Source organism: Pongo pygmaeus, chromosome 20 (assembly GCF_028885625.2).
Source record: "Pongo pygmaeus isolate AG05252 chromosome 20, NHGRI_mPonPyg2-v2.0_pri, whole genome shotgun sequence".
NCBI lineage: Eukaryota > Metazoa > Chordata > Mammalia > Primates > Hominidae > Pongo > Pongo pygmaeus.
This window is the reverse complement of record NC_072393.2, coordinates 22840304-22905193: the sequence shown is the minus strand read 5'-3', so window position 1 is coordinate 22905193 and position 64890 is coordinate 22840304. Positions and strand designations below refer to the sequence as shown.

At 37.4% G+C, this 64890-nt stretch overlaps 1 protein-coding gene across 2 annotated transcripts; it reads left to right on the top strand.

Moving 5' to 3' along the window:
* The first annotated feature begins 13895 nt into the window (after positions 1-13895).
* ZNF208 (zinc finger protein 208) lies at positions 13896-57003 on the top strand. Of its 2 annotated transcripts, XM_054465173.2 has the most exons (4): positions 13896-14068; positions 33588-33714; positions 35191-35286; positions 47770-57003. In XM_054465173.2, the coding sequence occupies exons 1-4, from the start codon at positions 14066-14068 to the stop codon at positions 51507-51509; spliced, it is 3966 nt and encodes a 1321-aa protein (XP_054321148.2). In that variant the 5' UTR covers positions 13896-14065; the 3' UTR covers positions 51510-57003. The 2 variants fall into 2 exon arrangements, with proteins under 2 accessions (XP_054321148.2, XP_063514918.1); XM_063658848.1 differs by lacking the exon at positions 33588-33714 and having other exon boundaries at positions 13906-14068.
* The last annotated feature ends 7887 nt before the right edge of the window (positions 57004-64890 follow it).

Sequence of the window (64890 nt, the reverse complement as noted above, 5' to 3'; positions counted from 1 at the left end):
CTGTTCCATTGGTCCATATATCTGTTTTGATACCAATACCATACTGTTTTGGTTACTGTAGCCTTGTACAATAGTTTGAAGTCAGGTAGTGTAATGTCTCCAGCTTCGTTCTTTTTGCTTAGGATTGTCTTGGCAATGCAGGCTCTTTTTTGGTTCTATATGAAATTTAAAGTAGATTTTTCTAATTCTATGAAGAAACTCAGTGGTAGCCTGATGGGGATAGCATTGAATCTATAAATTACTTTGGGCAGTATGATCATTTTCATGATATTGATTCTTCCTATCCATGAGCATAGAATGTTTTTCCACTTGTTTGTGTCCTCTCTTATTTCCTTGAGCGGTGATTAGTAGTTTTCCTTGAAGAGGTCCTTCACATCCCTTGGAAGTTGTATTCCTAGTTATTTTATTCTCTTTGTAGCAATTGTGAATGGGAGCTCAGTCATGATTTGGCTCTCTGTCTCTTATTGGTGTATAGGAATGCTTGTGATTTTTGCACATTGATTTTGTATCCTGAGACTTTGCTGAAGTTGCTTATCAGCTTAAGGAGATTTGGGGCTGAGATGATGGGGTTTTCTCAACATACAATCATGTCATCTGCAAACAGAGATAATTTGACTTCCTCTTTTCATATTTGAATACCCATTAGTTCTTTCTCTTGCCTGATTGCCCGGGCCAGAACGTCCAATACTATGTTGAATAGGAGTGGTGAGAGAGGGCATCCTTGTCTTGTGCCAGTTTTCAAAGGGAATGCTTCCAGGTTTTGCCCATTCAGTATGATATTAACTGTGGTTTGTCATAAATAGCTTTTATTATTTTGAGATACATTCCATCAATACTTAGTTTATTGAGAGTTTTAGCATGAAAGCAGTGTTGAATTTTATCGAATACCTTTTCTGCACCTATTGAGATAATCGTGTTTTTTGTCATTGGTTCTGTTTATGTGACGGATTATGTTTATTGATTTGTGTATGTTGAACCAGCCTTGCATCCCATGGATGAAGCTGACTTGATCATGGTGGATAAGCTTTTTGATGTGCTGCTGGATTCGGTTTCCCAGTATTTTATTGAGGATTTTTGCATCAATGTTCATCAGGGATATTGGCCTGAAGTTTTCTTTTTTTGTTGTGTCTCTGTCAGGTTTTGGTATCAGGATGACGCTGGCCTCATAAAATGAGTTACGGAGGAGTCCCTCTTTTTCTATTCTTTGGAATTGTTTCAGAAGAATTGGTACCAGCTCCTCTTTATATCTGTGGTAGAATTGGGCTGTGAATCTGTCTGGTCCTGGGTATTTTTTTATTGGTAGGCTATTAATTACTGTCTCAATTTCAAAACTTGTTATTGGTCTATCCAGGGATTTGACTTCTTCCTAGTTTAGTCTTTGGAGGGTGTATGTGTCTAGTAATTCATCCATTTCTTCCAGATTATCTACTTTATTTACATAGAGGTGTTTATAGTGTTATCTGATGGCACTTTGTATTCCTGTGGGATCAGTACTGATATCCCCTTTATCATTTTTTAATTTCATCTATTTGATTCTTCTCTCTTTTCCTCTTTATTAGTCTGGCTAGTGGTCTATCTATTTTGTTTATCTTTTCAAAAACTAGCTCCTGGATTCACTGATTTTTTTTTTTTATTTTTTTTGAGACAGGGTCTCGCTCTGTCCTCAGGCTGGAGTGCAGTGGCACGATCTTGGCTCACTGCAAGCTCCACCTCCTGGGTTCACACCATTCTCCAGCCTCAGCCTCCTGAATAGCTGGGACTACAGGTGCCCGCTACCACATCCAGCTAGTTTTTTTTTTTTTTTCTGTATTTTTAGTAGAGACAGGGTTTCACCATGTTAGCCAGGATGGTCTCGATCTCCTGACCTCGTGATCTGCCCACCTCGGCCTCCCAAAGTGCTGGAATTACAGTAGTGAGCCACCATGCCCGGCCTCATTCATTTTTTGAAGGATCTTTTGTGTCTCTATCTACTACAGTTCTGCTCTCATCTTACTTATTTCTTGTCTTCTGCTATCATTGGAATTTGTTTGCTCTTGCTTCTCTAGTTCTTTTAATTATGATTTTAGGGTGTCAATTTTAGACCTTTCCTGCTTTCTCTTGTGAGCATTTAGTGCTATAAATTTCCCTCTAAGCATGGCTTTGTCTGTGTCCCAGGGATTCTGGTACATTGTGTCATTGTTCTCATTGGTTTAAAATAACTTATTTATTTCTGCCTTCATTTCATTATTCACCCAGTAGTCATTATGGAGCAAGTTGTTCAGTTTCCAAGTAGTTGTGCAGTTTTGAGTGAGTTTCTTAATCCAGAGTTTTAATTTGATTGCACTGTGGTCTGAGAGACTGTTTGTTATGATTTCCATTGTTTTCCATTTGCTGATGAGTGTTTTACTTCCAATTATGTGGTCAATTTCAGAATAAGTGGGATGCTTTTCAGCATTCTTTATAGGGCATATGCAGTGTCAATACGCTTTTTCAAAATTTGGTTATTTTGAAAGGTTTCCTCTTTTCATTTGGCAGGACAGATTTGCTGATGCTAGTATTCTAACATAAAGTAAAAGTAAAACAGGAAAATCCAAAAGCATATAAAAATTAAACACATGAGCTGGGTGCAGTGGCTCACCTCTGTAATCCCAGCACTTTGGGAGGCCGAGGCAGGTGGATTACCTGACATAAAGAGTTTGAGAGCAGCCTGACCAACATCACCTCTACTAAAAATACAAAAAAATTAGCCAGGCATGGTGATGGATGCCTGTAATCCCAACTATTCAGGAGGCTGAGGCAGAAGAATCACTTGAACCCAGAAGGTGGAGGTTGTGTTGAATCGAGATCATGCCACTGCACTCCTCCCTGGATGATAGAGAGAGACTCCATCTCAAAGAAAAAAAAAAAAAAGCAAGCTCCCTTCTCTCTCTCTAAAAAATAAAATAAAATAAAATAAAAATAAAACACTAACATATTCTTGCTCAAGAGTCAAAAAATTTAATTTGGTTAAGATGTCGGTACAACCTACAGTGGTAAACAAATTCAACATAATGTCTACAAAAATCCTAATAGCACAGGATTTTTAAACAGAAATATTCTTCAACATGTTAAAATTTGATTATGAACTATAACTAGCCAAACACCCATGAGAAAGAGGAGGCAATATACTTTCTCATTTTAAAGCATATTAAAAGCTATAACAAAAACAATGTAGTACTGACACAAAGACAGATAAACAGATGATAAATCAGAATTGAGAGCCCAGAAATGGACCCTTCTGTAAATAAATGATCTTCCACAAAGCTGCCATGAGCACACAATAGAGAAAATATAATATCTTCAAAAATTAATGCTGAAAACTGAATATGTATACTGATAAATCTGGATTCTTTCCTTGAACCATAGACAAAAGAATTTTAAATAAAATACTTAGATATAAAAAATAGCTAACAAATATCTTAAAAAAACATGGAGAAAAGACATGACATTGGCCTTGGAATCATTTTCTTAGATGACATTAAATGCATGAGCAACAATGAAAAGAATAGAAAAATTTAACTGAAATATACTCCAAAATTTTTGCACATCAAAAAAAAAAAAAAAATCAAGAGAGTGACCATGCCTCCTAGGAAATCAATGAAAATATTTGTAAATTACATATGATAGAAGTTAATATTCAGAATATATAAGCAACTCTTAAAACGGAAAAACACAGTTGAATAACAGGATTTAGAAATGGAAAACTAATTAATCTAAATTTTTATCAAAAGTATAAATGGGAAGAGCATTTGAAATGACAGAAAAAATTACTAATTTATAGAGGAATGCATAAATACCACAATGAAATACAAAATAACTTCACACCCATTAGAATGGCCACTATCAATTTTTTAAGAAAACCAAATCTGTTGATTATGTTATGAAAATAAAATCAATGTTGATTGTTGGTGGAAAACAAAGATGCAGCCATTATTTTAAAATGTTATAAATGTTCCTCAGATAATTAAAAATAAAATTATAACTAATTACAGCAATCTTATTTATAAATTGATTTCCAAAGTTTGTAACACAGAACCTAGAAGAGATATGTAACCATTTATGCTTATTGTACCAGATTTCACAAAAGCCAAAAGGCTGAAGCAACCTAGATGTTCCTTGATTTATAAGTACATCAAAAAATTCAACATACACATACATGGAATATTATTCAGCCTTAAAAGAGAAAATTTTGTCACTTTTTAAGATAAACTTTGAAAATATTATGTCACATGAAATAAACCAGCAACAAAACGATGAATACTACATGATTCCATTTTCGAGATAAGTTAAATAGTCAAACTCATAAAAACAGAAAGCTGAAAGGTGTTTGCCAAGGGCTGGAGAGACGGCAAATTGGGCAGTTGTTACTTAGTGGGTATTGAGTTTTAGTTTTACAAGATGTAAAACCTCTAGAAGCCTTTTGAATAACCAGGTGAATATACTTTAACATGCCTGAAATCCACAGCTTTTTTTTGACAGAGGGTTTCACTTTGTCACCCAAGCTGTTGTGCAATGGCAAAATTATGGCTCACTTCAGCCTCAAACTCCCAGGATAAAGTACTCCTTGTCCTTTAATCTCCCAGTTTGCTGGAACCACAGGTGCACACCACCATGGCTTGTTATTTAAAAAATTTTTTTGATACAGCAGGTCTTCATGTTTCCCAGGCTAGTCTAAAATGTTTGGGCTCAGGTGATCCTTCTGTTTTGATTTCTTGAATTTCTGGGATTACAGAGGTGAGCCACTACCATGCCTGGCCATAAAATGTACACTTAAATAGATTTTAGAGAATCAATTTTATGTTATATGTTTTTACAAAAATTATTTTAGAAGAAAAACTAAATGAAGAATTATAAATCTTTTCTAGAATTACCTTCCAATCACAAAAGTGTTTCTCTTACACAAAGGAAATATATATTCATTATTAAACACAGGGCAAAAATAAGATTATTTCCACAGCTACTCACTTAGACAAGATGAAACAACCACTGAAAATCAGCTAAGAAAGAATATATACAAGATAAGCCATAACCATAATTGGTGTCATATTTATAGATAAAAACACACAAATACATAATCTGATTGTGATAGACATATGGCTAGTTTATTTCTTAATTAAACCCCACATTGACTTAAAGTGTACAAACAGAATTGCAAATTGTCTACAATTATAATACATAAGAAAAACAAAAAACCTAATAAATCAATATTAAGAAATTGACACTAAAAAGCACACATACAGAATTGCAAATAATAATAAGAGAAATGTTTACTCATAAGATCTGGTATGCAACATTGATGTACCATTAAAAAAATTTGTCTAGATATCTGCAATATTTGACTGGATCTGTGTACTCATAGAAGGCAGGTATTTTGAATGATCAGCGTGCACCACATGGCAGTAAAATTTAAGAGAAATTGCAGTATAATCATAACTAGAAGAATCTAATGATAAGCTTTTAATAAATAAGCATTAAGTAAAACTAGAGGTAAATTTCATCGTTATATATGCTGTTCTTACACAATATATGCTACATATATTTTTAAATAATATGTGCTATTCTTACACAAAATGAAACTGCTGTAATTTAACTTTAGAAGCAAAGAATAGTCTTACCTTGCTAAATTAAAAAAAAGTCTTGCTGAATATAATTAAAGCCTCTGATATATAAAACAAATATCTGGGAAGAACTTATTTTATTATTTAAATATAGGCTGAAGAAAGTGAATGGAAATTGTATAATTCCTTTCTGCCTGCAGCAAACTTAAATTTATAATTAAATATTTTAGTAAATATGGAATGCCTCTAATTTACTTCAGGCATAACATTTAAATTCTAACATATTATCCTAAATGTCTGAAACTAAAATAACAGAGAAATTTGAAATAGAAAATAGAAAGTAAAAATGTGTAGAGAGAGCAACATCAGTGAAATTAAAAAAATAAAAAATAAAAGTTGACATTTTCTTATCCCCTGACAGCAAGAAAACTGTGAGCCAGCCCTGACAAAAATGTGTTTATGAGAGATCCAGGCATCCTGGCTCATATCTGTAACAATAGCTACATAATACACTCAGGTTGAAGAATTTCTTCAGGCCAGGATTTCAAGACCAGCCTGTGTTATGTAGAAAGACTTCATCTCTAAAACAAGTACCTTCAAAAGAGCTTTGAGATCCAGGGATGGAGTTGTGAAACTGCTAAAGCCCAAGACTGAGGAACTTTCTTTTCAGGAGACAGGCTTCCGTTAAAGTGGCAAACTACAGGACCTCTGTTCTTGGCTTCAGACCAAAAAATAGCCAACCCAAATTGCTCCCACCAAGAATTCTGAACTTACCCTATAACCATTCCAAACTCCTCCCAGCCACAGCCTAGGAGAGCTCCTGCTGTACAAGAGGGCTGGAGGAAGACACCCATTGTAGCCATACAGTTTAATGTTTTACTTCTAGCTCCAAGCCACAGTTTATGGCCAATTCTGCCTAGGTAGAATCCCACACAGTGACCTGGGAAGACCCTCTCTAGTACTCAGTAAAAGGCATCCTCATCCACATCCTGATGTAAGCCCCACCATATACAGACCTGACTGCAACAACTTCCCCTAGTGTCTGCTCTACAGATCAAAGTCCTGAAGGATATTCAGTCTGTCCAATAATAAAATGGGAATTACAACTACCCAAGCTTTCTGTAATAAGCCAACTAAAGGTAAATCCTATGCAGAGGCAGCAGCTTTTTGACCAACCTACCACCTCTCTCTATTACAAATAAAAAGGGCATCCTGTAAATATGGGAGCCCAACAAAAGAAGATCTTTACCTCTTGTAATTAGTTCATATAAACTTGAAGAGGTTTTCACTCCATGAAATTTACAAAAACCAATGCAATGCAAAATTATATTGTCTCCATTGCCAGTGCTTCTATTTTAACATAACCCTGGAAGTATGTGGCAGAAGAATTAGCCAAAAAATAATTGTTTAAAGCCATTGAAATTGAAGACAAATAAGTAGAAAGTTGCTGTTTGCAAATCATATAATCTTTTATATTAAAAAAACATAAACAGCACATTTAAGGCCGGACGTGGTGGCTCACATCACTTTGGGAGGCCAAGGCAGGCAGATCACCTAAGGTCAGGAGTTTGAAATCAGCCTGGCCAATATGGTGAGACCCTGCTTCTACTAAAAACACAAAAATTAGCCATGCATGATGGTGGGTGCCTGCGGTCCCAGCTACTCGGGAGTCTGAGGCAGGAGAATCACTTGAACTGGGGAGGTGGAGGTTGCAGTGAGCCAAGATCACAGCACTGCACTCCAGCTTGGGTGAAAGAGTGAGACTCCATCTCAAAGGAAAAAAAAATTTAGCCTAAAATGTTAGTTTTGTGCTTCAGAAATATAAATTTTCTTGTTTCACCTAAGTTGTCCCTTAAGAAATGCAGTGAGAGAGAAAACAACACAAAAATATTGGTGGACTTTTGTACTTTACTTACAGCATTAGACATGTCATCAAGACAGAAAGTCAAACAAAGAAACAAACAAAAACAATGGACTTAAACTATACCTTAGAACAAATAGACTTAACAGATATTTACAGAATATTCTACCCAACAACTGCAGAATATACATTCTTTTCATCAGCACATAAAACATTCTTCAAGATAGACCATATGATAGGCTGCAAGACTAGTCTGAATTGTTTTATTTATTTTTTTTGGTGACAGAGTCTTGCTCTGTCACCAAGGCTGGAGCGCAATGGCACAATCTTGGCTCACAGCAACATCTGCCTCCCAGGTTCAAGGGATTCTCCCACCTCAGCCTTCCGAGTAGCTGGGATCACAGCCACGTGCCACCATGCCTGCCTAATTTTTGTATTTTTAGTAGAGATGGGGTTTCACCATGCTGGCCAGGCTGGTTTTGAACTTCTAACCTGAAGTTATCCACCTTCCTTGGCCTCCCAAAGTGCTAGGATTAAAACATAAGCCACCATGCTCAGCCCCTGAATAAATCTGAGAATATCAAAATTATATCAAGGACTGTCTTGGGCCACAGTGGAATAAAATTAGAAATCAGTTCCAATACAAACACTCCAAACCATACAAACACATGAAAATTAAATAAACTGCTCCTGAATGATCATTGGTTCCACAATGAAATCAAGATGGAAATTAAATAATTCTTTAAACCGAGTAATAGTGACACAATATATGAAAACCTCTGGGATACAGCAAAAGTGGTGCTAAGAGGAAAGTTCATAGCATTAAATACATGCATCAAAAAGTTCAAAAAAGCACAATAAACAATCTAAGATTACACCTCAAGGAACAAGAGAAACAAGAACAAACCAAACCCAAACCCAGCAGAAAAATAAAGAAAGAAAGAAATAACAAAGATTAGAGCAGAACTAAATAAAACTGAAATTAAAAAAATACAAAAGATAAAACAAGCTAGTTATTTGAAAAGATAAACCAAATTGATAGAATATTAGTGAGATTAACCCAGAAAAGCAGAAAGAAGATCCAAATATGCTCAATTAGAAACAAAAGATCATTCAAAGCTACTATGAATACCTTTACATGCTCAAACTAGAAAACCTAGAGGAGTTCGATAAATTCCTGGAAATATACAAACCTCTTAGATTAAACTCGGAAGAAATAAAAGCTCTGAACAGACCAATAACAAGTACCAAGATTAAACTAGTAATAAAAAATTGCCAGCTGGGTGCAGTGGCTCATGCCTGTAATCCTAGCCCTTTGGTAGGATGAGGTGGGTGGATCACTTGAGGTCAGGGGTTTGAGACCAGTCTGATCAACATGGCAAAACCCCATCTCTACTAAAAATACAAAAGTTAGCCAGGCATGGTGGTTTGTGCCTGTAATTACAGCTACTCGGGAGGTTGAGGAAGGAGAATCACTTAAACCTAGGAGGCAGAGGTTGCAGTGAGTCAAGATTGCACCACTGCACTCCAGCCTGGGTGACAGAGCAAGACTCAAGAAAAAAAAAAAAAACTGCCAACAAAAAAAGTCCAGGACAAGATGGATTCATAGCTCAATTCTATCCAACATTCAAAGAATTGGTACCAGTCCTACTGCAACTATTCCAAAAGACAGAGAAAAAGGGAATCCTTCCTAAATCATTCTATGAAGCCAATATCACTCTAATACCAAGATCAGGAAAAGACATAATAAAAGAAAACTGCACACCAATGTTCCTCATGAGCATAAATGCAAAAATCTTCGATAAAATACTAGCTAACCAAACACAGCAGCATATTAATAAGATAGTACATCATAATCGAGAACTTTTTATGCCAGGGATGCAGAGATGATTCAACATAGGTAAGTCAATACATGTTTTACACCAAATAAACAGAATTAAAACCAAAAATTATAAGATTATCTCAATATATTCAGAAAAATCATTTGGCAAAATCCAGCATCCCTTTATGATTAAAATCCTCAGCAAAATCGGGATAGAAGGAACATACTGTAAGTTCATAAAAACCATCTATGACAGGCCAGGTGTGGTGGCTCAAGCCTGTAATCCCAGCACTTTGGGAGGCCGAGGTGGGTAGATCACCTGAGGTCAGGAGTTTGAGATCAGCCTGGCCAACATGGTAAAACCTCGTCTGTTCAAAAATACAAAAATTAGCCAGGCATGATGGCAGGTGCCTAGTGGTCCCAACTACTGGGGAGGCTGAGGCGGGAGAATCACTTGAGTCCAGGAGGCAGAGATTGCAGTGAGCGGAGATCCTGACATTGCACTCCAGCCTGGGCGACAGAGTGAGACTCCATCTGGAAAAAAAAAAAAAAAAAAAAAAAAAAAAAAAAAAAAAAAAAAAGCTATCTATTATAAACAGCCAACATTACACTGAACAGGAAAAATTGAAAGGATTTTTTCTGAGAACTGGAAAAAGACAATAATGCCCACTCTCACCACTTCTATTCAACGCAGTAATGGATGTCTTAGCCAGAGCAATCAGAGTAAAGCAAAAAATAAACAGCATCGGCTGGGTGTGGTGGCTCACGTCTGTAATCCCAGCACTTTGGGAGGCCCAGGCGGGCAGATCATGAGGTCAGGAGTTCAAGAGCAGCCTGGCCAACATGGTAAAACCCCGTCTTTACTAAGAATACAAAAATTAGCCAGGCACAGTGGTGAATGGCTGTAATCCCAGCTACTAGGGAGGCTGAGACAGGAGAATCACTTGAACCCGGGAGGCAGAGGTTGCAGTGAGCCGAGATCACACCACCGCTCTCCAGCCTGGGTGACAGAGTAAAACCTTGTCTCAAAAAGAAAAAGAAAAAACAAAACTTTTCAATCTGATACATAGATTCAGTAAAATTTCAGGATACAAAATGAATGTGCACAAATTGGTGGCACTGGTGTACACTAACAGTGACCAAATTAAGAATTAAATTAAGAACTCATCATTTTAAAATAACTGCAAAAAAAAAATAATTAGGAATATGTCTAGCCAAAGTGGTGAAAGATCTTTACAAGAAAAACTACAAAACGTTGCTGAAAGAAATCATAGACAACAAAAACAAATGGAAACATATTTCATGCTTATGGATGGATAGCAATCCTGTTGTGACAATGATCAACCTACCAAAAGCAATCTACAAATTCAATGTAATTTCCATCAAAATAACATTATCATTCTTCACAGAACTAAAAAAAAATTCCTGAAATTTATATAAATTAAAAAGAGAGCCTCCATAGTCAAAGCAAGTCTAAGAAAAATAAAACAAAACAAAACCAAAAACACACACAAAAAAATCTGAAGGCATCACATTATCTGACTTCAAAGTATACTACAAGGCTATAGTTACCAAAACAGCATTGTATGGATATAAAAATAGACATGTAGCCCAATGAAAGAGAATAGCGAAATCAGAAATAAACCCAAATACTTACAGCCAACTGATCTTTGACAAAGTAAACAAAGATATAAAGTGGGGAAAGAACACCCTATTCAATAAATGGTTCTGGGATCATTGGGAAGCCACATATTGAAGAATAAAACTAGATCTTCAGCTGGGCACAGTGGCTCATACCTGTAATCTCAGCACTTTGGGAGGTCGAGGTGGGTGGATCACGAGGTCAGTAGTTCAAGACCAGCCTGGCCAAGATAGTGAAACCCCGTCTCTACTAAAAATGCAAAAAAAAAAAAAAAAAAATTAGCCAAGTATGGTGGTGGGTGCCTGTAATCCTAGCTACTCAGGAGGCTGAGGCAGAGAATTGCTTGAACCCAGGACCCAGAGGTTGCAGTGAGCTGAGATCATGCCACCGCACTCCAGCCTGGGAACAGCGCGAGACTCCATCTCAAAAAAATAAAAAAATTAAAAAAAAAGGGATCTTCATCTCTCACCTTATACAAAAATCAACTCAAGATGGATCAAATACTTTAGTCTAAGACCTGAAACAACCCGAATTCTAAAGCATTGAAAAAACTCTTCCAGGCATTGACTTAGGCAAAGAGTGCATGACCAAGAACCCCAAAGCAAATGCAACAAAAACAAAGACAGATGGGACTTAAAAAATTCTCAAAAGAAGATATACAAATGGCCAACAAACATAGAAAAAAAAATACTGAAAATCACTAATGATTAATGATCAGGGAAATGCAAATCAAAACCACAATGTGATACCACCTTACTCTTGCAAGAATGACTGTGATTGGCCGGGCATGGTGGCTCATGCCTGTAATCCCAGCACTCTGGGAGACCGAGACAGGTGAATCACCTGAGGTCAGGAGTTCCAGACCAGCCTGGCCAACATGGCAAAACCACACTTCTACTAAAAATACAAAAATTAGCAGGGCGCGATGGCGTGTGTCTGTAATCTCTGCTACTCAGGAGGCTGAGGCTGGAGAATCGCTTGAACCCGGGAGGCGGAGGTTGCAGTGAGCCGAGATCGCACCACTGCACTCCAGTCTGGGTGACAGAGCAAGACTCCATCTCAAAAACAAACAAACAAACAGAAAAGACCATAATTAAAACATCAAAAAATAGGCCAGGCACAGTGGCTCATGCCTGTAATCACAGCAAACTCCATCTCAAAAAAAAAAAAGAAAAAGAAAAAAAGAAATAGGGGATTAAAAACCCAAATATTGTATGTCCTCACTTATAAGTGGGAGCTAAGCTATGAAGATGCAAAGGAATAAAAATTATATAATGGGGCCGAGTGCAGTGGCTCACACCTGTAATCCCAACACATTGGGAGGCAGAGGGGGGTGATCACCTGAGGTTGGGAGTTCAAGACCAGCTTGACCAACAAAGAGAAACCCTGTCTCTACTAAAAATACAAAATTAGCCAGGCATGTTGGGGCATGCCTGTAATCCTAGCTACTTGGGAAGGCTGAGGCAGGAGAATCGCTAGAACCTGGGAAGTGGAGGTTGTGGTGAGCCGAGATCACGCCACTGTACTGCAGCCTAGGCAACAAGAATGAAACTCTGTCTCAGAAAATAAATAAATAAATAAAAGAATTATATAATGGACTCTGGGCACTCAGCGGGAAGGGTGGGAGAGGGGGTGAGGGATGAAAGACTACACATTGGGTACAGCGCACACTGCTTGGGAAATTGGTGCACCTAAATCTCAGAAATCACCACAAAAGAACTTATCCATGTAACCAAATACTACGTATACCCCAAAACTATTGAAATATAATAATTTAAGACAAAAATAAAAACCCCCAAACTCCCATAAGTTTAAGGTTATATGGTTTGGCTTTTTTTTTTAAGAAAGAGTCTCACTCTGTCACCCAGAATGGAGTGCAGTGGCTTGATCAGGGCTCACTGCAGCCACAACCTCCTGGGCTCAGGCAATCCTCCTACTTCAGCCCTTGAATAGCTGGTACTACAAGTTCAGGTCACCATGCTAAATTAGATGGGTGTAGTGGTGGGCACCTGTAATCCCAGCTACTCGGGAGGCTGAGGCAGGAAAATTGCTTGAACCCAGGAGGCGGAGGTTGCAGTGAGCTGAGATCATGCCATTGCACTCAAGCCTGGCAGACAGAGCAAGACTCTGTCTCAAACAACAACAACAACAACAACAACAATAATAATAATAATAATTTAAGGTTGTTTCAGGTTAAAAAAAGTCTACTAAAATAAAATAGAAAAAGTTAAAAAATATGAGACCATAAAATATATATGAAAATCTAGAGGGTTCAAAAGTGACAAATTTGATGGATTTATTTATAAGGTTTTACTAAAATAGGTTTAGTTTTTTTGTTGTTTTGTTTTTTGAGAAGGCGTTTCACTCTTGTTGCTCGGGCTGGAGTGCAATGGCCCAATCTCGGCTCACTGCAACCTCCACCTCCTGGGTTCAAATGATTCTCCTGCCTCAGCCTCCTGAGTAGCTGGGATTACAGGCGCCCACCACCACGCCCGACTAATTTTTGTATTTTTAGTAGAGAAGGGGTTTCACTCTATCGACCAGGCTGGTCTTGAACTTCTGACCTCCAGTGATCCGCCCTCCTCGGCCTCCCAAACTGTTGGGATTAAAGGCGTAAGCCATCGCGCCCGGCCTTTAGTATTGATAATACACTATGACTAAAGTAAAAATTAATTTACTCTTGAACAAAAGTTTTATGTATTATTAACATGGCAGTAAAATACATTCGTTCACATTTCGAATACATTTAAAAAGAGAGAGAGTAAAGAAGAGATAGAATTTTCCCATGCTCTGGGGTGGGCCTGGCTCAGCTCAGGGAGGAAGCGTTGCCTGAAAAGGCTGCAGCCTATGCTGGCTCTCTTTCTTCATTCAGCCCAGCATCTGATCACATCTTCTGTCACTCAGGGCCTGAAAGGGCGGGGCCTTAAACATTATCCAATCAGGGACGCTGGGCTGGGAACGTCCAATCAGGCAGGCAGCTGGAGGGGACAGGTCGGCTTCCGGGATGTGGTCGGTCCTTTGTCTCTCGCTGCAGCCGGAGATCAAGGTCTTCTCCTTACTGCTGTGCGTCCTCTGCTCCTAGAGGCCCAGTCTCTGTGGCCCTGTGACCCGCAGGTATTGGGAGATCCACAACTAAGTCGCCAGGACCCCCTGGAAGCCTAGAAATGGTGAGTGTGCCGGGTCGGACATCCGGAGAGAGTGGCCCGGGCTGCTTGGAACCGGTGGGAAGTGGCTGTGGCGGGACTCAGGCCTCCCCGCAGTCAGCTCCACATCTGTGCCCCGAGTTCTCCTTGTCTAGCTCGATCTCAGTCCCCTTCAGCCATAAGATGGAGGCTGCGCTGAGAGCCGGGCCCCCGGGCGTCCTGTCTCTTCCCTGCGCTGTGATTGTGCCCTGGCCTGGAGCCCTCTTGGGGCAGCTCTGCACCCTCAGAGCGGAGTCTCTCCCAGATGTGCAGGGACCATGAGAGGGTCCTCAGAGGAGAATCCTGACTCCGGGTGTAGGTTCATGAATGGGAAGAGCTTTGGTCCGTGAGGTTCCCAGTTCCTGTTTTCTTCTCTTAAAAATTTATGAAAGTCACTGCAAAAATATTAAAGAATTTAATCAAAGAGTGATTCCAAAATTGTAGAGCACCCAGCTATGGGTTGTAGTTAATGGTGTATTGAAGGGATTTGACGGAAAGAGTTTTATAAGGTGCATAATGAAGAAAACCACATTCAATAATTAGTTAGGTACAGTTACGTAGTTTCTTGTTTTATTTATTTATTTTATTTTGAGACGGAGTCTTCCCCCTGTCGCCCAGGCTGGAGTGCAGTGGCACGATCTTGGCTCACTGCAAGCTCCGCCTCCCGGGTTCACGCCATTCCCCTGCCTCAGCCTTCCGAGTAGCTGGGACTACAGCCACCCGCCACCACACTTGGTTACTTTTTTGTATTTTTAGTAGAGACAGGGTTTCACCATGTTAGCCAGGATGTTCTCGATCTCCTGACCTCGTGATCCGCCCTCCTCGGCCTCCCAAAGTGCTGGGATTATAGGCGTAAGCCACCGCGCCCGGCCTTATAGTTTCTTAATTTGTAATATCAAGATGGAGATTTCTTGATTATGTAATCAGAGATTAATTGGCAGTTTATAGTGTGTTAAGTCTGAAATTTTTTTCCCCATGTAGTAATTTACAAAAAATGCATTTGAATTAGACTTTTTTTTTTTTTTTTTGAGACCAAGTCTCACTCTGTCGCCCAGGCTGGAGTGCAGTGGCGCATCTGGGCTCACTGCAATTTCTGCCTCCCAGGTTCAAATGATTCTCCTGCCTCAGCCTCCCAAGTAGCTGGGATTACAGGCATGCACCACCATGCCCGCTAACTTTGCATTTTTAGCAGCGATGGGCTTTCACCATGTTGGTCAGGCTGGTCTTGAACTTCTGATTTCAAGGGATTCACCTGCTTCAGCCTCCCAAAGTGCTGGGATAACAGGTGTAAACCGCCGCGCCTGGCCGAATTAGATTTTTTAAAAGTAGAAATTAGGAACTAGAGCCTCCTCAGTCTAACTACCAGACAATTATTTTCACACCCCACAAGGAACTGCTGTTTCCTTGCATTTTTCACATGTGTCCCAAGCAGGGCCTCAAGTCTATCCGCCACCCCCTATTTCTCCAGCCTGACTCTGGCTAGCAGTAAAATACTTAGTTTCCAGTTCCTTCTGACATTCCCAAACGCCAATTTCCCCTCCCTTATTCACATGATCAACTATTTGTCCTTTAGTGTACATTTTGATACCTATTTTAATCATTTTTGACAAAACATTTGATGGCACATTTAAAAAGATTTGTTTTCTGTTTGTAAATATTTTTTCTTCTGTTTTCCGTAGACACAGATATCAGAATGTTTTTGGGTCAAGGTTTCCCTTTGGAAAAGTTATAGGGAGATGTGTCCTCAGCTACCCTTCAGTTTTTTCTTGGACCTGAGATTCAGTACTGTCTGGGGAAAAACCAAGATACATGCCATGGCTATGTCTGTGAGAGTGTCTAGTGAATATCAGCTCCAGGGTCATTTTCTCCCGTAAGAAAACCTGAGTGTACACAGTGTAGCCTCTCTTCTCCCATAACACAACATGAGATATAGAGTGTAGCCTCTCAAGAGAGCAGGTGAATGCCCTGGGGCTGAGAGGCATCTTCTGGTGTGCTGTTTTTTGGAAAGCTAACCCCTTGAGATATTAGTATTGTCTTTACCCAACCCAGCTTCCATTTCTCGAAAACATATTGCTGTTCAGACAATCAGATACTGGTATTGAAGGGGAAACCAAAATAATTTTGCCCCTGGATTCTCTTAGGGGACAGAAAAATAGTGAAATAAAAATGGTGAAAAGTTTGTGAAAAAAATTAACACTCCAAAGACAAAGAAAAAAAAACTGACCCCAGTGAGATGGTGCAAGAACTTGCAAAGTAAAATGTACCTGGGGCACTCACTGGGGCATAGTTCAGAGTCTCCTGAGAGAATGGTTATTGAGCACTTAAGTGAACAGGGTGGGGTGGGAGAATCTCTCAAGTAATTGGATGGCCTGACTTGACACATGAGTCAGACATATCTGTACCTTGAAATGATTAAATGCATTGTTCACTTATTTTGACCTTAGTAATTTTTTTGTTTTTTTTTTTTTTTTTGAGATACAGTCTCATTCTGTCACCCAGGCTGGAGTGCAGTGGCACGATCTCTGCTCACTGCAACCTCCGCCTCCTGGGTTCAAGCAATTCTTCTGCCTCAGCCTCCCGAGTAGCTGGGACTACAGGCATGCACCACCACGCCCGGTTAATTTTTTTATTTGTGGTAGAGACGGAATTTCACCATATTGGCCAGGCTGTTCTCGAACTCCTGACCTCGTGATCTGCCCACCTCGGCCTCCCAAAGTGGTGGGATTACAAGTGTGAGCCACTGCCACCGCGCCCGGCCTTTTTTTTTTTTTTTTTTTTTTTTTTAGACAGTGCTTTCCTCTGTCACCCAGGCTGGATTGCAGTGGTGCAATCTCGGCTCACTGAAACCTCCACATCACGAGTTCAAGTGATTCTTATGCCTCAGCCTCCCAAGTAGCTGGGACTACAGGTGCCTGCCACCACACCTGGCTACTTTTTGTATTTTTAGTAGAGATGGGGGTTTGCCATGTTGACCAGGCTGTTTGAGCTCCAAATTCTGACCTCAAGTAATCTGCCTGCGTTGGCTTCCCAAAGTGCTGGGATTGCAGGTGTGAGCCACTGTGCCTGGCTGACCTAAGTTTTTTAACTGTAAATTGCATTTTATTAGTAGGGCTTTAAAGGTAAGAAAATATTTACAAAGGGCATAAAAAAAGGTGAGCTTCAAAAAACAATATCTAATTATATATTTTATTTGTTGAAAATTCTCATTCACCTTTTATTTTCTCAGAGTGAATTTAGGAGTTTTTTCAGGTGTTTATTTTTTTTATTTTTTATTTTTTGGAGACAGAGTTTTGCTCTGTCCCCTGGGCTGGAGTGCAGTGTTGGATCTCACTGCAAGTTCCGCCTCCTAGGTTCACGCCCTTCTCCTGCCTTAGCCTCCCAAATAGTGGGAGTCCACCATCACGCTCAGCAAATTTTTTTGTATTTTTAGTAGAGATGGGGTTTCATCTTGTTAGCCAGGATGGTTTCAATCTCCTGACCTCATGATCTGCCTGCCTCGGCCTCCTAAAGTGCTGGGATTACAGGCATGAGCCACTGTGCCCGTCCCTCAGGTGTGTTTTTTATGGCTGAGTGATTTCAAACAGAATTCCATCTAGGTTTTAGAATGTTAGCTACTGAGGAAAAAAATAAAAATTTTTCTTCCATTTTGGCTATAGAGAATTAATATATTTCCACAAGAAAATGAGGTAGGTAATTGGTGAGTTACACAGATTCGTGAAAACATCAGTTTCTTTTTTTGCAGGGTGAATTTGCAAAAATAAATATCTTTATTCTATATCCTGTTATTTCGATTTCTGAGTTTAATGGTAAATTTTATGTCGTGAAACTTGGTACCTCCTAGAAGTGTTGCCATGTAACTGTTTACCACATGATTTTTAATACAAAAAATAAAATAATGCTTTATTGTCCAAAAGAAATAAATACATTTGCTTCTCTTACTGAGGTACAAAAGGTAAGCACCTTAAAATTTTCTTATATAAACACTGTTTTTGAATCATTTTGCTGGATTTTTCAAATAGTTTCAAAAACTAAGTGAATGACTCTGACATGGTAATTAAAGCTTGAGCCCAATGACTGCAAGCTAAGGTTAATTTTGAGCCAGCAAAAGGAGGTTATTAAAGGCCCAGTTAGTTCCTTCTGGAAAGCCTTTCCTGCAGATGTCCCAGTGTGCTTACCCCAGCCATGGAAGAAGCCTGTATAGTGAGAGAAGCTACAGAGCCCTGGAAAGCTGGGGCCCCACAGGCAGATGCAGTTAAGGTTAAGATAGAAGGGGTTTGGGGGTGTCTTACTGAACCCTAAACCTAACCCTAAACTGAACCCTAACTCTAAATGGTTAAATAATAAATTGTTACTGTTTTGAGGCAGTTTCAAGAGGTTTTAAAATAAACCAGTTAGATGTACATAAAAAAAAAAAAAATGAATTCCAAAGGAGTATTGCAACAGGAGGAAGTACCAACTATAAGATCTTTAAGGATTGCAAAGATTAGGTAGAAAAGGGCTTTTTTTCCTAGGGAAAAGCAAATAAGATTAGAAAGAAGGTGAGGGGAATGTTTAAATGAAGGGTGAAATAATCAGATTTTAGATCAGAGAATGTTTTACCCTGAAGTCAGTGTGTTCTTAGGAGTGTTCTTGAGACACTGAATCTGCAGTAGCATAAAATGAGGTTGTATGGTGGCTCAGACTGAGAGTAGCTCAGAGTTCGGGATCCTGTGGGAAGAAAATAAACTTAAGTTTGACTAAAAGGTATTTTATGTTGACCACTGAAGGCAAATTCAGCTGATTTTTTTAATGAGAAGAAGAAGAAAATATGCAGAGTGTTTTCCTGGCTGTGTAGTAGGTAAGAAAAGAGAGCACCATCTAAGTCACAATGGGAAGGGTGTTTCTTTTCATAAGTGTTCCTGGAGAACACAGAGGATAGAAAATTTTATTAATCCTGGCTATTTATTATCTATATGCTTCATCTTTTCCCACCTCTTTTCTTGGTTCTATACTTTTCTTCCATTTGACTTTTTGGGGGTTGTATATTTTATTTGAAGCCAGTAAGTATAACTAGTGTTCTGCTGAGTTCTGTGAGTAGTTCTATCAGATTATTGAATTTCAAAAAGGTTATGGGAGTCCCCAATTTTTAAACAGTAGGTCAGAAGCATAGATGGAGCCCATGGAGTTTGTGACTGGCATCTGCAGTGGGGACAATGTTGTGGGACTGAGCACTGAATCAGCGTCTGTGCTGACTCTGGGTGGTGTCAGAATTCAAGTGTTAGACAATGAGTTGGTGTTGGAGAATTGTTGGTGTTCATCAAACTCTGCAGATTTGGTGACAGAAGAAAGATATCACAGACTCCTGGCCTGGAATGAAACTCCGGGTGTCTGGGAATGGGAATCTCTGCTCTCCTCTACACAGGCTGTCACATTGCCCCTTGTTTGATTTCAGATCTCCTCCCAGGGTGACAGAGGACTGAAAACTTAAAGGAGATCTGATGACAAACCCCTTTTTGCCACAGCTGCCAGCAGAGGATTTCTATCCACTCACAAACACCCACTTGACATTGATGTGTCCACACCCCTCTCCGGACAAGGCACCACCCTCAGGAATTTTACCACAGCATTTTTGATCCTAGTGGTTTTTTTTTGCCAAAAACCTACAAAAGTGTCTACAAGTCTCCTGGCATATCTCTATTTTCAGACACTGAATCTGCAGTAGCAACCTGTTTTCTCCACCAGCCTAGGGTTCATAATCTTATCTGCCTTCATGGACCCAGAAATAAATCAGAGTACAGCCCCACCTGGGCCGCTATCTATAGCACAAACCAGTCCTTCCATCTGCATTGCACTCTCTCCAACCCAGGGACTTTGTTTTCTTTTAACTTTTATATTTGGTTGGTTCAGGGGTACACGTGCAGCTTTGTTATACAGCTAAAATTATGTCATGGGAGTTTGGTGTGGAGATTATTTTGTCACTACAGTACTAATCATAGCACCAAAAAGGTACTTTTTCTGACCCTTTTAGTCCTCCCACCCTCCACCCTCAACTAGGCCTCAGTGTCTTTTTTCCCCTCTGTGTTCATGTGTTCTTATTTAGCTCTTACTTATAAACAATAACATGCATTTGGTTTTCTGTTTCTGCATCAGTTTTCTAAGAATAATGATCTCCAGCTTCATCCATGTTGCTGCAAAGGACATAATCTTGTTGTTGTTGTTTTTGTTTTTTTTTTTTTTATGGCCACACAGTATTTCATGATTTCATGGTGTTTATGTACCATATTTGTTTGTTTGCTTGGTTTGAGATGGAATCTCACTGTGTCACTCAGGCTGAAGTGCAGTGGCATGATCTCAGCTCACTGCAACCTCCACCTCCTGGGTTCAAGCAATTCTGCCACAGCCTCTGGAGTAGCTGGGATTACAGGCGTGTGCCACCATACTCAGCTAATTTTTGTATTTTTAGTGTAGACGGGGTTTTGCCACATTGGCCAAGCTGGTCTTGAACTCCTGACTTCAGGTGATCTGCCACCTTGGCCTCCCAAAGTGCTGGGATTACAAGTGTGAGCCACAACACCCAGCCCATATTTTGTTTTTATTAAGTTTATTAATAAAGTTTTTAATTTTTTGTTATTTTTGGAGACAGGGTCTCACTCTTTTTCCCAGGCTGGAGTGCAGTGGTGTGATCTTGGCTCACTGAAACCTCATCCTCTCAGGCTCAAGCAATCCTCTTCTACCTAAGCTTCCCAAGTAGCTAAGACTAAAGTCTGTGCCACCATGCTTAGCTAATTTTTATTTTTGTATTTTTTTTTTAATAGATGGGCTTTTGCCATGTTGTCCATGCCTGTCTCAAACTCCTGAGCTCAGGCAATCCACCTGGCTCAGCCCCCAAAGTGCTGGATTACAGACATGTGCCATCATGCCCAACCATACCATATTTTCTTTATCCAGTCTACCAGTGATAGGCATTTAGGTTGATTCCGTGTCTTTGCTATTGTGAATGGTGCTGCAATGAACGTGATTGTGCATGTGTCTTTATGATAGAATAATTTATATATTTTTAGGTATATACCCAATTGTGAGGTTACCGGGTCAAATGGTAATTTTGTTTTTAGCTTAGTGAGGAATCACCACACTGCTTTTCACAATGGTTGAATTATAATAATGGCCATTCTCACTGGTTTGAGATGATTTCTTGCTGTGGTTTTCTTTTGCATTTCTCTAATGATTAGTGATGAGCATTTTTTTATATGCTTGTTAGCCACATGTCTGTCTCCTTTTGAAGACAAATGTCTTTTTCATGTTTTTTTTGGTCTACTTTTAAGTTAGTTTTTTTTTCTTGTAAACTTGTTTTAGTTCCTTATGGATTCTAGATAGTAGACCTTTGTCAGAAGCATAGTTTGCAAATATTTTCTATTTTTTTTAGGATGTCTGTTTACTGTGTTGATAGTTTCCTTTGCTGTGAAAAAGTTTAATTTTTTCACATTTGTCAGTTTTTGCTTTTGTTGCAATTGCTTTTCATATCTTCATCATGAAATCTTTGCCAGTTTCTATGTCTAGAATGGCACTTCTTACCTTCCAGGGTTTTTTTTTTAATACAGCCTTTTTAAGATTAACATTTAAGTCTTTCATTTACCTTGAGTTGATTTTTTTATATGGTGTTATAAAAGGGTCCAATTTCAATCTACTACATAGTGCTAGCTAGGTATTCTAGCACCATTTATTAAATAGGAAATTCTTCCCACATTCCTATTGTCACCTTTGTTGAAGATCAGATGGTTTTAGGTGTGTGGCATTATTTCTGGGCTCCCTATTCTGTTGCATTGGCCTGTGAGTTTGTTTTTGTACCAGTACCATGTTGCTTTGTTACTGCAGCACTGTTGTGTAGTTTGAAGTCAGGTAATGTAATGCCTTCAGCTTTGTTGTTTTTGCTTATGATTGCCTTGGCTATTCAGGCTCTTTTTTGGTTCCATGTGAATTTAAAAATTTTTTTTTAGTTCTGTTAAAAAATATTTTGGTGGTTTGATTAAATTAGCATTACATCTGTAAATTTATTTAAGCATTATGGCCATTTTTATGATAGTGATCTTTTTATTCATGAGCATAAAGTGGTTTTCCATTTGTTTGTGTCATCTCTGGCTTCTTTAAGCATTGTTTTGTAATTCTTGTCATAGAGATCTTTTACCTTTATGGTTATCTGTATTTCTAGATATGTTATTCTTTTCTGTGGCAGTGGTGAATGGGATTGTGTTTTTGATTCAGATTTGGCCTAGGTGTTCTTGATATATTAATTTTTGTACATTTCTTTTCTATCCTGAAACTACAGTTGTTTGTCAGATTAAAGAGCTTTTCTGCTGAGAGTATGTGGGTTTCCAGATGTAGAATCATGTTGCTTACAAATAGGGATAGTTTGACTTCCTCTCTTTTTGTTTGGATGCCTTTTATTTTTACCTTTTGCCTGATTGCTCTGGCTAAGACTTCCAATTTTATGTTGAATAGGAGGTTGAGAGAAGGCATCCTTGTCTTGTGCCAGTTTTCAAGAAGGAATGCTTCCAGGTTTTGTCCATTCAGTGTATTGGCTGTGGGTTTGTCATAGATAACTATTTTGATGTATGCATCTTCAATGCCTAGTTTGTTGAGGGTTTTTAACATGAAAAATGTTAAATTTTATTGAAAGCTTTTTGTGCATCTATTGAGATAATCTTGTGGTTTCTGTCTTCAGTTCTGTTTATGTGATGAATCACATGTATTGATTTGTGTATGTTGAACAAACCTTGAATCTCCAAAATAAACCATAGTTGATCATAGTGGGTTAGCTTTTTGATATGCTGCTGGATTTGGTTTGCCAGTAGTTTGTTGAAGATTTCTTTTCTTTTCTTTTTTCTTTTTGTTTTTTTTTTTGAGATGGAGTCTCATGATGTCATCCAGGCTGGAGTGTAGTGGTGCAATCTTGGCTCACTGCAACCTCTGCCTCCCAGGTTCAAGTGATTCTTCTGCCTCAGCCTCTTGAGTAGCTGGGATTACAGGTGTGTGCTACCATGCCCAGCTAATTTTTTGTGTGTTTTTAGAAGAGACAGGGTTTCATCATGTTGGCTAGGCTGGTCTTGAACTCCTGACCTCAGGAAATCAGCCCACCTTGGCCTCCCAAAGTTCTGGGATCACAGGTATGAGCCACCAGGCCTAGCCATTTGTTGAAGATTTTTGCATCAATTTTCAAGGATATTGGCCTGAAGTTGCCTTTTTTTGTTTTATCTCTGTTAGGTTTTGGTATCAGAATGATGCTGTTCTTACATAATGAGTTGAAGAGGAGTTTCTTCTTTTTAATCTTTTGAAATTGTTCTAGTAGAAATAATATCAGCTTCTATTTGTACATCTGGTAGAATTCAGTGTGAGTATGTCTGGTCCTGAGCTTCATTTAGTTGGTAGGCTATTTATTACTAATACAATTTTTTGAGCTTATCTATGTATTTAGGGCTTTGATTTTTTTTTTTTTTTTTTTTTTTTTTGAGACGGAGTTTCGCTCTTGTTGCCTAGGCTGGAGTGCAATGGCTCAATCTCGGCTCACCGCAACCTCCTCCTCCCAGGTTCAAGCAATTGTCCTGCCTCAGCCTCCTGAGTAGCTGAGATTACAGGCATGCACCACTACACCCGGCTAATTTTGTATTTTTAGTAGAGACGGGGTTTCCCCAGGTTGAGGCTGGTCTTGAACTCCTGACCTCAGGTGATCCGCCCACCTCAGACTCCCAAAGCGCTGGGATTACAGGTGTGAGCCACCACACCTAGCCCAGGGCTTTGATTTTTTTTTGTGTGTGTTCCGTCTTGGGAGAATGTATTTGTTCAAGAATTTTTTCATTTCTTCTAGATTTTTTTTGTTTGTTTATGTGCATAGCAGGCTTCAGTATATTTTTGTGGGGTCAGTGCTAATGTCTCTTTGTTATTTCTAATTGTTTTTATTTGTATCTTCTTCATTAATCTAGCTAGTAGTTTACGTTTTTAAAAAAATAGATTTCATACTTGGATTTCTTGATATTTTGTAGTTTTCATGTCTAAATCTCCTTCAGTTCAGATCTGATTTTGGTTATTTCTTGTCTTTTGCTAGCTTAGGGGCTGATTTGCTTTTATTGCTCTCAGTCTTTTATTTATGATGTCAGGTTGTTAAACTGAGATCTTTCTAACTTTTTGATCTGGGGATTTAATGCTATAAATATTTCTTTTAACACTGCCTTAGCTGTATTGCAGGGATTCTGGTGTGTTGCATTTTTGTTCTTATTTGTTTCAAAACACTTCTTGGTTTCTGCCTTAATTTCATTATTTACCAAAAAGTTATTCAAGTGTAGGCCATTTAATTTTTATTTAATTGTATAGTTTCCAGTTGTTTTATTGGTATTGAATCATTTTTTTCTTAAGCTGTAATCTGTGTGTGTGGTTTGTATCATTTTTGGATCTTTGAATTTGCTGAGAATTGTTTTGTTTCTGATTGTGTGGTCAATTTTAGAGTATGTACTATGTGGTGATGAGAAGAATGTATATTATGGTATTTTTAGATGAAGAGTTCTGTAGATGTCTGATAGGACTCTTTGGTCAAGTGTTGAGTTCAGGTCATAATATTGTTGTTAATTTTCTTCTTCAATGATCTGTCCATTAGTGCTTGTGAGATGTAGTCTCTGATTATTACTGTGTCAGATTCTGAGTCTCTTCACAGGTCTCTAAGAACTTGCTTTATTCATGTGAACCCATGGATTTTTTTTTATAACACCTTTCTGTCCTCTGCTTTTCCCCCCATAAACATTCTTTCAAGTGCACACAGTATGCAAAATTCAGATGTCCAAGAGTTCAAGAACTTGTCCAGAGACCTGGCTGTTGTAAGAGAAAATATAAATTAGAAATAAGAGGCTTTATTCTCATATGTGAAAATAAGGGAGGATAACTTGCTGATTTTTATAAAAGGTTTAGATTATATGTATATATTTTTTCTGCTTTTTGAAATATATGTAAATCATACTAGCAATAACACAAACCTTTTGTCATTCTTTTTGACTCAGAATTGTCTTTATCTGGGACCTGAGATTCATTGCTTTCTTTTTGTCTTGACAAAAGATTATGTTTTTTTTATCGTTGGTCTTTAAAGTAGACACAAATTTGTTCAGAGTAAAGTTCATTTCAAGAGCATAAAAAAGTTGAGCACAAATATTGGATTAAATTTAGCAATACAGAATAATAAAGACCAAAAGATACTGAGTAAGTTCTTTGGCAGAAACCTGATTATCCAAGGTGATTATTTGCAGGCTGACATACTTATACTGCAAAAGCCAGAAGAGTTCAGTGTATAAACTGAACAGTGGAGTCTGTTGTACTTGGGTTACTTCAGTACAGTTAGTATAGTTATGTGTAGTGTTTGTAGACAACCTGCATTCATATAAACAGTATTTTCTACAATAGTATGAATTTAAGGCCACATATTTACTTTGATTGAATTCCTTAGTTATTTTAATATTATTCATATTTTTGAAATATAGTGTTTCAACTGAAGTATAGTTCAGATAATTTTTTAAAATCTTACATACATTATGACTAGTACATAAAATTATTCATACTTATATATTTATATCTGATATCCAAAAAAATTTACCATTAAATTGTTACAGTAGATATTAGTCTGACATGCTTATTAATTTATCCAGTGGGAATAATTATAGGTAAGCATAATTTTAATGTCACATATTTTACCAGATTAGCTTGCTACTCTTACAGGACCAACAAAGACAAGTGACATGGCTATCCAAAAACCGTAATTGCTCTCCAGTTAGCTATGTTGCAAGCTCTAATATATTCTACTATATTAACACAGTCAGATTTCAATTTTTATAAAAAAGTGCTGGTGGAAGTTTTCAGATATATTCCAATATATCTCACATTCAATGGTTAGGAAATAAGAGAACAGCAGAGATGGAAGATAAATCTTTTAAAATTCTGCTGAGAGCTGGGCGCTGTGGCTAATGCCTGTAATCTCAGCATTTTGGGAGGCCAAGGTGGGTGGATCACCTGAGATCAGGAGTTTGAGACCAGCCTGGACAATGTGGTGAAACCTCATCTCTACCAAAAATAACAGAATTAGCCAGGCGTGGTGGCATGTGCCTGCAGTCCCAGTCATTTGGGAGGCTGAGACAGGAGAATCGCTTGAACCTGGGAGGCAGAGGTTTTAGTGAGCCAAGATCACACCATTGCACGCCAGCCAGGGCAACAAGAATGAAACTCCATGGCCTGGTGTGGTAGCTCACGCCTGTAATCCCAGCACTTTGGGAGGCCGAGGTGGGCAGATCACGAGGTGAGGAGATTGAGACCATCTTGGCTAACACGGTGAAACTCCATCTCTACTAAAAATACAAAAAAAAAAAAAAAAATTAGCCGGGCATGGTGGTACGTGCCTGTAGTCCCAGCTACTCGCGAGGCTGAGGCAGGAGAATGGCGTGAACCCAGAAGGCGGAGCTTACAGTGAGCCGAGATCGCGCCACTGCACTCCAGCCTGGGCAGCAGAGCAAGACTCTGTCCCCCGCCCAAATAAAAAAAGAATGAAACTCCATCTCAAAAAAAAAAAAATTTTTTGCTGAGAATGTGCCCCCTTTATTCAATAATGCTCATGTTTCCCTCGCTAAGAGTAGCTATGCACTTTGGGTGTTTGGAGAGAAATTCTTAGGGAAATATTTTCTGGCTGACTTGATCAATCTTATATCTAATCTCAGTTTTTTCTTAAGACACTTTTAACTTTTTTCTCTCAATATAATCTTTCTCAGAATGAGAGCAGTTTTTTCTCTCTAATGCATTGTGTGTCTGTTTCAAAAGCCCTATTAGTATCCCGTGGTGTCTGTGAAAGACGTGAGCTGTCACAGTGAGAACTCTCAGAGCTATCTCTATCTGGACTCATGCTAAAATCCAGCAGTATTTTTTTTCATGCCACCATTATAAATAAAAACTGAGGCTGAAACACTGCTCCCTTTTCTATTATTGTGAAGGTGCAATTCTACCCAGGAGGTCTGCAGACTCTCCTCCTGCTGCTCAGGCTTCACTGTCTGATGTGGCACTGGAGTGCTGCTGTGGCAATTGGGATTCACCTAAGATGTGAGTTTCCAGCTGTGAGCCCTGTGCTGTGGGCTGTGCCTCAGTGGCAGATGGTAGGGGTCAAGAGAGTACACTAGCCACCAAGAGAGGGAAAGCAGGAGTCCTCTAGCCCAGTGCTCAGAGAGTAGACAGCTATTGCTTTAAAATGTAAATAGCCAAAAAGATAGCACCCGAATCAACACTTTTTGTAGAAGAGTTAAAGCCTACCTTCAGTAGGCACCCGGATTCAAGTTGCAAAACTACCTCCAGTCATGAAGATGTGAAAAGTTTATTTTGTCATTGATTATAACCAATTAGCATATAGGGATGGCCTTCCCAACTACCATGTGAATTTAGGATGAACTATGTATGACATGGTGCTGTAAATTCTACTTGTAGACAAATTATGGTCACTGTCTTTCTGTCTGCAATCTCTTGAGCAAATTGACTGTAATACATGTCACATTCACATGTAATTGTGTAATAAAACAATTTTCTTTCTGTTCTGTTATTGTGGAGTTCCTCTGGGGCTGAAGAAAATTTTGCTTCTAATTATATTTCCCAAACCTTGTCTAAAATTACCAGACATAATATAAACACATAAGGTGCCAACTAAGCTTTACTCTAGATGGGCCTTTTCCACTCAGGCTTCCAGTCAATTCACAGTTGTGCTGCGAAGTGCATGCCGTCCCCTAAATATGCAGGTGGAATTATGTCTGTATGTACTTGGTATCTATCATCCTCTACAGTCACTTTTAGAGAGGCTAGAACAGATTTCTACAAACTTTATAGGTCAGATATTAACCATTTTACCTCTTTCAATGACTTGTGTCTTCAGACCTGAAACTGATTCAGTGATCATGGGGCACAGAAACCCAATCAGAGTAAAACATGTGCATTGAGTAGACCTGTAGACATGAGAATCTCCACTTCTCCCTCCCTCCTCATGCTAAAATGCCCACAAATGTTCAGGTAACACCTGTTACTACTTTACCCATGCAGCACCTGAATTTGCAGCTCCATATTCTAAATCTAGGTCTTGAGAATTGAAAAGAAAAACAAAAAGTTTTTATCTGAGGAATGCAAGTCCTTTTAGTTACTAAAGTCAGAAAGACATTAAAATGAGAGCACAATTATGTTTTTCTCCTTTTTTCAGCTATATATTTATCTCTTGAAACTGTTCACTATTGCCACAAGTAGCTATAAATTAAACTAATAATTCCACACTGGACACTATATTCGATGTATATCCAATCAATTATTAAAGTTATTTCTTTACATAAATAAGAATTTCTCACAACCAATTTTGTATCAGCTCACTCACTATTCCTCTGTTTTGCCTTCACAAATCCACTTGTAAGTGCTGCTAATGAAAGTGTAGATTCCAGGCAAATTGAATATTTTGTCTCAAGTTAAAATCCTTAAGCTTGACCCAAATAAACTGTCTGCTTATGTTCATGTTGTGTCAGCTTTTTTAAGGTAAAATATTATTTAGAATATTCTAGAGCAGCCTCTATGAATGATTTCGCTCTACTTGCTGTAACACCCAAAAGTGCAGACTGAGGTTGATTTCACCTATAATTTGCAAAGAAGACCTGGACTCTCCTGGGATTTACAAGGCAGGGCCAGACTTTGGATTGAGAATTTACGGAAAACCAACAGGAGACATTTTCTGCGTTGTGAGATATCAACATAGACATTTTAAGTTCCTCTTTTGAGAGTGTGGCTTTTTGACCTTTTCACATCTTCATTAACATGCCACAGTTATGTGAGAGGCTCCAGGAGTAAATAGAATCTGATGGCAGAATCTGTAAGTGTAAACAAGCATCTTAAGGCCACAAAGTATCCAGAGCCACACCACGACTATACTTACCTGTAAAATGTGATACTGGAGTAGAGTATTCTTGTCCTTCTACTTACCCAACAGCTAGCAAATCAGGACGGACAACCCAGATTCTGGAGTTGAGCCAAAGTAGTTCCATTTTTTATTTAGAATCATCCTGAGTCTTCTCTGCCTGGCTTATCATTGGACCATCAGCCCAGGGTCACTGGGAACCCTCTCACAATCACCTGTGAATCTCTGTGACATTTGAGAATGTCCAGAACAGAATTGTGTCAGGCTGACAAGAGTGATTAATTCTGCTTCTGTCCCAGTGTGAGAGAAATGAGTCATCTTGTGTTTGTTTCACCCCTTATACAAGAAGTTTCTTTGGTTGGTACCCAGATGAGAGTTTTTCCAGTTCCCTGGTACTTGGGTAAAAAATCAGGAGGTCTGGAGGCTCAAACAGAGAAACTAATTGCTTCCATTTCATATAGTCATAAAAAAATAGAAGAAACAGGCTGGGTGCAGTGTCTCATACCTGTAATCCCAGCACTTTGGGAAGCAAAGACGGGTGGATCACCTGAGGTCAGGAGTTCGAGACCAGCCTGGCCAACATGGTGAAATCCCATCTCTACTAAAAATACCAAAATTAGCTGGGTGTAGTGGCTCATGCCTGTAGTCCTGGCTGCTTGGGAGGCTGAGGCAGGAGAATCTCTTGAACCTGGGAGGAGGAGGCTGCAGTGAGCCAAGATCACACCATCTCACTGCAGCCTGGGCAACAAAGTGAGACTCAGTTTCAAAAAAAAAAGAAAAAGAAAGAAAAATAGATAAGCAGTCATGATTGCTACCATCCTGGAAGATTTAATCTAAACTAGCAACTGGAAAAATGGTTGAATTATGCATCATATGGTGGGTACAATAAATAGATGTGTGCAAAAAACAACTTGGGATTTATTTGAGCCACTTTCTTTATATTGTGGTTTCTGATGTCTGCACCTGAACTTATAAACGGAAGAATCGTTATTATTATTTGTATTTCTTTTACCCTGCTAAGAATACTTATTTTTCTTCTAAAAAAATTATTCTAGAAAACCTTAAGGGATTTTTTTGAATTGCTTATTAGTATGTAATATAAAATTTACAGGGCAGTGGCTAAAAAAGATTAAAATTATACAAACTCAGATTTAAGTTTACTTAAGTAAGCTATCAAAAAAAGAACTGACAGTACTCCCCAGTGGCATAAAGAACAGAATTTTACATCGGCTCTATACTCTGCCCCAGCCCTGTTCATATTCACCCTTTTTGGAGGCCTTATATATGTCTGGCCCTACCCTGGAGTCTTGCCTCAAAGAACCGATTAGAAGAGATCAGAGTTTTGGGTCATGAATCCTGTTGCCTTTTTAGAGCTGGTGCTCAACATTTTCTGAAACTTAGAAGCAGATAAATGGGAAATAAAAAGTATGTATTGTAGGATCTTACTTTTCAAATTTTTTATTAAAACCAGTGCTTGAAGAGACATTATTTAGCAGCTTGTTTTCTGTTCCTGCAGATCTAGTAGTTGATTCACAAGTCACAAGAAATATAAACACAATAAAAATTTATCTAAATTGCATTAAACTATTTCCATCTGTATCCCTTTCATCTGTCTATATTTAGGTTTTATTCTATACAATTTTTGAAAAAATCAATGACAGATCAACAGAAATAGAAATAAAAATGCTGTGTCCGTTAAAGCCTTGGAATTATTGAACACGTAGTGTCAACTGAAAGGGTGTTATTAGGATTAAATCACATAATGTGCGATCACAGTGCTCTGTAACTTCCTATTGAGCACATAGTACCTGCTTAATAAACACTGCAGTAGTACATGTGCACATGTTGTTTTCCAAACGCAGACTTACTCAGAAATTGCTGCTTTTTTCTCTGTAAAATTTAAAGAGTCAGCAAAGAATATACTTTAGGATGAAGAATGATTGTCTTCATTTGTACCAGAAGTATTTGTGTTTTGACAAGAGTGCTGTGTGTAAGGGACTCTGTGTTGTGCCTCGTTTCTCTAACTAATGCTAATAATAAGCCCAGTGGGAGCAACATCATTATTGACAGGGCACTTGTTTAAAAGACCCATTTATGGACCCTTTCCATACCTGCAGAATTACATTTCATAGAATGGGGCCAAAATTACCAAGTGATTTTATAAGCTCATTAGAGCTTGAGAGGAAATGCTTACTTAAGGGGTTATCAGCCCAGGCTTCTAATAAGTATCACTTGGCCATTTTGCAGAACTCTTTTTACTTGTGCCCTGTCCATGGATTCTGTTTATTGTTCTTGGTGGAATCATCCATGTTGTTTTAATTAAGTGGCTCATGTGACTCTAAAGTGAGGCCAGAATCAAGTATGAGGAATTCAAAATACATTCATGAGAGTTACACTCCATCTTTGCATTAAAAGGTGGTCCAAGAACCTAATTCTGTTTGGATTTGGTAGGGACAGTGCAGCATGGCCCGTATTTCCGTTACTGTGGCAGAAATTGCTGGTGCCTGTGTCAGGGGATGGCTCCTGAGGACAAAATAAAGAAAAGCATATTTTTATCTCTGTGGAGCTACTCTGTTAATCTCTTCTGCTATAAAGGACAGAAATGGATGGAGTTTTTCTGTCTTGGTCCTTCTGCCTGTGGATATGGTGACAGCAGGTAGACCTGTGGTGCTGACACTTTTAAAGGCATATTCTCAAGATGCAGGTGTAATTTTTCCAGAAAATTTTTTTTGAGAAAGAATCCTAGAGAAGGAGGAGAAGGAGAAATAAATGGCCTTTTCTTTTTCAGCTAAACATGTCTCAGATCAAGATCTGTGTCCACTCTGCTTCCTCCGGAAAACATGTTTAGTACTTGCAGACCTGTACTTCTGTACTTGTGTTTTTCCTCCCTAATGAGTTTGTCTTAACTGTTTGAAAAAATTCTGACAATAATCAAAGTCTCTGAAAAATATATATTTTTTCTATATACCAGAGCCTTCTGTATATTATGGCTTCTTATATGCCATGCAGAAATCTCACTATGAATTTATAATCTGCAATATTAAAAATGTCCCTTTGTGGCTGTTGAACATGGGAAGGTGTAGATACTCAAAATTCCTATTGAGGAAAACCTGGGGTTTTTAGTGAAGACAGAGAACATGTAATGTTGAGGTTTTGTCTGTGTTTTTTATTATGTCTATGCAGTACAGGATTAAGAAAACACTCATTGAAGCAGTATGATATTTATTACCCAGAAAATTCTTAAAAAATTGTTAGGAGATACCTGCTTTCTACAGTGCTAAAGAAAGACTATTTAAAATCACTATTAAAAATTACAGAACATGGGAGATATCACTATCTTGAACTTTCCATAAAACTAATGTTTCCTTATGGTTAAATTCAGACTATAATTTACCTTTTGGGGGGCAGTATCTCAGCAGTAATTCTGTGTCCTTCTGGGTGCATCAGGACATTATAAAAATTTGTTCTAGTGTAGTTGATGTTAATAAATCAGTTGGTTGATAAGCTCTCTGACACATTTTTTCACTATAGAATTAATTATTTTTCTCTTCATCATTAAGTATCTTTATGCAGCTGATGTGAACAAACCAACACATTTAATTTGGCTGCTGCCCTTCTTTCTTAGGTTTCCTTTGCATTTGTCTGTTTTTGGAAAATGAAGGCTCTCATCTTTGTTTACAAACCAGAAAAACTGAGAAAAACACAGGCTCATTCAATTACTGGATATTTGACAAAATAGTCTTTTTGGGACAAAAACATTGGCATACTGATGAGCTTATTAGAAATTCAGCAACTCAGACTTTATCCCAGATCTTCTGGAAAAAAAAAAATCTGCATTAACAGGATCTCTGGCTTGTTGTACACATTAAAATTTGAGTGATACCTTCTAACTCAACATGTGTATTCCATCTGAATAATACACAAAACTATGTATTTTCCATCTGAAAAATGCAATTAATTCTTTTTTTTTTTTTTTTTTTGAGATGGAGTTTCACTCTTGTTGCCCAAGCTGGGTGCAATGGCATGATCTCGGCTCACTGCAACCTCTGCCTCCCGGGTTCAAGCGATTCTCCTGCCTCAGCCTCCTGAATAGCTAGGATTACAGGCATGCACCACCACGCCTGGCTAATTTTGTGTTTTTAGTGGAGATGGGGTTTCTCCATGTTGGTCAGGCTGGTCTCGAACTCCCGACCTCAGGTGATCTGCCTGCCTCAGCCTCCCAAAGTGCTGGGATTACAGGCATGAGCCACCATGCCTGGCACACAATTAATTCTGTATGATGTAAATATAGCACTCAAAATTGTACATGTTAGTGTTTATGCCCTCAGTTTATACTTTATTATCTAGAAAAATATTACATATACACTGATGTTATGGATCTTATACCACTTTCTTTTATCAGAGTTAGAGAATACATTAGAGAATATTTCTGTGTTGAAAATTATTTTATTGAATAATTTCAGTCATGCTTATAAGTTAGAACCAGCACTCTTTACTCTCTCCATTTTACCTTGAGTCCAATTAAAAATTCTGCCCATGACCAATTGATAAATATATGTGTTTGTGTGTGTTTTCCAGGGATCATTGACATTTAGGGATGTGGCCGTAGAATTCTGTCTGGAGGAGTGGCAATGCCTGGACTCTACACAGCAGAATTTATATAGGAATGTGATGTTAGAGAACTACAGAAACCTGGTCTTCCTGGGTGAGAATAACTTCAATACGCAATTCCTAGTATACGTTACAGGTTTCATTTTGCTGCAGACCTTATTGGACTGAAAAAAGGAGAATGAATGCAAGAATAAAGACAAAGACAAAAGAGCATATTTGGAAGAAGGGGTCAGGGGGCTCCTTGCTTCTAGTGAACAAGGGTCCTGAGCTTCTATAGCCCTTCGTATTTATTGAGTAAAGGAGAAAGGGAGAAGAGGTGGGTTGTGGTCAGCTGCTTGACTTAATGCAGGCCTGCATGACTATATTCTTTGAACAGTACTCTCCAGATGTTCCAGTAGATAACTTCAAGGAGCATGGCACCAGGGAGTGACTGTCCTCAGTGTACCTTCTGGTGGCAGGAGAAGAAGCAAGTTTGCCCACATTCTGTATTCATGATAAACCGTTTGCTGTTTATCATATAGCCTCCAGTGGAATGCTCAGTTGGTCACAACCCTCAGGCTTTCAGCTTCCAACACCATTTCTTTTTTGTATAATTTCTTTTTGGTAATTTATGCTTTCAGATTTCTGTTTTCAAGAAAATCATAGAGATTTTTCCATATAGAAAAAAATTTCAAGATGTGTCATCTTGACCTGAACTTAACCACATTCTTGAGCTGATCTGTGTCCTTCACTTTAGATTAATGGTAATTTCAAAAGTTTACTGGCAACCACCAATTTTTAATTCAGTATTACCAGGTGATAAAATTAAGAACCTACAAAATTAGAGAATTTTCTAAATATTTAGAAATTTCTGTTATTGTTGGGGACCAGCCTCAGTACCACCTGTAGGGTACATAAAGTCCGGTGGCAACGAAGGAATGAGAAGAGACAGGTTAAGAGTTCACCAAGGGTGGGGTGCCAGGGGACCAGTTGCACTTTTGGAGGCTACAAAAGGCATGAAGTTCTGGTCTCCGCAGTATTTATTGAGTATAATCACTTAGATCTAAGAAGCAGATGTTCAGGGGTGAAACGGTGAAAGGGAGGTGGTGTTTCATACACCTAATCTATAGCAGTGGTGGTTTAGGGAAATTTTCTTTGTGCTGAAGCAGTGTAAACTTAACTACTGATTTATTCTTTAACTTACCGGAGAGCGGCTGTGGGGGGTGGGCCTAACTTAAAGCCTGCATATCTGGCCACATTCCAATGCTTCAAAGGAGTATCTCTCTCCTTGAGCACAGTGTTTATAAATAAGAGAGCGGTCACGCTCTGGTCATGGGAACGTGATGGCAATAAGGAGGCTTTCCTCCTTGGAGGCCTCCTGTGGCTTTCCACAACCTATTGTCCCATATTTTTATGGCCAGTTTATACAGGCACCCCATAAGCCTTTTTCCCAACATGTTATAATTTAGTATTTTGGGATAAATCTATTAGAATATTCTATTACATCCTCTATACTGAGCACATTACCGAGTTGGTAATTGGAGAATATGAGCAAGAAGCATGTTGTTCATACATGTTTTTAATAAAACAGGTATTGCTGCCTTTAAGCCAGACCTGATCATTTTCCTGGAGGAAGGAAAAGAGCCCTGGAATATGAAGAGACATAAGATGGTGGAAGAATCCCCAGGTAGGTGAGAGTGAATACAGACAACATGGATGAGAGGTCCAAAGTCAAGGAGGAAGCCAGTCCTTAAAGTGATTCTGGAAGCTGTGTTCCAAAAGAAGTAGTTTCTGGAAAGCCAAGTTTTTATTTTTATTTTTTAATTTTCTCTCACACAGGGGCATCTTCTGTCTTATGCTTTTAAAATTTCTAAGAATTCTTCTTTCCCTTCAGTAATCTTCCTTCAAGTTTACACTGACAGCCAAAGTACTTTTCATGGCATACAAGAGAGTGCACAATCTTTTTGTTTGTTTATTTTTGTGGACACACAGATATCTGCATGATTTTAAGATACTCCATGTTAAACTGTCTTTTAAGTTCTCTTTTTCCATCATCTCTGATATGTGTGAGAGTAGTGGTTTCTGTACCTTTGGGGGTTTTTTTGTTCATTTTTCTGTACATTTCATCCTGTTTTTATTACTATAGTCTTGAAATATAGTTTGAAATTATAAAGTATGATGTCCTTCTGCTTTTTTCTTTTTCTTCAAGATTGCTTTGGCTCTTCACAGTTTCTTGTAGTTTCATGTAAATTTTATGATTGTATTTTTCATTACTGTGAAAAAAACACTGGAATATTGATAGAGAGTTTATTGAATCTAGAGATCACTTTGGATAATATGGCATTTTAACGTTTGTTCTTTGAATTGATAGGCATAAAATTTATTTGAATTTATTTGTGTTCTCATTATTTTTCATTGATAAATCTTGCACTTGAAAACTTTTTCAACTCAGTTAAATTTGTTTTCAGATATTTATTATTTTAGTGCTATAGTAAATAAGATTGTTTTATTCCTCTATTTTATCAGATAGTTTAAGTGTATGGAAATATAACTTATATGTTAATTTTATATTTTGCTAATTTACTGAGTGTATTTATTGGTTTGAAAAGGTTTTAATGTACTCTTTATGGTTTTTTATAGAGAACATTGCATGATCTACAAACAGCAATATTTTACTTATTTGTCTTCAATTTCAGTGACTTTAAAATTTTTTCGACTAATTTTTCTTCCACATACTTCAAGTGCTGTGTTAAAATAGAAGCATTGACAATGGGCACAATATACTTTTGCATTGGTGTATGAATTTGAAGGAGTAAACACCTCTTAAAGTTTTTATAAACTGGTTTCAGAGGGTAAAAATCTTCTTTTGTAGGGCCTCCAGGGCGATAGAATGCCCTCTGGGTTTGTAGTAGAGCAGGGTTGTAGCTCGGTCACAGGGCTGCTGGCTCTGCAATAGAGTTGGCTTATTATAAGGGGCTTTGGTACTTGTAATTCCCATTTTATTTTTGGACAGAGTAAATATCCCTCAGGACTTTGCTCAGTAGGGTAGATGCTAGGGCAGGTTTCTGCAGTCAGGTCTGTGTATGGTGGGCTTTATGATAGGATGTGGATCAGTATGGTTTCACTGAGTACCAGAGAGGATTTCTGGGGTCACTGTGGGTTTCTACATGGGCAGAAATGGCCATGAACTGTGGCTTAGAAAGCTGGAACTGAGTCATGGAACTGCTATTGGGACCACAGTAAGGACCAAGGTCTGCCGGCCTGCCGTCATGGCTCTAAATGGGTATCTCTCTCCAGGCTTCTGGAAGACCAAGACCTCTCACAGACTGTGGCTGGGAGGAGTTTGGGATGATTACAGAGTAAGTTCAAAATTCTCCATGGGACCAAGTTGGGTGGGACATTTTCTGGTCTGTAGTCAAGAGCAGGGGTCCTGTAGTTTGCCACCTGAATGAAAGTTTGCCTTCTGAAAAGGGTGCTCCTCAATCTTGGGCTTTAGCAAAGTTTCACAATTGCCTCCCTGGATCTCAAAGCTCTCTTAAAGGCACTTATTTTTGAGAGGGGGTCTCACTACATCACCCAAGTTGGTCTTAAAATTTTGGCCTGAAGCAATTCTCCAACCTTACCGTACCATGTTGCTGTCATTACAGATGTTAACCATGATGCCTGGTTCTCTCATTAAGATATTTTTGTCACGGATGACTGACAAACTTTCTTGCTGTTGGGGGTTAAGCAAATAGGAGACCTTTCTGTTTTTATCTGTTTCTAAGAGTGTAAATGCTTTATATCTCTCTATCTCATACAATCTTTGTCTTTTTGTGGCTGACTCATTTCATTTTGCATAATGTTATCAAGATTTAGCTTTATAATTGGTAGAATATTTTCTGCTTTTTGAAAACTGAGTGATATTCCAGTATTTTTATATTTCAGATTATATTCACTGAATGATTTGGTGACAGAAATTTGCATTGCCTTTACCTATTAGCTTACAGTAATAATTATTGCTCTGTAAATGACTCCTCATATGACCATACATGTTAAAGTATATGTGTTGCATTCTATTTCTTTAGTCTAATTTTTCATCCTTATACCAGATTGTTTTAATTCTGTAGCTTGGAATGTCTTTTGAAATCAGGAACTTTAATGCCTGCAACATTGCTTTATTATTATTATTTTAAGATTGTTGGGAACTTTATTGTCTTTTGAGATTCTGTATACTTTTAGGGTTGCAGTTTCTATTTTTTCTAAAATGCAATGAGAAATTTGAAAAACATTTCATTAAATTTATAGATTACATTGAGCAGGATGAACATCTTTGCAATATTAACATTACAACCTTTGCATAGGAGCATGCTCGAGTGTTTTGTTAAATTCATATATATGTATATTTTTTTGTTTGTTTGTTTGTTTTTGTTTTTTTGAGATGGAGTCTTACTTTATCACCAGGCTGGAGCGCAGTGGCATGATCTTGGCTCATTGCAACCTCCACCTCTTGTTTTCAAGTGATTCCCCTGCCTCAGCCTCCTGAGTAGCTGGGACTATAGGTGCATGCCACCAAGCCTTGCTAGTTTTTCATATTTTAGTAGAGACAGGGTTTCACCATGTTGGCCAGAATGGTCTTGATCTCCTGACCTTGTGATTCACCAGCCTTGGCCTTCCAAGGTGCTGGGATTACAAGCATGAGCCACCGCACCTGGCATATTTGTTGTGTTTTCAGTTTTTTTTCTATTTTTGTTGTATACTGGCATTCAAGTTTAGTCATAGAAAATAATTCATAAAATTTCAGTTTTAAAAAATTTGGTAAGACTTCTTTTTTGGCCTAAGAGGTGGTCTGTCAAGAAATATACTGTATGAGCTATTCAGAATGGTGTGTATCCTGATGTTGAGGAGTGCTCTCTATACCTCTGTCTGTAATAGTTGTTTTATACCACCTTTATGTAGTCTGTTTCCTTATTAATATTCTGTTTTGATTTTTTTATTATAATTTAAATTCTGGGGTACATGGGCAGAACTTGCAGTTTTGTTACATAGGTATACACGTGCCATGGGGGTTTGCTGCACCCATCAACTCATTATCTACATTAGGTATTTCTCCTAATGTTATCTCTCCCCTAGCCCCCACCCCTCAACAGGCCCTGGTGTGTGATGTTTCACTTTCTGTGTTGCTGTGTTCTCATTGTTAACTCCCACTTATAAGTGAGAACATGCTGTGTTTTGTTTTCTGTTCTTGTGTTAGTTTGCTGAGAATGATGGTTTCCAGCTTCATCCATGTCCCTGCAAAGGACATGAACTCATTTTTTTTTATGGCTGCATAGTATTCCATGGTGTATATGTGCCACATTTTCTTTATCCTGTATATTACTGATGGGCATTTGGGTTGGTTCCAAGTCTTTGCTATTGTGAATAGTGCTGCAAAAAACATGTGTGTTCATGAGCCTTTATAGCAGAAAGATTTATAATCTTCTGAGTATATACCCAGTAATGGGATTGCTGGGTCAAATGGTATTTCTGATTCTAGATCCTTGAGGAATCACCACATTGTCTTCCACAATGGCTGAACTAATTTACACTCCAACCAGCAGTGTAAAAGCTTTTCTACTTCTCCACATCTTCTCCAGCATCTGTTGTTTCCTGACTTCTCAATGATCGCCATTCTAACTGGCATGAGATGGTATCTCATTTTGGTTTTGATTTGCATTTCTCTAATGACAAGAGATGATGTGCTTTTTTTCATATGTTTGTTTGCCACATAAATGTCTTTTTGAGAAATGTCTGTTCATATCCTTTGCCCACTTTTTGATGGGGTTATTTTTTTTTCTTGTAGATTTGTTTAAGTTCTTTGTAGATCCTGGATATTAGCCCTTTGTCAGATGGATAGATTGCAAAATTGTTCTCCCATTCTGTAGGTTGCCTGTTCACTGTGATGATAGTTTCTTTTGCTGTGCAGAAGCTCTTTAGTTTAATTAGGTTCCATTTGTCAATTTTGGCTTTTGTTGCCATTGTTTTTGGTGTTTTAGTCATGAAGTCTTTGCCCATGCCTATGTCCTGAATAGTATTGTCTAGGTTTTCTTCTACGGTTTTTATGATTTGGGGTGTTATATTTAAATCTTTAATCCATTTTGAGTTAATTTTTGTATAAGGTGTAAGGAAGGGGTCCAGTTTCAGTTTTCTGCATATGGTTAGCCAGTTTTTTCAACACCATTTATTAAATAGGGAATCCTTTCCCTATTGCTTGCTTTTGTCAGGTTTGTCAAAGATCAGATGGTTGTAGATGTGAGGTGTTATTTCTGAGGCCTTTGTTCTGTTCCATTGGTCTATATATCTGTTTTGATACCAGTACCATACTGTTTTGGTTACTGTAGCCTTGTAGTATAATTTGAAGTCAGGTAGCATGATGCCTCCAGCTTTGTTCTTTTTGCTTAGGATTGTCTTGGCTATATGAGCTTTTTTTTGGTTCCATATGAAATTTAAAGCAGTTTTTTTTCTAATTTTGTGAAGAAGGTCAATGGTAGCTTCATGGGGATAACACTGAATCCATAAATTACCTTTGGCAGTATGGCCATTTTCACGATATTGATTCTTTCTATGCACGAGCATGGAATGTTCTTCCATTTTTTTTTTTTTTTTTTTAAGATGGAGTCTTGCTCTATCACCCAGGCTGAAGTGCAGTGGTGCGATCTCAGCTCACTGCAAGCTCCACCTCCCAGGTTCACGCCGTTGTCCTGCCTCAGCCTCCTGAGTAGCTGGGACTACAGGTGCCCGCCAGCATGCCTGGCTAATTTTTTGTATTTTTAGTAGAGACGGGGTTTCACAGTGTTAGCCAGGATGATCTCGATCTCCTGACCTTGTGATCCGCCCATCTCAGCCTCCCAAAATGGTGGGATTACAGACGTGAGCCACTGCACCCAGCCATGGAAAGTTTTTCCATTTTTCTGTCCTCTCATTTTCTTGAGCAGTGGTTTGTAGTTCTCCTTGAAGAGGTCCTTCCCATCCCTTGTAAGTTGTATTCCTAGGTATTTTATTCTCTTTGTAGCAATTGTGAATGGGAGTTCACTCATGATTTGGCTCTCTATTATTGGTGTTTAGGAATGGTTGTGATTTTTGCACATTGATTTTGTATTCTGAGACTTTGCTGAAGTTGCTCATCCATTTAGGGAGATTTTGGGCTGAGACAGTGGGGTTTTCTAAATATACAGTCATGTCATCTGCAAATAGAGACAGCTTGATTTCCTCTTTTCCTATTTGAATATCCTTTGTTTCTTTTTCTTGACTGATTGCCCACACCAGAACTTCCAATACTATGTTGAATAGGAGTGGTGAGAGAGAGCATCCCTGTCTTGCGCCAGTTTTCAAAGGGAACGCTTCCAGGTTTTGACCATTCAGTATGATATTGTCTGTCAGTTTGTCATACATAGCTCTTATTATTTTGAGATACGTTCCATCTATACCTAGTTTATTGCGAGTTTTTAGCATGAAGACTGTTGAATTTTGTTGAAGGCCTTTTCTGCACCTATTGAGATAATCATGTGGTTTTTGTCATTGATTGTGATTATGTGAGTGATTATGTTTATTGATTTGTGTATGTTGAACCAGCCTTGCATCCCACAGATGAAGCTGACTTGATCGTGTTGAATAAGCTTTTTGATGTGCTGCTGGATTCGCTTTGCCAGTATTTTATTGAGGATTTTTGCATCCATGTTCATCAGGGATATTGGCCTGAAATTTTCTTTTTTTGTTGTGTCTCTGCCGGGTTTTGGTATCAGGATGATGCTGGCCTCATAAAATGAGTTAGAGAGGAGTCCCTCTTTTTCTATTGTTGGGAATAGTTTCAGAAATAATAGAATCAGCTCTTCTTTGTACCTCTGGTACAAAGGCTGTGAATCCATTGGGTCGTGGACATTTTTGGTTGTTAGGCTCATAGTTACTGCCTCAGTTTCAGAACTTGTTATTGGTCTCTTCAGGGATTTGACTTCTTCCTGATTTAGACTTGGGAGGGTGTATGTGTCCAGGAATTTATTCATTTCTTTTAGATTTTCTAGTTTATTTTCATAGAGATGTTTATAGTATTGTCTGATAGTAGTTTGTATTTCTGTGGAATCAGGGGTGATGTCCCCTTCATTATTTTTCATTGTGTCTATTTGATTCTTCTCTCCTTTCTTCTTTATTAGACTGGCTAGCAGTCTATTTTGTTAATCTTTTCAAAAAACCAGCTCCTGGATTCACTGATTTTTTTGAAGGATTTTTTGTGTCTCTATTTCCTTCAGTTCTGCTCTGTTCTTAGTTATTTCTTGTCTTCTGCTAGGGTTTGCATTTGTTTGTTCTTGCTTCTCTAGTTCTTTTAATTGTGATGTTAGGGTGCCAATTTTAGATCTGTCTTGCTTTCTTTTGTGTGCATTTAGTGCTATATATTGTCTAGGCACTGCTTTGTCTGTCTCCCAGAGATTCTGATGTGTTGTGTCTTTGTTGTTGTTGGTTTCAAAGAACTTTTTTATTTCTGCCTTCATTTTATTATTTACCCTATAGTCATTCAGGAGCAGGTTGTTCAGTTTCCATGTAGTTGTACGGTTTTGAGTGAGTTTCTTAATCCTGAGTTCTAATTTGATTGCACTGTGCTCTGAGAGACTTTGTTATGATTTCAATTTTTTTAAATTTGCTGAGGAGTATTTTACTTCCAAGTATGTGGTCAATTTTAGAATGAGTGTGATGTGGTGCCGAGAAGAATGTATATTCTGTTGATTTGTGGTAGAGTCCTATAGATGTCTATTTGGTTTGCTTGGTCCAGAGCTGCATTCAAGTCCTGAATATCCTTCTTAGTTTTTTGTGTCATTGATCTGGCTAATATTGACACTGGGGTGTTAAAGTCTCCCACTATTATAGTATGGGAATCTAAGTCTCTTTGTAGGTCTGTAAGAACTTGCTTTATGATTCTGGGTGCTCCTGTATTGGGTGCATATATATTTAGGATAGTTAGCTCTTCTTGTTGCATTGATCCCTTTACCATTATTTAATGCCCATCTTTGTCTCTTTTGATCTTTGTTGGTTTAAAGTCTGTTTTATCAGAGACTAGAATTGCAACCCCTGCTTTCTTTTGCTTTCTATTTGCTTGGAAATATTCCTCCATAACTTTATTTTGAGCCTATTTGTGTCTTTGCACGTGAGATGGATCTCCTGAATACAGCACTTTGATGGATCTTGACTCTTTATTCAATTTGCCAGTCTGTGTCTTTTAATTGGGGCATTTAGCCTGTTTACATTTAAGGTTAATATTGTTGTGTGTGAATTTGATCCTGTCATTATGACGCTAGCTGGTTATTTTGCCCATTAGTTGATGCAGTTTCTTCATAGTGTCGATGATCTTTACAATTTGGTATGTTTTTGCAGTGGCTGGTACCAGTTGTTCCTTTTTATGTTTAGTGCTTCCTTCAGGAGCTCTTGTAAGGCAGGCCTGGTGGTGACAAAATCTCTCAGCATTTGCTTATCTGTAAAGGATTTTATTTCTCCTTCATTTATGAAGCTTAGTTTGGCTGGATAGGAAATTCTTGGTTGAAAATTCCTTTCTTTAAGAATGTTGAATATTGGCCCCCCAGTCTCTTCTGGCTTGTAGGGTTTCTGCAGAGAAATCTACTGTTAGTCTGATGGGCTTCCCTTTGTGGGTAACCCGGCCTTTCTCTCTGGCTGCCCTCAACACTTTTTTCTTCATTTCAACCTTGGTGAATATGACGATTCTGTGTCTTGGGGTTACTCTTCTCGAGGAGTATCTTTGTGGTGTTCTCTGTATTTTCTGAATTTGAATGTTGGCCTGTCTTGGTAGGTTGGGGACATTCTCCTGGATGATATCCTGGAGAGTGTTTTCCAACTTGGTTCCATTCAACCCATCACTTTCAGGTACCTGAATTAAACGTAGATTTGGTCTTTTCACATAGTCCCATATTTCTTGGAGGCTTTATTCATTTCTTTTTATCCCTTTTTCTCTAATCTTGTCTTCTTGCTTTATTTCATTAAGTTGATCTTCAGTTTCTGATATCCTTTCTTCCGCTTTATCGATTCAGCTATTGATACTTGTGCATACTTCATGAAGTTCTCGTGCTGTTTTTTTCATCTCCATCAGGCATTTATGTTCTCTAAACTGGTTATTCTCATTAGCAATCCGTCTAACCTTTTTTCAAGGTTCTTAGCTTCAGGCATTGGGTTAGAACATGCTCCTTTAGCTTGGAGGAGTTTGTTATTACCCACCTCTGAAATTTGTCAAATATGTTTGTCAATTCGTCAAACTCATTCTCCATTCAGTTTTCTTTCTTTGCTGGCAATGAGTTGTGATCCTTTGGAGGAGAACAGGCATTCTGGTTTTTGGAATTTTCAGCCTTTTTGCACTGGCTTCTCCCCATCTTTATGGATTTATCTACCTTTGGTCTTGATGTTGATGACGTTTGGATGGGGTTTCTAAGTAAACATCCTTTTGGAGATGTTACTTCTATTCCTTTCTGTTTGTTGGTTTTCCTTTTAAAAGTCAGGCCTCTCTGCTGCAGATCTGCTGGAGCTTTCTGGAAGTCCACTCCAGACCCTGTTTGCCTGGGTATCACCAGCGGAGGCTGCAGAACAGCAAAGATTGCTGCCTGTTCCTTCCTCTGGAAGTTTCATCCCAGAGACCACCCATCACGTGCCAGCCAGAGCTCTCTTGTACGAGGTGTCTATCAGCTTCTACTGGAAGGTGTCTCTCAATCAGGAAACACGGATGTCAGGGACCCACTTGAGGTGGCAGTCTGACCCTTAGCGGAGCTCAAATGCTGTGCTGGTACATCCACTGCTGTCTTCAGAGTTGTCCAGCAGGGATGTTTAAGTCTGCTGAAGCTGCGCTCACAGCTGTCCCTTCCCCAAGGTGCTCTGTCCCAGGGAGATGGGTGTTTTATCTATATGCCCCTGAATGTGGCTGCTGCATTTTTTTCAGAGATGCCCTGCCCAAAGAGGAGGAATCTTGAGATACAGTCTGGTCTTGCTGAGCTGCGGTGGGCTCCATCCAGTTCAATCTTCCAGGTGGCTTTGTTTACACTGTGAGGGTAAAACTGCCTACTCAAGCCTCAGCAATGGCAGACGCCCTTCCCCCACCAAGCTCGAGCTTCCCAGGTGGAGCTTAGACTGCTATGCTTGCAGACAGAATTTCAAGCCAGTGGGTCTTAGCCTGCTGGGCTCCCTGGTTGTGGGAACTGCCAAGCCAGACCACTTGGATCCCTGGCTTCAGCCCTCTTTCCAGGGGAGTGAACGGTTCTGTCTCACTGGACTTCTGGGCGCTACTGGGGTATGAGGAAAAAAAAGAAACTCCTGCAGCTAGTTTGGTGTCTGCCCAAACGGCCACCCAGTTTTGTGCTTGAAACCCAGGGCCCTGGTGTCATAGGCACCAGAGGGAATCTCCTGGTTTGCGAGCTGCAGAGACCATGGGAAAAGCACAGTATCTGGGCTGGAGAGCACGGTTCTTCATGGTACAGTCCCTAAACCCTTCCTTTGGCTAGGAGAGGGAGTTCCCCAACCCCTAGCACTTCCCAGGGGAGGCAACATCCCACCCTGCTTTGGCTTGCCCTCAGTGAGCTTCACCCACTGTTCAACCAGTCGGAATGAGATGAAACTGGTACCTCAGTTGGAAACGCAGAAATCACCCACCTTCTGTGTCAATCACGCTGGCTGCAGACCAGAGCTGTTCCTATTTGGCCATCTTGCCAGCCTCCTCTATTTTGATTTTTATTACAGAAAGTGTGGTGTAATAATATCCTACTATAATTGTATTGCTCTCCTTGTGTTTCTTCTATTCTGTCAGTATTTGCTTTATATATTTGTAATCCTAATGTGTGACACACACACACACACATTCAAAGTTTTCACAGGTTCCGAGTTAATCCATTATTTTTAATATCTTTCTTTGTCTCTTTGGAGTTTCACTGTAAAGTGCATTTTATAAAATATGAGTCTTTGACTTAAGATTTAGCTTGTGTAATATTATTTTGACCTCTTCTGCCCTCATTTGATTAATATTTGCATGAAATGTCTACTTCCATCTTGCCACTTTGAGTCTTTTTAACATTGGATTTCAACTGACTCTTGTAGAAAGGCAAGTTGGATCTTGATATTTAAAATTTTTTAATAGCCTGGGCACTGTGGCTCATGCCTTTAATCCCAGCACTTTGTGAGGCTGAGGCAGGTAGATCACCTGAGGTCAGGAGCTCAAGACCAGCCTGGCCAACATGGTGAAACTCTGTCTCTACTACCAATACAAAAATTAGCTGGGTGTGGTGGTGCATGCCTGTAATCCCAGCTACTTGGGAGTCTGAGGCAGGAGAATCACTTGAACCTGGGAGGCAGAGGTTCAAGTGAGCTGAGATAGGGTCATTGCACTCCAGTCTGGGTAAAAAGAGTAAAACTTTGTATCAAAAGAATAAATGTTAATAAATCTATTAAATATCTGTTGATTTGAAAGTTAATTTTCCATATATTTAAATAATTTTCTGAAACTGAAGGAGTTACTTTTATTTTATTACCTATTCTATTTGATTCTTGCATCTTGTCCCTCATTTTCTCTTTCTGTCTTCCTTTGTTTCTGTCTGATTTTTGTATGGATATGCCTTCACTATCTTATTTTTCTTTTGTATATGTATACAGATTTTTTTGTGTGTGTGGTACCTTGGGGATTACATAAAACCTAAAAATACAACAATATATTTTAATCAGGTGAAAAATTAACTCTGGTTGCATAAAAAATTCTTCCTTATTATGTCTGCTCTTAAATTTGTCACCGATGTTGCTAAGTTTATCGATTATGTTGTATATTCATTAACAGATGTTTATAATAATTCCTTTGCTTTTATCTCTCAAATGTTAGAGAATAATTAAAAATGTTTTCTGCACCATTAGAATAATGCTAGAAATTCAATTTTTTGTCTGTGCATATCTTTCCTACAAAATAATTTATTTTTATTGTTGTTTTCTTACATTATGTTATTTTCAGTGATAAAAACTGCTTTTGGCAACTTTCTTATGGAAGACATATGCAGTGCTAATATACTTCTAAAGAATTTAGTTATTTTGAAAGGTTTTTTTCCCATTAGGCAGGACAGATTTGCTGATGGTATTATTCTCACTCGATATCCTTTTTTTTTTTTTTTTTTTTTTTTTTTTTTTTGGACTTTGACTATATCACACAATTTTCTTCTGGCCTGCAAATCTTTTGTTGACAATTCACTGGCTATTTTTGTTCTTATCCTCATTTTTCTGATTTTCTATACACTTTTGTGTTCCTATTTCACTCATTGAGTGTTATTCAGTTTTTAAAATTAGTATATCCATTTTTAATAGGTTCTTTCTGAAAATTGTATAATATTTTTGATGGGATTATATTGCCCTATTTTGTATAGATTGTAATCTTTGAGATTTGGACATTTAAAAAGGCTACCTGTCACAACATTTATAATGTAGGTTTGTCCTCGCATAGTCAGAAAACAATGGTCTTGGTTAAGATTATATGGGTCTCTCAAACATCTTCAGATTTGTCTTGTCTGAAGTTTTGCATTTACTTTTAGTTGAGAGAGATAATTTATGTTTCTTCTGAAAAGTAATCACTTGGTACACCTGGTCTCTCTCTGCAGGACTGCAGTGCTCTGCTGCAGTACATTTACCTTTGGTCTCAGCAGACTCAAGCTGTCATTTCTAAGTATACCACCATATCTTTCAGCATTTTATGTCATGGGAGACAGAAACCAGTGTGTGGAAAGGGCTGTAGAAGACATAAATTAAATTGTCTGTGCCAATAATTTACTTTCCTTAAAAATAAAACAAAACAAAAACACAAACAGAAGTTGACACTTTAGTTCTGAAGGGACTAGGTAATATTGAGGAACAGAAAGAGTTGTACTGGGTAAATTTAACAAACTTTTCTTTTTTTCTGTGTGACTCTTTGCATTTGGCTTAATTCAGGCACTGCACACACTTAACTCATGTATAAATTATCCACATATGTATTTTGGTCTGTATGTTTTTATTACATTTATATATCTATGAAGAATTAGGGCCTGTGTCATATTGCAGTGTCATCTTGCTTATGTAGTTTGAATAATTTTATAGGTTAGATTTGGAAACTGTATTTATCTGAGTCTAATAAGTAGACTAATTTGTGATTTTTATTTCTTTTCAGTTATATGTTCTCATTTTGCTCAAGAACTTTGGCCAGAGCAGGGCATAGAAGATTCTTTCCAAAAAGTGATATTGAGAAGATATGAAAAATGTGGCCATGAGAATTTACACTTAAAAATTGGTTCTACCAATGTGGATGAGTGTAAGGTGCACAAAGAAGGTTATAATAAACTTAACCAGAGTTTGACAACTACACAGAGCAAAGTATTTAAACGTGGCAAGTATGCAAATGTCTTTCATAAATGTTCAAATTCAAACAGACATAAGATAAGGCATACTGGAAAGAAACTTTTGAAATGTAAAGAATATGTCAGATCATTTTGCATGCTTTCACACCTATCTCAACCTAAAAGAATTTATACTAGAGAGAATTCCTACAAATGTGAAGAAGGTGGCAAAGCTTTTACCTGGTCCTCAACCCTTACTTATTATAAGAGTATTCATACTGGAGAGAAACCCTACAGATGTAAAGAATGTGGCAAAGCCTTTAGTAAATTCTCAATCCTTACTAAACATAAGGTAATTCATACTGGAAAAAAACCCTACAAATGTGAAGAATGTGGCAAACCTTTTAACCGATCTGCAATCCTTGCTAAACATAAGATAATTCATACTGGAGAGAAACCCAACAAATGTGAAGAATGTGGCAAAGCCTTTAGTAAAGTCTCGATCCTTAATACACATAAGGCAATTCATGCAGGAGAGAAGCCCTACAAATGTAAAGAATGTGGCAAAGCCTTTAGTAAGGTCTCAACCCTTATTACACACAAGGCAATTCATGCTGGAGAGAAGCCCTACAAATGTAAGAAATGCAGCAAAGCCTTTAGTAAGTTCTCAATCCTTACTAAACATAAGGTAATTCATACTGGAGAGAAACCCTACAAATGTGAAGAATGCGGCAAAGCCTATAAATGGCCCTCGACCCTTAGTTATCATAAGAAAATTCATACTGGAGAGAAATCCTACAAATGTGAAGAATGTGGCAAAGGCTTTAGTATGTTCTCAATCCTTACTAAACATGAGGTAATTCATACTGGAGAGAAACCCTACAAATGTGAAGAATGTGGCAAAGCTTTCAACTGGTCCTCAAACCTTATGGAACATAAGAAAATTCACACTGGAGAGACACCCTACAAATGTGAAGAATGTGGCAAAGGCTTTAGTATGTTCTCAGTACTTACTAAACATAAAGTAATTCATACTGGAGAGAAACCCTACAAATGTGAAGAAGGTGACAAAGCCTTCAGCTGGCCCTCAAGCCTTACTGAACATAAGGCAACCCATGCTGGAGAGAAACCCTACAAATGTGAAGAATGTGGCAAAGCTTTCAACTGGTCTTCAAACCTTATGGAACATAAGAGAATTCATACTGGAGAGAAACCCTACAAATGTGAAGAATGTGGCAAAAGCTTTAGTACGATCTCAATCCTTACTAAACATAAGGTAATTCATACTGGAGAGAAACCTTATAAATGTGAAGAATGTGGCAAAGCCTATAAGTGGTCCTCAACCCTTAGTTATCATAAGAAAATTCATACTGGAGAGAAACCCTACAAATGTGAAGAATGTGGCAAAGGCTTTGGTACGTTCTCAATCCTTACTAAACATAAGGTAATTCATACTGGAGAGAAACCCTACAAATGTGAAGAATGTGGCAAAGCCTTTAGTAAGGTCTCAACCCGTACTACACATGAGGCAATTCATGCTGGAGAGAAGCCCTACAAATGTAAAGAATGTGGCAAAGGCTTTAGTACATTCTCAATCCTTACTAAACATAAGGTAATTCATACTGGAGAGAAACCCTACAAATGTGAAGAATGTGGCAAAGCCTATAAGTGGCCCTCAACCCTTAGTTATCATAAGAAAATTCATACTGGAGAGAAACCCTACAAATGTGAAGAATGTGGCAAAGGCTTTGGTACGTTCTCAATCCTTACTAAACATGAGGTAATTCATACAGGAGAGAAACCCTACAAATGTGAAGAATGTGGCAAAGCCTTCAGCTGGTTGTCAGTCTTTAGTAAACATAAGAAAATTCATGCTGGAGAGAAATTCTACAAATGTGAAGCATGTGGCAAAGCCTGTAAGTCATCCTCAACCCTTAGTTATCATAAGAAAATTCATACTGGAGAGAAACCCTACAAATGTGAAGAATGTGGCAAAGACTTTAGTACATTGTCAATCCTTACTAAACATAAGGTAATTCATACTGGAGAGAAACCCTACAAATGTGAAGAATGTGGCAAATCTTTCAACTGGTCCTCAAACCTTATGGAACATAAGAAAATGCACACTGGAGAGACACCCTACAAATGTGAAGAAGGTGACAAAGCCTTCAGCTGGCCCTCAAGCCTTACTGAACATAAGGCAATTCATGCTGGAGAGAAACCCTACAAATGTGAAGAATGTGGCAAAGCCTTCAGCTGGCGCTCAAGCCTTACTGAACATAAGGCAACTCATGCTGGAGAGAAACCCTACAAATGTGAAGAATGTGGCAAAGCTTTCAACTGGTCCTCAAACCTGATGGAACATAAGAGAATTCATACTGGAGAGAAACCCTACAAATGTGAAGAATGTGGCAAAAGCTTTAGTACGTTCTCAATCCTTACTAAACATAAGGTAATTCATACTGGAGAGAAACCTTATAAATGTGAAGAATGTGGCAAAGCCTATAAGTGGTCCTCAACCCTTAGTTATCATAAGAAAATTCATACTGTAGAGAAACCCTACAAATGTGAAGAATGTGGCAAAGGCTTTGTTATGTTCTCAATCCTTGCAAAACATAAGGTAATTCATACTGGAGAGAAACTCTACAAATGTGAAGAATGTGGCAAAGCCTATAAGTGGCCCTCGACCCTTAGATATCACAAGAAAATTCATACTGGAGAGAAACCCTACAATTGTGAAGAATGTGGCAAAGGCTTTAGTATGTTCTCAATCCTTACTAAACATAAGGTAATTCATACTGGAGAGAAACCCTACAAATGTGAAGAATGTGGCAAAGCCTTCAGCTGGTTATCAGTCTTCAGTAAACATAAGAAAATTCATGCTGGAGAGAAACTCTACAAACGTGAAGAATGTGGCAAAGCCTATAAGTGGCCCTCAACCCTTAGTTATCATAAGAAAATTCATACTGGAGAGAAACCCTACAAATGTGAAGAATGTGGCAAAACCTTTAGTAAGAGCTCAACCCTTACTACACATAAGGCAATTCATGCTGGAGAGAAGCCCTACAAATGTGAAGAATGTGGCAAGGCTTTCAACTGGTCCTCAAACCTTATGGAACATAAGAGAATTCATACTGGAGAGACATCCTACAAATGTGAAGAATGTGGCAAAGGCTTTAGTATGTTCTCAATCCTTACTAAACATAAGGTAATTCATACTGGAGAGAAACCCTACAAATGCGAAGAATGTGGCAAAGCCTATAAGTGGTCCTCGACCCTTAGCTATCATAAGAAAATTCATACTGGAGAGAAACCCTACAAATGTGAAGAATGTGGCAAAGGCTTTGGTACGTTCTCAATCCTTACTAAACATAAGGTAATTCATACTGGAGAGAAACCCTACAAATGTGAAGAATGTGGCAAAGCCTTCAGCTGGTTCTCAGTCTTTAGCAAACATAAGAAAATTCATGCTGGAGAGAAATTCTACAAATGTGAATGTGGCAAAGCTTTTAAACAGTTCCCAACCCTTACTACACATAAGAAAATTCATGCTGGAGAGAAACACTACAAATGAGAATAATGTGGCAAAGGCTTCAACCAGTCCTCAAACCTTAATGGAACATAAGAGAATTCATACTGGTGAGAAACCCTACAAATGTGAAGAATGTGATAAAGACTTCAACTGGTCCTCACACCTTACTGCTCATAAAAGAATTCATACTGGAGGGAAAAACCCTACAAATGTGAAAAATGTGGCAAAGCTATTAATTAATTCTCAACCCTTACTGAACATAAGGGAATTTATATAGGAGGGAAACCCTACAAATGTGAAGAATGTGGCAAGCCTTTTAGCTATTCCTCAATCCTTACTAAACATTCATGTAATTCATACTGGAGGGAATTCCTACAATTGTGTGGAATGTGGCAAAGCCTTTAACCAGTCCTTAAGGCTTACTACATATAAGACAACTCATACTGGAGAGAAACCATGCACGCGTGAAGAATGTGGGAAAGCCTCTAATAGATCCTCAATTGTTAAGAGACATAAGCTAATTCCTACACAAGAGAGACTCTACAAACCTGAAAGATGTGACCATGCTTTTGGCAACACCACAGACTTTTCTGAATATAAAAAAAACATACTGATGAGAAATCCTAGAAATGTGAAGAATGTCACAAAGCCTTTAAATGGCTGTCACACTTGGTTGTAGGTAAGATAACTCATACTGGAGAAAACTGCTAGAATAAACAATGTGGCAAACATCTAACCAGTGCTCATGTCTTATTGCAAAGGAAAGCATTTATACTAGCCTGAGCAACAGAGAGAGACTCTGTCTGGAAAAAAAAATTTTGTAAATGCCATTAATATCTTCTCACAGCTTATTAAACATCAGAGAGTTCATACTAAATAAAAGTATTAAAAGTGCAATCACAGTCACTAGATCTTTCAGAAAATAAAAGCCGTTAAAGTACAGAAGAATATTTATTTTGAGGAAACACATAAGTATTAAGATGGTTGTAGTACATGTACTTGTATCACAGATTTTATTGTACACGTTTTGTACTACAGGAAAACCTGAGGTAGTTGTTCCAACTTTGCTCAACATCAGGGAATTTAAAATTGAAGAGTAACCCTGCAAATTTAATAAATTTGGAAAAACATTTTTTCAAAAACTACAGATTATAAAACACAAAAGCATTTATACTAAAATATGTTTCTGCAGATACAGTAAATATAAAAAATACTTAATCCAAAATTAAGTTTATGTAAATATCAGATAATTCACAGTAGAAATATCTGTCTCTCAAACTTTAGACATTACACTATATCAGACTGCTGAGTATAGGAAAAAATCCAAAACTAAAGTTGGTAAAATGAAAAATTATTTGTATATAACTTTAAAAGAAGTAGATCTTTGAAGAGTTATAATTAAATTTAAAGTATACTTTTTTCTTCAAAATACAGATTTTTTTTTGCCAGACACATTGGCTTACTGTTGCCAATACTTTGTGATGCCAAGGTGGGCAGATCACCTGAGGTCAGGAGTTCAAGACCAGACTTGACAACATGGTGGAATCCCATGTTTACTAAAAAGAAATACAAAAATTAGCCAAGGTCTGCCTTCCAGGTTCACGCCATTCTCCCACCTCAGCCTCCCAATTAGCTGGGACTACAGGTGCCCGCCACCACTCCCAGCGAATTTTTTGTATTTTTAGTACAGACGGGGTTTCACCATATTAGCCAGGATGGTCTCGATCTCCTGACCTCGTGATATGCCCACCTTGGCCACCCAAAGTGCTGAGATTACAAGCATGAGCCATAGCACCTGGCCTAATAACAGAAGTCTTTAGCAGAGCAAAAATGTATAAAATGTATAGTGACATTGAATAAGTAATAATAAACCTACTAACCATAAAAAGCCCTGGGTCATATGAAATCACAGCCAAGTTTTACCACATATACAAAGATAAGCTGGTCCTAAGCCTACTGAATGCATTCCAAAAAATCAAGGTGGGATTTCACCCTAACTAGTGAAATTAAATCAGTGAAATATATGAAACTAAAATCTAGTGAAGACACCACAAAAAAAGGAAAGTACAGGTCAATATTCTGGTTGAATATTGGAACAATAATCCTCCATGAAATACTAGCAAACTGATTTCAAAAGCAAATCAGAAAGTTATTTTGCTACATTCATGTGAGCTTTTCCATATATATGAAGGTGTTTCATGATATGGAAGTCAATAAGTGTGATTCACCATATAAAGATAATTAAAAGAAAAAAAATTTACAATAAGGGCAGAAAAAGCATTCAAGTAAACCCAATATTGACTCAAAAATGTTGTCAACACACTGGACATTGATGAAAATATCTTAATAAGAGTCATCTATGACAAATCCTTAGCCAACATCATACTAAAAGAGCAAAAACTGGAAGCATTCTCCATGAGAATAAAAATAAGAATATCCATTCTAAACAGTCCTATTGGAGTTATGAAATCCTAGCCAGAGAAATAAAAGGAATCCAAACAGAAAACAAAGAAAGTCCAATTATCTTTACTGATGAAAGAATTGTCTACCTAGAATACTTTAAAGATTTCACCAAAAGAGTTCTAAGCCTGGAAAAAGACTTCAAAAAAAATCTCAGAATACAAAATCAACACAAATGCATAGCATTTGTGTACATCAATAATATTCAAACTGAGAACAAATTTAAAAACACAGCTCTATTTACAATAGCCACAAACACACAAAAAAAACCTAGAAATACATTAAATCAAGGGGGTAAAATATCTCTACAAAGAACAACAAAGCATTGCTGAAAGAAATGAGAGACAATGCAAATAAATGAAAAAACATTGCTCATGGATTCAAATAATATAATTAAAATGGTCATTCTGCCTAAAGCAACCTACAGATTAAGTGCTATTTTTATCAGACTATCTATGATGATTTTTACAGAATTAGAAAAAGAAAACTATTCTAAAATACATTCAAAAGAATTAAAGAGCTCAAATAGCCAAGACAACTTCAGACTAAAAGAATAAATCTGAACCAAGCATGGTGGCTCATGCCTGTCATCTCAGCCTTTTGGGAGGCTCAGGTGGATGGATCACCTGAGGTCAGAAGTTTGAGACCAGCCTGGCCAACATGGTGAAACCTGCATCTCTACTAAATACAAAAAATTAGCCAGGTGTGGTGATGCATGCCTGTAATCCCAGCTACTTGGGAGGCTGAGGAAAGAGAACCATTTGAACCTGGGAGGTGGAGGTTGCAGTGAGCCAAGATTGCATCAGAATAACCAGTATAACATGGTTCTGGTACAAAAACAAACATCTAGACCAATGAAATGGAAGAGAGAGTACTGAATTAAGCTATGCTTTGCAATCAGGTTATTTTTACAAAGCCAACAGAAATAAACAAAAGGGGAATTAACTCCCTATTTAGTAAGTAATACTGGGAAAACTGGTTAGTCATATGTGGAAGAAAACTGGACTCCTACATTTTTCTATAAAAAAAAAAAAACTCAGTATAGATTAAAGACTTGATCTGTGAGTCTCCAAGCTACAAAAATCTTAGAAGAACACTTAGATAATACTGGCCTCTGGAAAGAATTTAAGACTAACATCTAACATGAGTGCAACAAAAATAAAAATAAAAAATGACATCTAAGCCAAAGAGCTTCTGCACAGTAAAAGAAACTATCAACAAAGTAAACAGATGACCTACAGTATGAAATAAAATATTTGCAAACTGCAGACAATGAAGGATTAATGTACAGAATCTATAATACATTTAATAAAAAAGCAAACATGATATGAATAGCCAGCTTCTTCTCAAAGGAAGACATAAGAGCTGCCAATAAACATGTAAAAATTGCTCAATGTTCCTAATTATCAGAAAGATGTAAATCAAAGTGACAGTGTGCTACCATTTCATACCAGTAAGAATGACTTATTAAAAGTAAGATAAATAAGATGTTGAAGTTGTAGAGAAAAGGAAATCTTTCTACACTGTTGGTGGGAATGCAAATTAATTCAGGGCCTGTGCAAAGCAGTTTGGAGACTTCTCAAAGAACTAGAAATAGAATTGCCATTTGACCAATCAAGCCCATTACTGGATATCTTCCCCCAAAAAGAATAAATAATTTTGCCAAAGAGATGCCAGCACTCACATGTTCATTGCAGCACTATTCACAATAGCAAAAACAGAATTTAACCAGTTACCCATGAATCTTTAATTGGATAAGAAAAATGATGTACTTATACAACCGCCAATACTATGCAGCAACAGAAGAGAATGAAGTAACGTCTTTTGCAGCAACATGAATGCAGCTCTGCTTCAGGCCATTATTCTAAGCAAATTAATGCATCAGAAAAACAAATGCCACATGTTCTCACTCATACATGGACGCTAAAAATTGGGCGCACATGGAAACAGAGATGAAAACTATATACAAACACTGGGGATTCTAAAAAGAAGGAGGAAGGATGGGAGACAAGCATTGAAAATCTGGTTAGGTATGATGTACGCTACTTGGGCAATGGAATTATTAAGTATCCAGACCTCAGCATCATGTAGTATACCTGTTTTACAAATCTGCACATGTACCCCTTAAATATAAAAATAATAAAATGCTTATTGGTATAAATGACATGTTCTATTTTTCCAGTGCTGGGTTAATAGTTGAACTTAGGGGTGAAAAACAAATTTTTCACCCCTTAAGGCGTGGTGGTGAATGTTTCTATACCAGATCTCCTCACATTTTATAAGCTAACCTGAAATTTCTTGGTCTATAGCCCAAAAAGTGTTTTATTTTCAAGTGTGCAAGTAAAACAAATTACACCTTTATTATTTATGTATTAACTGTACACTAGACTATAGACTTAATTTGTTACTGTACTCTTTTGGGGGAAAATGTGGTAATTGGTTTAATCATATTTTTTTCAGAATGAACTATTTGTGAAAGTGTGAGACTAAAAATTATGCTAAATTACTGAATTAGAAATATAAAACATTTTTTTCTAAAAAAAAAAAAGCACAAAAGTCTTATGGTTGTATTCCAAAAATAATTCAACAGAAAGTGGGGGTTATTTAAGACCACAGTGCTGCAAATACTCATTCCATCACAATAATTCTTGTGAAAAATAGAAATAATGGGTCAGAAGGTATTTTTAGAGTACTTTTCTTATGCTATTGCAGTGTGAAATTCTTGTCTTTATTAATTTCCATATGAAAGTCTGTACTTGAACAAAAGATGCCATTAATTTCAAGTGAAGATGCTCACACATTTAGACGGGCACTGGCATGTTTTCAATCAAGGTGTAGCATTTCTTGCCTGCCTTGTGCTGCTGTGTTTGTGTGAACTGAAAAGGCAGCAAGTAAAGAAGAATGAACCATGACATTTCTAATTTCAACAGCCACAGCCTCTGTAATTGTGTCATCTAGAAATAATGACAGTATTTCAAAACTGACAAAAAGAAAGGGATACTTTAGTTTAGTTTATTATTTATAGTTTCTAAAAATTTATAGTTTCTGATTTATTATATGCTAAAAAACCTGAACATGCAGCTACCTAAAATTTCTACCTAGATGATAGTCTTAATATTTTAATAGCTTATAATTGACAGTCAAAATTGCCTCATTTGATTTACTGGAAAGCAGTTATTTATCTTCTAAGTAAGTGTAAATAGGTTATCCATAATCTTAAACATACAGATCTTTTAAGATTAGCATTATGTCTAGATTTAAATAAAATGTATAGGCTTGTAGTAACATAAATTTTTGTACTTATTTTCTAATAAAAGTGAAAAAGCAAAATAAATAAGTTGCTAAAATGATTTTTAAAAGGAACTTTATATATCTTCATTAAATAACATTTAAAACCACATTGTAAGTGAGTGATCAGTAATTCCAATCTTTTTTAATCACTGAGAAAACTTAAATTATTCAATTGGAAGAAATATTCTTATATTAGCATTTCTGAAACTCAGAAACTGTAGACCACTCAATGGACGATGATGTACATGCAGATCACAAATTTTCTATGTAATAATAGGCTAATCCTAGATTTTAATATAAAAATTTAATATAATTCGAAATTAAAACTAGTGGCTGTTTTAAGTCATGAGAGATATCATTGTTAGAATCCATTTACCAAAGTATTTGGTTAAATGCAGAATGTCTGTCAGTTTTTTCATTTAGAGAGAAGAAGGCATATTTTTTGTTTACTTGTTTAATACAGTTATGTTAATTTGATAAATTTCAATATAGTTTAAAAATGTATATTAAATTTTTTTTCTAACAAGTGAAGGAAATCATTTATTTAAAAATTTAGAGAGAATTTTACTCTAAACAGTTGCTTTAGAGTCTGTCTTTCAAAGTACTATATTATTTTGAACATTAAAAATCAACAGTCTATTTCTGAGTGCTGGGTTCTGACTGTTCTTGATATTAAAAGTTTACTTACCTACATCTGTGAATGAGCAAGCCATTTGAAATAAAAAATATATATGTATATGTTTCCTAAAATTTTAAGATGAACAACCACATTTTTCTCCGGTGCCATATCTTAAATCTTACTTCACTCTCTCTTATAAAAAAAAGTATTCGTAGTATTTTTGATTAGTAAATCACAGTTGCATAAATTTATGGGATACAATGTGATGTTTTAGTATATGTATAAAATATGGAATAATTAAGTTTTGTTTAATAACATCTATGAACTTGCTTATCTATCATTTTTGTGGTGGTACATTTGAAATTTACTCTTAGTTATTTTGAAATATACAATATTTTATAGTTTACTGTAGTTACCCTGCTGTGCAATAGGTCTCAAAACTTACCTAACCTATTTGAAATTTTTTACTTTTTGTCAACTCCCTATCTTTTCATAAAGTTTATATCCATTCTGAATGTGAATATATGAACATTTGCCAAGAATACTATTAAAAACATTCAACTACTATTATAGCCCCAGACTGTAAATCTAGTCTCTCAATTTAGAGTAAATTAAGAGAAGATTTATTTTTTTCAGCCAAGCAAATAAGTGTATAAAACTAAAGGGTAACAAACATTCCATTAGTTGCCAAAAAAAATAGTATGACTAGATTCAATAAGTGTCTAGCTATGCAAATGACAGTTCAATTAAATTAAGACCCTAATAGGTGCATGTGAAAAGCATTGATGTGCAATGTGTTGCACCTCCACTCAGCACCTTTTTTTGCCCATTTGTAAAGATATCAGTTTCCTCTGTGTGTTTCAGAGCGAATACTAAAAATTGAAAATTCTATGTTCGGAGTAATTACTGAGAACATGGTTAAAACATTTCTTCAATGTTATGAAAAGTTTTTATAAATATCACTCCACTTCAAAAAGTCTTTTAGTAAAAGATTTTTTATTTATAGTACTCAATTTAGATTCATAAAAATTTTAATATTCCAGGAAAGTTAGAGACACCTAAATGTAAACAAAATTCCATAAAACTTGAATGAGATAAATTCCTCTTGGTTAAGAATTTTATTTTATTAATATAGAGAAAAATAGAAAACCAGTACTTCAGGCAAAATAACAGTTTTTGGCACAGAAGTATCACCAAAACAAGTGCTCTTCATCATCATTGTTAAAGTAAGAAGAGCATTGCCTGCTTTCCTGGAAGCAGCTGGCCTGTTTTCCACTGATATAAAATGGAGAAGGCATTCAAATAGTGAAAGAGGGTGATATAAATGGAATACTTATATGAAATACAGTTTATAATAAAAAGTAGCATTTGATGTTTTACAACCGTAGATGAGACTATTAACATGAGGTCATAATATTATTATTTCTATTGACAAATTAACTTCATTTACAATATTCTTATTTCAGATAATATTCCTTTTTCTGCTCCATATTTGCTAGATTTTGGCCAACTCTTATCTGAACTCAATTGAAATCAACAAAACAATTTGATTCTACCACAAGCATTTTATTATTGATGCATGTGCTTATTTTGCTTAAAATACATTAGCTTTTGAAAAGATTTATAGTTTTGTTTCCGAGTGTTGCTTATTTCTGAGAAGTTGCTGTTGTGCTAGAAAACTGCTATTCTCAACTCTACTCACATTGACTAATAGCAAGTGGAAGTGATGTGTGGATGAGAAGCAAATGTGTCTTCTCTGCATCTCTTTTTTAATCAATTGGCTGAAGAAAGAGAATGCAGATAGAAGGTGAAAGAAAATATAATCCCTGAAAGATCATGAAAAAGTCCTTTTCATCAGGAAAAAAAAGGAAGTGGTGATTTGAGCAGAATATATATTTAAAAAGACTTAATTTTTTTTAAATGTTCTTTTTTTTGAAATATGAAAAAAGCTGACCAAATAAAGTTTAAATGAATTAAGTATAGCTCCTAGTATAACTCACAGTTAATATAAGTTGACTATCCTCTCTGTAGACATCTTTCATCAGCCCTTTTCACCATACAGCTAGACCCCAGCTAACACTTATTATGTGTCACAAAAATGAATCACTTTAGAAGCCATCTTAACAATGAGACAATTTGTTGTGGGAAGTCAAGGACCCCAAACGGAGGGACCAGCTGGAGCTGTGGCAGAGGAACATAAATTGTGAAGATTTTATTTTAATATGGACATTTATCACTTCCCTAAAAATACTCTTATAAGTTCTTATGCCTGTCTTTACTTGAATCTCTGAACAAAAATTGTGAAGATTTCATGGACATTTATCAGTTCCCAAATAATACTCTTATAATTTCTTTCACCTGTCTTACTTTAATCTCTTAATCCTGTTATCTTCGTAAGCTGAGGATGTATGTCACCTCAGGACCACCAGTATTGTACAAATTGATTGTAAAATGTGTGTTTGAACAATATGAAATCAGTGCACCTCGAAAAACAACAGAACAACAGTGATTTTAGGGAACAAATGAAAACAACCATAAGGTGTGACTGCCTGTGGGGTAGGGCAGAATAGAGCCATATTTTTCTTCTTTAGGAGAGCCTACAAACAGACGTGCAAGTAGGGAAGATATCACTGAATTCTTTTCCTAGCAAGGAGTATTAATCATTAAGACCCTGGGAAAGGAATGCATTCCTCGGGGGAGGTCTATTAATGGTCACTCTGGGAGTGTCTGTCTTATGTGATTGAGATAAGGACTAAAATATGCCCTGGTCTCCTGCAGTACCCTCAGGCTTATTAGGGTGGGGAAAAAACCCCACCCTGATGAATTTGTGGTCAGACTGGTTCTCTGCTCTTGAACCCAGTTTTCTGTTGTTTAAGATGTTTATCAAGCCAATATGTGCACAGCTGAAGATAGACCCTCATCAGTATTCTAATTTTGCCCTTTGCCTTGTGATCTTTGCTTTTGTCCTTGCCCTGTTTACTCAGAAGCATGTGATCTTTGTTCTCTTTTTGCTCTTTGAAGCATGTGATCTTTGTGACGTACTCCCTGTTTGTACACCCTCTCTGCTTTCGAAGTCCTTAATAAAAACCTGCTGGATTTGTGGCTCAGGTGGGCATCACAGTCCTACCGATATGTGATGTCACCCCTGGAGGCCCAGCTACAAAATTCCTCTCTTTGTACTTTTTCTCTTTATTTCTCAGACCAGCTGACACTTACGGAAAATAGAAAGAACATATGTTGAAATATTGGGGGTGGGTTTCCCTGATAACAAGTGACTTCTGGTACACAATTCAGAACATCTACAAAAGGAGTGGTGAACAGATTTCAACTGTGATGCAGATTCTTATTCATTGGCATTGGTAGCTGAGTGCTGTGTTAAGGATTCTGGAATCTCTACTTATTAAGTTGAAGTAGATCATCATAAAGGTCTTCATTCTTATCATCTTCACATTGAGTAGAGTTGCTTTATTTTCTGCAATTGTGTTTAAAACTGTCCAAAGAGACTCTCCAAATGCTTGGCTTTCTGTCTGGAAATTTCAAATGAGGTTTTTGGGTATGAATCTTTTTCTAGTTTCACACAGCTGCAGAGGCTTCAGGAAACTTACAATCATGGTGGAAGGCAAAGGGGAAGCAAAGACTTTCTGGTTTGGCTGGAGAAAAAGCTACAATATACTGACTGGTCTCATTCGGGATGTTCTTGACATTCAGGATAGGTGGGGTGACCCAGCAACCATATGGACACTATCCATTCCAGTGACGCTCAAACTTCAGCATGCATCAGAGTCCCTGCAAGGCTTGCTAAGACACAGAGTGCTGAGCCCACCTCTAAGACTTTTTTCTTTTTAAGGAATAAAGAGCATTCCATTGTGTAAATATACCACTTTTTAAAATTCATGTACCTGTTGATGTACACTTAGGTTGATTTCATACCTTAGCTATTGTGAGTAATCCACTTTTTTTCCTTTTCTTTCTTATGTATCTCTTTTTTTATCTCTAGAAACATTTTAATTTTATACTATAAATTATGACTGTTAGATACCTTTATTTCTAAGCCTTCTTTTGGTTAATATTTTGGCTGATTGAAACAATAAATTTTTAAAAAGTTTTTTGGATCAAAGCCATTACATTATTATTAACATAATTTGAGACAATATAGCAATAAAAATCAACACTGATTAGTGAAACAACAATTTTCTAGCCCCTGGTAATCATTTTCTCTCCCACCCAACATAAAAGTTGAATCTTTGTGTCATTTCTCACAGTTTTAAGAAAGAAGCTTCTGATTAAATTGGTCAGAATATAATTTTGTAAAATTTTACTTTTTTAATCTAAAAATTAAACTGCTCTATTACCAGAAAAGCTATTTTTAATGTGTATTATTTTACTCTATTTTATCTAAATTCTTCAGAAATACTAAGCTGACAAAATATGCACTCAAATTTTTTTGAAAATTAAAATTGCTTAAGAAACATTTTTTACAGAATCTAAAAGTAAAAATATTTTTAGTTTCTTAGAGAACATCTCTCAAATACTTCAAGTTACCTTCTTCTGACAGTATATATATTTTTTTATGTTGCTATAATACAGCTTTGCTGTCCTTTGTTGTCAACTCCATCATTTTTATTCTATTTTCTTGTGCAATATTTATGCTATGCATTTTATATTTTAAAAGTTGTAGAGCATGCAATATAATCTTCAAACAATTGACAAATGTTTTTCCATGTATAACTGTCTGCTTAATCCTCAGTCACTTTATTTTCCCTCCTCAAAGGCGTTTTTACTGCCTGAAAAGCAAAGGGATCATTCAAGTGAGTGTGCTGAGCTGGTCTTCTCCAGTGTCAGTCTATTCACATTCACAAAGGTATTCTTCTGGTGAAAGAGGGTTCACTTCAACACTATTATAACAGCAATATGGAAAAGATGTAATAGAATCAAATGTGAATCATGGCTTTCTAAGAAAATAACTTAATTTTTCTTTTTCTGTGTATGTGAGTATGTGGTAATTGTAAGGTTGGGAATTGAGACTAAAGTGAGAGAGAAGAACACTTCACATGGGTAGCACAAGAAGATCCTATGTAACATTCTTGTTTGTCAAACATACCCAGAATGATTTTGTGAAGTATTATGTTGCTGTATTCATCACTTATTAGTATCTGGTGGTCATTTTTTACTTTATAAATTTAAATATGCACTTTTCATCATCCAGGGTCCTGTCCTTGATGCTTAAGTGCTCAGACATAAAACTTAAAATATTGATGAAAGATGAGTTCCTTTTTTTTTTTATCATGAGACTGAGTCTCACTCTGTCACCAGGGTGGAGTGCAATGGTGTGATCTCAGTTCACTGCAATCTCCACCTCTGAGGTTCAAGCAATTCTCATGCCTCAGCCTCCTGAGTCACTGGGATTACAGGTGTGTGCCATTATGCCTGGCTTGGTAGGTTTGTGGTTATGAGGCACTGACTCATCGGTTAGGGGTTCTCTGGGGACCCTTCCCTTGCTGTCCACCTTAGGCTAACTAGCTAATCCCTCTCAGTCTCCTCTCAGGAGTGGAGACCCTAACTGCTGTTAGGGAGAATAGGCATTGATATTTTTGGCTATTCCTCACTGGAGAGGGGTGCTGTGTAGAAAACAGCAGCTAGGATTTCTTCCAGGGCTGGTTTAAGTGTCTCAGAAGAAACGTGTGTTTATGCATCATTCCATTTGCATTACCACTTGGAGCTTGATAGTTTTTAGGGAAAAAGAAACAATCTGGTTTAGTAGAGGACATGAATTGAAATGAAACAAGGAGGGTAGGAAACACCTAAAAATGTTGAGGCTACTGACACACCCTGATAGCTGGTAGCTATAGTTTTATTTGCTAAGATTTGTGTGCATGAGGCTTGGCTTTGGTTGGTTCCCTTGATCTTACTTTCTGATAAAAGAAACGTCTGAGTTATTGGCACCTTATTTATTTCCATCACCCAGTCAGATTTGCAGAATAATTGCTTAGAACTAGAATATTGATTTAGGTTTTTACATTACCCATCCCTTTCTTTGTTTTCTGAGCTGCAGGCAGAGATTGCTGGTTGGCTTACAGGAATAAGCAGGGTTGGTTTAAAATGTCATCAAAAACTTTAAAACAATGAATGAGACTAGAAGTTCATGAGAAATGTATGATAAGTTTTGAAACAATTTCATTCTTTTAGTTTTTTTTGTTAAAAACAACTCACAATAGATTGAATTGTTTGCAAAACAGACTTTATTATTATACTTGGCCTAACTATTTGAACATAGTGCAGCAAGAATAACTATCTCTCCATAGGCCTTTTTTATAGGCTTTGATGGAAATCTGTTCCAAAAGAAATCTTAGATAGGACTCTTTAAAGCTGGGCCAAGCCATGGATTTGTACTCTTAAATACCTGTGAGTTGGTTAAACTCCTGTATTTTTGAGGTTCCAAGAGTATAGTGTTTCTGAGTCTGTTAGAAAGTGACATTTTTTTACTCACCACAGTCCAGGAATTTTGTATGAGGACTGTGTAGACAAGGTATGAGACCAGCTTTCCCAAGAGGCTGTTACTGGCTTTGCTACTTAAACTTTATTTCTTAAAGGAAAACACACCCTTCCAGTTAAAGCCTTGGTAAAAGAACTAGCATTTTTCTATTGTATTTCATTGCATAATAAAATGGATTTTTCAGCTGGGCGTGGTGCCTCGAGCCTGTAATTGCAGCACTTTGGAATGCTGAGGTGGGCAGATCACGAGGTCAAGAGATCAAGATCATCCTAGCCAACATGGTGAAACTCTATCTCTACTAAAAATACAAAAATTAGCTGGCCATGGTGGTGCATGCCTGTAATCCCAGCTACTCTGGAAGCTGAGGCAGGAGAATCACTTGAACCTGGGAGGCAGAGGTTGCAGTGAGCTGAGATTGTGCCACTGCATGCTGGCCACAGAGAGAGTGAGACTATGTCACAAAAGAAAACAAAAATAGAAAATGGATTTTTGTTTCACTGATGCAAACAACTATATTGTTATAAGTTAAGAATATTTATAACTAGTTGATAGAAGTCCCA

Bases quoted from the DNA above. Each gene is read 5' to 3' on its own strand.
- ZNF208 (XM_054465173.2), top strand. The intron at 33,715-35,190 runs GTGAGAATAACT...TTAATAAAACAG, and splicing joins CAGAAACCTGGTCTTCCTGG to GTATTGCTGCCTTTAAGCCA. The intron at 35,287-47,769 runs GTAGGTGAGAGT...ATTTCTTTTCAG, and splicing joins GATGGTGGAAGAATCCCCAG to TTATATGTTCTCATTTTGCT.